Source organism: Rutidosis leptorrhynchoides, chromosome 3 (assembly GCF_046630445.1).
Source record: "Rutidosis leptorrhynchoides isolate AG116_Rl617_1_P2 chromosome 3, CSIRO_AGI_Rlap_v1, whole genome shotgun sequence".
NCBI lineage: Eukaryota > Viridiplantae > Streptophyta > Magnoliopsida > Asterales > Asteraceae > Rutidosis > Rutidosis leptorrhynchoides.
Window position 1 is genome coordinate 468,980,219 of NC_092335.1, and position 72,089 is coordinate 469,052,307.

General features: G+C 32.7%; 1 protein-coding gene across 1 annotated transcript; it reads right to left on the reverse strand.

Moving 5' to 3' along the window:
* Positions 1 to 17,749: 17,749 nt before the first annotated feature.
* On the reverse strand, positions 17,750 to 23,012 carry LOC139901648 (uncharacterized protein At4g14100-like). Its single transcript, XM_071884338.1, has 2 exons — positions 22,526 to 23,012; positions 17,750 to 17,892 (listed from the first exon to the last, which is right to left on the reverse strand). Exons 1-2 carry the CDS (start codon positions 23,010 to 23,012, stop codon positions 17,750 to 17,752), a joined length of 630 nt encoding a protein of 209 aa, XP_071740439.1.
* Between the last annotated feature and the right edge of the window lie 49,077 nt (positions 23,013 to 72,089).

A 72,089-nucleotide genomic window follows, 5' to 3' on the forward strand; every position in this document is an offset into this window, starting at 1 on the left:
TTAAGAGCTTCCGCTGTTGCATGCTAATTAAGGACAAGAATTGGAGTCAGCATGCTTGTAATATATTGTTTAAAAACTGCATTCGGAGATTTAAATCGATGTGTAATATTATTGTAAACCATTATGTAATGGTCGTGTGAAAAATGTTATCTTTTAGATTATCATTACTGGATAATCTACGTTATGATTTTAAAACCTTTAACGATAAAATAAAGGTTATGATTTGTTTTAAAAACGAATGCAGTCTTTGAAAAACGTCTCATATAGAGGTCAATACCTCGCAAGGAAATCAATTAATATGAAACGTTTATAATCGATATGAACGGGACATTTCATATATCATGATCACGTTTATTATTTTATGTATCATTAATTTATCATTATCCTAATCATCATGTCATTCATCATCATCATGCTTAATGATCATCATCACTTTAATATCATCATCTTAATCCATTATCATCATCATTATCAATATCATAATTATCATTTTCTAATCGGCATCCTATTTTACTCATCGTCATCAAACTATATCATCGTAGCATCATCATCATTATCATAATTCCCTTCATCACCAATATTTATTATTTCATGTATCCATTTTCATTATCATATGTTATTCATAATTTCTACCACAATCATAATCATATAACAATAACATTTATAATTTATATTACTAAATATAATAATATTAATAATAAGTATAATATACCTTAAATAAAAAAATCAAGTGGCAGGTGAGTGATTGTTTCGGCTCATGATTTTCTCGACCCAACTGCAAGTATAAGCCCAAATGAAACAGTACGGCCCAACAGAAATAAGAACACCACCCACTCAACTATTTGGTTCACGGCCCAAGCAAGAAATACTAAACATGGTAGCCTAAGAGAACACAACCCAACTACGAGTCCAATGTTACCTCAGCAGCCCTTATGGTGGATTTGGGTTCGGTATTACAATAGAAACAGATAGGAATCAGCAATATAGCAATTAGTGGGTATTAGCTGTCAAACAGAAACGATTAAATAACTGTGGAAAACGAGTTGCAAGTGGAGTTTATTTACTTGTTGGGTTATTCTTTGTCGGCCAGAAAGAAAATAAAGGAAAAAGGAAACGTGTAATCATCATTAACACGAGTTTTGTCTCCTTTGTTTATAGAAACAGAAACATTTAGTGGTTTAACACATGAAGTAGAATATGCAACGAGTCCCAGAAGCAAGTAACAGCATAGAGATAGGTGGTGTTGGGTTCGGTTTGAATAGAAAACAGAAAAAAAGATGCAGCTGCAGTAAATGGGTCTGACCAAATCTTTTCGATAGTGTTAGGTCCTTGGCTACCATAACAGAAACGATTTATAACAGCAAGTTCCGGTAGACTGTGTAGTTGTTAAAGATGGTTTTGTACAAGAAAATGGCTGCAGTAGTAATAAAAGAGATGGTTGCAGGTTTGATCAAACACGACTGGTTCATCGTCATCATCATCGGCATAATCACTGTTCATCGTTATCATCTTCACATCGATTATCATCATCATCAATTATATCACAACCCTATCATCGTTATAATCATGGTTACCTTCGTTTCATCACATAAAATCACGTATGGCAGCGATGGAACAGAAACGAAACAGGAACAAGTATTCATTAACAAAATACAATTCACCATCCTCCTAATTGGGTTTCGAAGGTTAATAACAGAAACGAATAGAATATAAGATAGCAGCAGTAGTAAGATGAGTTGTGGGAAGTGGATTTCAAAGTTCACGAAAAAGAGAAAAAAAATTGTAGAGAGAGAGAGAGGTGATCGTGGTGAACATGCTTACTCGTTGGTGGTGATTTCATTTTAAAGAATGTGGAAACAGCTGCTAAGTCTCTTTTAATGATGTTAGGTGGTTGTTAATGATGTTCTTCGATAGAAACAAGATGGTAATAGTAGCATGTGATGATTAACAGTTGACGAATTTTGGTGATGGTTTGAGTTGGCTTTCGATTTGGTTGTAACTTGATCACAAGTAAACAGAAAGGAAAATTAGCAGCAGAAGGTTTGCAGGTTGTATTATGGTTGTATATTGGATGGTGATGATGACTCTTGGTGGTTGGCAATTTAGAGGTGGTTGACGATGTATAGTGGGTTGGGGTGGTGATGGGTTTCGTTTAATAGCAGAGAAGAGAAGGAGAAGGTGATAAGTTTGATGGAGAAGAAAATATAAGTGGGTTTGGTTGTGTTGAGTCTTTTGGCTGCAAATCAGGAACAAGGTGGTAGTGTGTTGAGGTTCCTCATGTATTGTATGTGATATATATATATATATATATATATATATATATATATATATATATATATATATATATATATATATATATATATATATATATATATATATATATATATATATATATATAAGAGGTATATGATTGATCATATTATATATCTATATATTATGATGATAATGAATGTAATTGAAACAATCACAGTATATCTATAATTGATCATCCACAATTCACGGGATATAATTCAACAAAGTGTTAATATAATAGTAATAATAATAATAATAATAATAATAATTAATAATAATAAATAATATAATAATAATTAAAGAAATATAAACGTGCCAAATGTTAGCCATCGTCTACTATTTCATTCACGGACTGAAATTCGTGTTCCATTGACAATCAGTGGCGGATAAAAAGTTTCCACAAAAATCCCAAAATTTTAAGTTAACTATATTTATTTATTTTAGTCATTATGGTATAAAATTCAATCATTAATTTAATAAATAAAAATTACATCAACTGTCCCTCTCGATTCTGAGTAAAATATGAATAATGTTGAAATTTATTAATTAGTTTCTAAATATATTTTTAATAAGCCTAAAGTTTATATAGCTCATTTTCATATCACCTTTTATTTTAAAATCACATAAGTTCGTTTATAACTTGTTTATTATCAATCGAATGATAATTGAGTGTTACTATCATTTTCCAAATAAATTCGAAACTATATATATATATATATATATATATATATATATATATATATATATATATATATATATATATATATATATATATATTCAATACACTTTTTTATATATATAGATACTTTTTAAATAATAATCATTATAATATCCTATTTTTATTTTACTTTACGTAGATAAATTTTAGTAACAATAACATACAATATTTAAAACTATGTTTCCAATTATTATTATTATTATATATATATATATATATATATATATATATATATATATATATATATATATATATATATATATATTAAAATAGTTCAAAAATTTTGAAATTCAATTTAATAGACTTTGCTTATCATGTCGAAACCATATAAAGATTAAGTTTAAATTTGATCGAAAATTTTCGGGTCGTCACAATGTCTTTATATTTGTTCTTCTTATTGCTTTTCTATTTATCATAATATCGGTCATAAACCACGATTCATCTTCTATTTTATCTATAATAGAAATATCTTCTTCTAATTCATTCGATATGTCTTCTTGAGTTTTATTCATCCTATTAGTTTAAATGCATGTTTAGAAAATATACCCGAGAGTTTTTCTTGATTGTTCTTGATGCAGAATTCTGAAAATGTAGTCGTTCTTCTTGAATTGTGACGCTAAGCTCTGATACCAGGATTTTCTATGCTTCGTATTTACGGAATTATTAACGATATTTAATTTTGTTTATAGATCGTGAGGATCCGAATATTAATAACTCGAATGTTATTTGGAAATGAATTCATGATATGAAAAAGAAATGGATATTTACCAAACTTTTGGCTAATGGATTCATGATATGAACATGATAACGATGGTTACCAAATTTATATGATTTAAACGTATGAATATGATTTATGAATATAACATGAATTAGATATGATGATTTATGATAACTTGATGTGATATCTTCTAAGATGTCTACTATATGAGCGCTTACGCTGATAACAGGGGGATATCGTCGCAATTCAGGATCCTTTCGGACTCAACGACTAGATCTCTGCTCTTCTGAATCTAAAAAGACTCAACGGAGAAAATCAGTGAGGTTTATTATCAAATACAACCTGATTAAAACAATACAACTGAGGTCTCCTTATATAGAGGAGCCTTGACACTATTTACAGATGCTCTGAGATCCACGCATTATTGTTAGTCTTCAAGACATGATTGCTATGCCCCGAGCACCAAACTACTTTAAACACAAACCGTACATGATCGACTACTTTATTGATTCCTATGGCCCACATGGCTTACACACTTATTATACGTATTTATGACTATGGCCTACATGGCCCCCCACACATAATACATTACATTATTGATATTTATTGCTATGGCTCACGTGGGTTCCACTTCTTTAATTTCTTTGACTGTAATCCTCTCCACGCCAATAAAGCAAACGTCGGAAGATTTAGAATTTTAAATGCCTTTTTCTGAATCGGTGAAGTGTTCCTTTTCTTGAGGTAGTTTGTTTGATACTTGATCTTCTTCTGATATCCATCCGGTTGGAGTTGGAGTTGACAATTGACTTTTTTTTTTTGTTCCATAATTTGCCCAGAACTTGAATCCATTGTTTGATTCTGCATGAACAACCCATATGTTGCTTCTTTTGTCTATGTAGGAGTCTTGAGTGTACCGCTTTATAAATTTTAAAACTTGTGCATCTGTTTCTTTCCGAGGTTAATCAAATGACTTTGAAAGTGTTGAAGTTTCTTTAAAAGTGGTATTTAATTTCAAATTTTTCTATTTCAGTTTTTTCGTAAGGAGTGTGAATTTTTTTTGTAGTTCCTCCTCCTCCCTCAGAAAAATTGATAGGAGTTGCTGAAGTTCTTGAATTTGTGCTTGTTTTCATTGCATTTGATGAAGAACATATTCTAGGACGGCTTCCATTTTCTATTGAGCGTGTCTGCAATGATGTTGTTGTTACTTTTAATATATCGAATATATGGATGATATTGGTGTAGTTATAGTTGCCAACGTGTCCTGCAATGATGTTGTTCAACATCATTTTAGACACGCTCACTGGAGAATGGAAGCCATCGTAGAATATGTTCTTCAACAAATGCAATGAAAACAAGCACAAATTCAAGAACTTTAGCAACAACTATCATTTTTTCAGAGGAAGGATGAGGAACTAAAAAAAATTCACACTCTTTACACTTACAGAAAAACTGAAATAAAAAGATTCGAAATTAAATACCACTCTTAAAGAATTTCAACAATTCCAAAGTCATTCGATGAACCTCGAGAAGAAACAGATGCACAAGTTTTAAAATTTGTAAAGTGGTACACTCAAGACTCCTACGTAGACAAAAGAGGCAACATATGGCTATTCATGCAGAAACAAACAATGGATTCAAGTTCTGGGAAAATTATAGAACACAACAAAAAGTCAATAGTTCAACTCTAACTCCATCCGGATGGATATCAAAAGAAGATCAAGTATCAAACAAACTGCCCCAAGAATAGGAACACTTTACTGATTAAAAAAAAGGCATATAAAGTTCTAAATCTTCAGATGTTCATTTTTTTGGCGTGGATACGATTACATTCAAAGAAAATAAATAAGTGGGTCCCACGTAGGCCATAGCAATAAATATCAATAATGTTATGTATTATGTGTGTGGGCGACGTAGGCCATAGTCATAAATACGTATAATAAGTATGTAGGTCATGTGGGCCATAGTAATCAATAAAGTAGTCGATCATGTACGGTGTGTGTTTAAAGTAGTTTAGTGATCGGGCCATATCAGTCATGTCTTGAAGACTAACAATAGTGCGTAGATCCCAGTGCATCTATATAAGAAGACCTTAGTTGTAATGTTTTAATCAGGCGGTATTTAATAATAAACCTCATTGGTTTTCTCTGTTGAGTCTTTTTAGATTCTGAAGAGCAGAGCTCTAGTCGTTGAGTCCAAAAGGATTCAGAATAGCAATGATATCCCCTCGTTATCAGCGTAAGCGCTCATATAATAGACATCTTAGAAGATAGCACAGCAAGCTATCATAATTCATCATCATATCTAATTCATGTTATATTCATAAATCATATTCATACGTTTAAATCATATAAATTTGGTAAGCATCGTTATCAGATTCATATCATGAATCCATTAGTCAAAAGTTTGGTAAATGTCCATTTCTTATTCATATCATGAATTCATTTTCATATAACATTCGATTTATTAATATCTGGATCCTCACTATCTATAAAAAAAGTTAAATATCGTTAATAATTCCGCAATACGAAGCTGAGAAAATCCTAATATCAGAGCTTAGCGTCACGATTCAAGAAGAACGATTCGGGAAGCGGTACCTGGTTGTAGCTTGAGTGCAAAGTGGGGGAATGTTTGGGGATTGACTGTTCGCTCTTCGTTCCGGTTACCGTTAATAACCCTATTGGAGATGAGGATATATAAAGGGTGGCGCGTAATCAATCTATGCGGGTTTGACTCGGTTCTGTTCGAGTGATTACAGATTCAAATAATGAGAGAATACTTAGAGAGAGAAAACATAAGCTCTCAATAAGCTAATGTGGTATCTGAATGATTGTGATGTGACTTGTGAGGAATGAAAATATAATTTTTATAGGCAAACACTAGAGTTTGTGTTATCACAGACTAACTATGCTCACATGTGTAACGATCCGGAAATTTCCGACCAAATTTAAACCTTAAACTCTATAGGTTTCCGACACGATAAGCAAAATATGTAATGTTGAGTCTAGGAAGTTCGAAATCTATATTCGGATAATTAGTTACCCTCTTGATCCAGACGATTCACGAACAATTGTGTGCGTATATATATATATATATATATATATATATAAATATAAGTGTGTATGTAATATTTTAAATTAATAAAATACACTTTTATCATCGGAATTAAAATATAAAAATAATATATGAAATAATTAAGTTGTGATTGTAATGGATACATATATGATTTCTATATAAATATTGTAATGGTTGAATATTAAATGTTTAATGTATGTTGTTATATATTACATAATTAAAGATATGTAATATTAATATCTAAAATAATAAGTTTTGTTATAAATTAAATTATAATTATTACTTTATATCATTAATAATAATATCATAATTATTAATATTATTTTTATTATTATTATTATTGTTATTTTTATTAGTATTAATATTAATATATTTATTAATAATATTTATTAAAAAAAATAAAAAAAATAAATTAATTAATTAAGTACAGATACTATAGAAAAATCAGATATTTTATTAAAAGCCTTTTAACCATCGAATATTTCCTGTTTCCAAATCTGATTTACGATTTCACATTCAAACAAAATTGGTTGATTTTCACAATCCTTTTTATTTTGTTTTTATTCATTTTTTCTTCTTTTATTTGTATTTTTCCTTTATTTATTTCCAGCGTGATAAACTCCTGTCTCCCATGTTCGATTATATATAGTCTTCTATTAATTCAGTTGGAGTAAAGGGGTTAATTCATTTTCACTACTATTATCACATATCAATTATAATCAAATCAGTTTAATCAAAAATCGAAGATAAAAGCTGGAACCAGGCGAATTACTCTGTTTTTAACTCATTTTATCAATGGTTAGGATTTGTAATGGTTTTAAAAATCTAAAAACGCAGGAATGATCAAAAACATGTCGTGATGCTTTCTGTAAATTTTCCAAATCCAATTTCATCTATCGAGTTTGAATTTTAAGGGCAAAGTTATGGTTTTTCAAAAGACAACCGATTGTCTTTGATTAAATTCAAGTTTGTTTTAAGATTTTCGGTTTAATTGATGATTTATATAGTTTCTACGAGTATTTTGAAACACATTTTGTGTTATAAATCTTTTCTGAAACTGTCCTAATTTCGACAATGGAGTTTGAGTTAGTTTAAGTCCTTCGTGACTATACAGCAAGTTCATAAATTTTTTTTTATTTTGATTCGTTTTATTTAAATTGCACCAAATAACTACTACAGATAATTTACAATAAAGTCTCAAAGATCAATCAAAACCTGAATTCGTGATTCATAAATTGGGTTCCTGGTCTGTCAAAATTAATTGAAGAAGAAGGGTAATAAACAGACGTAGGATAAATACATTTAAATGGAAGTTATTTCAGAATCTGGGCAACAGCCCAACTGGTTAAGTCGTATGGCGTGTGTGCGAGGGGTCGGGGGTTCGAGTCCCGCTTGGTGCATTTTTTTTAAAGAACTTTAGAAGGTAGTTTTCTATATCAAAGTTGTTAATATTATTATTACTATCATTATCATTATTATAGTTATTATTAATATTGTTATTACTAATATTATTATCATTATCAAGTATTATTATTAATATTATTAATTTTTACAAATATTAATGTAAGTATTGTTATTATTATTATTATTATTATCATTAATTATTATTATTATGATTAGTATTATAGTTATTATTATTATTATCATTTTATAAATTATAGAATTATTATTATTAACATAATTATATTACTAAAGTTATTATTATTATTTTTATCATCATTAATATTAACTTAGTATAATTAAAATTATTGTCTTGATAACAAATGAAAAATATAAATAAATATATTTAACACATATAACATAACAAAATATTTTATATATAAAAGGAATATATGAAACATAATATAATAGTAATATAAAAACATATAATTAAAATTATTGTCTTGATAACAAATGAAAAATATAAATAAATATATTTAACACATATAACATAACAAAATATTTTATATATAAAAGGAATATATGAAACATAATATAATAGTAATATAAAAACGATATAATTAATAAGTTATATATATATATACTTATTCAATTATGATTATGTATATTGATAAACACACAAATGATATAGGTTCGTGAATCGAAGGCCAACCTTGCATATGTTAAATGATGTTATATGTATTGTTACTACAAAATACATTAGGTGAGTATATAGTCCCTTTTAAACTCTAAATATTTTTGGGCTGAGAATACATGCGCTGTTTTTATAAATGATTTACGTTATGGACACAAGTGATAAAACTAAATTCTTGGTTGAGTTGTACCATGGCATATCTCTTTATACTTAGTAACTGCAAATTACGTGAGGAGCGTAAACGCGAATCCTGTTGATAGATCTATCGGGCTGACATCCCCAACCGGGCTGGACGACCAGCATTTAACGGTTGCACAGTACTTCGTTCTCATTACTACACTTGGTACAGTGTAGGGTTTATTAAGAATATGCTGCTGTGACTTTTAGTTAAGTATGGTTACCAAGTGCTCAACTGCTTTTCTATACACGAGGAGTGTATTATGTATAAACTTAAAATCTTGTGGTCCATTGTTATAACGCTGCTAGCATCAAACCTATATATCTCACCAACTTTATGTTGACATTTTAAAGCATGTTATTCTCAGGTATGAATTAAGTCTTCCGCTGTGCATTAGTTCATGTTAAGGATACTACTTGGGACCATTTAAGCCATGATTCAAGAACGTTTCATTCAAGTTATTGAAGTTCAATAGAGACTATTAATAAGTAAATGACAGATTAGGTCATTTGGGTTTAATGAAATGTTAGACGATTATGTCAAATCTTGATGTAAAGATAGATTGCCTTTTAAGAATAAACGCGATGTTTGTAAAATGTATCATATAGAGGTCAAGTACCTCGCGATGTTATCAACTGTTGTAATTCATTTATAATCAATATGGACATCGTCCGGATGATTAGTTTCGGATCCTTTCAGTTGGTATCAGAGCGTTGGTCTTAGTGAACCAGGACTTGCATTAGTGTGTCTGACTAGTAGTTGTTAGGATACATTAGTGAGTCTGGACTTCAACCGTGTCTGCCTGTCAAAAAGTTTTGCTTATCATTCTAGTCTGAAATCATCTGCTTATCATCCCTAGGAAATTGCCTGATTGTCATTCTTAAAGTCTAGACACGTCTTACTGCATTTACTGCATTGATAGTGTATAGACAAAATTCATATCTTAACATATCTGATAATTCCTATCTTAGCGCATCTGTAGAATTGCTTGACATATGCCGTAAATTCCTTCGTATTCTACGAAATCTTTAGCACTATATACATATATATTCTATGAAGTTAGAATATTATCCTATATTCGAAAATCATTTCACGACGAAGATCCCTTCCATCCATCAAATTGCCCTATTGACGATAAACCTGAAGCATTTACCGGCGAACCTGTTCGAGAAACCATCTTCTCTCTCATTTCTAAAGTATCTCGTCACGATTATATACTATCCCATATTTCGAATCTTGTTCATTCGCTCGTTCCAACCGCCAACCATTCCGGTGTACTAGCAGAAGTTAACGAACTTCGCGCTCGCGTGACGGCTTTGGAGAACATGGTGCGAAGGTTGTAAACACCAGCAGCAGCACCAGCAGCATAATCAGGATCACCATCATCAACGTCGACAGTACCCTTATCACCCTCAATTACAACCGCTTCGTAAACCTCAACATCACAAACTATACCTCGGATATCAACCTCACCCGCCTCAATATTACCATCTGTACTCCGAGTATGAACTTCGTTCTACATATTGTTCTACATCGAATACCTTCGCTTTACGTATCATTCTACCTCATATATCTTCATTCGGCATGGTGATTATGTAATTTCTAAAGTTTTAGAGATTATGTAATCTAGTATTAACGATAAATCAAGTGAGTTTAATATCTTATTGACTCATTAAATCTATAATTACATCTGAAGAAAATATATATCCAAGTATATTTTCATAAAGATTGTAATTAGAAATTCTTTCGTACAAACTGTTAATGATGAAAATATTTTAACGGGTGGGTAGTACCCAAGGAATATTTAGAATTCACATTAATAAGTTACACTGTACATTCTTCGAATCTGATTCAACGGACATTTACTATCCTACTTACAATCACCGATATACGTATCCGTTCGTCACAGAATAACCATTTCCATTCAAATTTCATATTTGGATTTTTACCTATCCGAATCCAACAAGTGGCATAAAGAAGAAACATTGGACAAATTAAAAATTGTTAGAAACACACGAATTAACTAATTGTAAATCTGTTAAGGATTCCACGCTAACTGTTCCGGCTAACTGTTCCCAGCTAACTGATTAACATTTAATTTATCGCAATTTACCTTCTCGCAATTTTAATTTCTGCACTGTACATACTGTCGGGACACATGTACAACAATACGTTGGATTAATTCTGAGACAACACGTTGTATAATGGGTCATGATATATATTTATTTATTTTACGCACTTTAAATAACGGGACACGTATACAAGGTTTCGACTTATCATATCGACCCATCTATATATATATTTCGGAATGACCATAGACACTCTATAGTTAACTATACAGGGTTGAGGTGGATTCCAAAATATATATATGGTTTGAGTTGTGATCGACACTGAGACCGGTACACGGGTCACGATACGTATTAATTAATTATATATATATATATATATATTATATTAAATATGAATATATTGAACTGTTGAACCCTTGGACCATTGAACTATTGAACGATTGAACTATTGGACTGCTAACGTTGGATAAGTAAAATGAATTAAAATATTGATTATAATATATGAAACTAAATTAATCTTCAAGTTTGCCACTTGATTCTAACTTAAACCTCATTCGTATCTTGACGATTACAATTCGCATTCAAATTTTTTTTATGATTCTTGAAAACACCTCGATCGGAAAGATGAATCAACCGCACTTCATCTACGGAAGAAAAGATTTATGCACCTGAAAAACTCTCTAATCCAAATTCATAGTTTAACACATATCGTGTTGAATCCTATGCCATTTATTAGCAAAAACAACCCTACAATTTCTTTTCAGGAAGCTAATTTTGTCACAGCTCCACTTCGACTTCTCAGTGAGACTACTCCTATTATAATCTCGATATTTATACCTTGTCCTTTCGCCGTCGTTACCGGAGAACCTTTTATATTTCACAACATCATCAGCAGACGTACCAGCAACTCGTTATCTCTTGGGCGAAATCCGCAATCAGTATTTTTAAAATCTCGTAGAAATTCTCCCAGTTATACCGAAAACGTCTATCCCTAAGAATTATATATTTCGAATGTGAAGTTCTGAAAAACATCCTGAACTATGAAGTAGTTCTTAAAATGCTGATGAAGCAGCAAAAACTGTAAACAACCTTAACAGTCAAAAGTTTGATGACAAAGAATAGTATGTTGGTAAATCTCAGAAAAAGAGAAGGTTTGGAACTGGAAAACGAATTGAGCAAAGTATGAAGGAAGGTGTGGATAAATCACAAGAACTGAATCTGCTTTCAAAGAATCCAAACGAATCAGTATCTGCTAAAACCGTTAGTAAGAACCCTACTCTTTATTCTAAATCTTTCCAGATGTTATTCTTCATCATCATCTTATCTTAGATATTATAAGATATTTTCCTATCTTTCGTTATACATATCCTCCATATTTCTGGAGATATTCTCACAACTATTCTTATCCGAAATCATGAATTTCTCCGTAATATCTGCGTTACAATATAAAAGAAACTGTGTTAGTTTCTAAATTCTGAAACCTCCGAGTTTAAAATATGAATGTTTTTGAAGTAGTGTTGGGAACTGATGCATGAATTAGTATAATATAATGAAACTTGATCAACTTCATTATATTACAGTAAGTCATGTTGAGTTTCTAATGGAATGTGATGATTCACAGTACCATCATCATATGCCATGTTACACGGCTCTTACATTCTATCCAATCTCCAAACATATCAAGAACATATCAACTTGATAGTTCTATCTTTCTGGATATTCTGGTAATTTGACGAATCAAAAAGTGTACTATTACCAATTCTTTCTTAGAACATTAACTAGGTTCATTTCAAATTTCATACCTACGAGTTCCGGATCATTGCTCGCCTGACTTGAGGACGGGAAGAAGAAATGGAGGGACAAAGCCCCGAAATAGAAATTGGAGTATAAACCGCAGCAAATAGGAGAGAGCATTAACTGTGGATGATAATGATTATGGAAGACAGAAGTAGGGACAATACAATATAAGGGAAAATATAAAACCCAACAACCATCCAGAAATTTACAAACCGTGTATATCAATACGTATTGCAACGTAAAGACACGGGAAAATTAAAAACATTATAATTCCAAGGAAATGATAAAAATGAATAGATTCTGCTGCCGGCAGATGAAAGAGAAGGATAGAAGATGTGAGGTATGAAAGTAAGGAAGGAAAGGAGGTGGATTTATAGTGAAATATACGACAGAGGAATCGAAACAGATGGCAGTATTAAATCAAAGAAGATCCTGATCGCTGAAGAACCGAATCTTATTACGTAAGATTTTCTTTAAATCCTTAAATTCCGGAAATCAATAGTAACTACGTCATCGGTTGAAATAAATATATTTATTTACTCATTTCACTCTTTTGTGATAGCTTCACTCGTGCGCTTCACATGATCGAATCATTTTATCTATATCTCTCAATGATGATAAAACTTCATTATTGCCTCATATTCGTTATGAAAACATTCCTATTGTTATTTATGACAACCTCTACCAAATTTCGGGGACGAAATTTCTTTAACGGGTGGGTACTGTAACGACCCGGAAATTTCCGACCAAATTTAAACCTTAAACTCTATATGTTTCCGACACGATAAGCAAAATATGTAATGTTGAGTCTAGGAAGTTCGAAATCTATATTCGGATAATTAGTTACCCTCTTGATCCAGACGATTCACGAACAATTGTGTGCGTATATATATATATATAAATATAAGTGTGTATGTAATATTTTAAATTAATAAAATACACTTTTATCATCGAAATTAAAATATAAAAATAATATATGAAATAATTAAGTTGTGATTGTAATGGATACATATATGATTTCTATATAAATATTGTAATGGTTGAATATTAAATGTTTAATGTATGTTGTTATATATTACATAATTAAAGATATGTAATATTAATATCTAAAATAATAAGTTTTGTTATAAATTAAATTATAATTATTACTTTATATCATTAATAATAATATCATAATTCTTAATATTATTTTTATTATTATTATTATTGTTATTTTTATTAGTATTAATATTAATATATTTATTAATAATATTTATTAAAAAAAATAAAAAAATAAATTAATTAATTAAGTACAGATACTATAGAAAAATCAGATATTTTATTAAAAGCCTTTTAACCATCGAATATTTCCTGTTTCCAAATCTGATTTACAATTTCACATTCAAACAAAATTGGTTGATTTTCACAATCCTTTTTATATTTTTTTTATTCATTTTTTCTTCTTTTATTTGTATTTTTCCTTTATTTATTTCCAGCGTGATAAACTCCTGTCTCCCATGTTCGATTATATATAGTCTTCTATTAATTCAGTTGGAGTAAAGGGGTTAATTCATTTTCACTACTATTATCACATATCAATTATAATCAAATCAGTTTAATCAAAAATCGAAGATAAAAGCTGGAACCAGGCGAATTACTCTGTTTTTAACTCATTTTATCAATGGTTAGGATTTGTAATGGTTTTAAAAATCTAAAAACGCAGGAATGATCAAAAACATGTCGTGATGCTTTCTGTAAATTTTCCAAATCCAATTTCATCTATCGAGTTTGAATTTTAAGGGCAAAGTTATGGTTTTTCAAAAGACAACCGATTGTCTTTGATTAAATTCAAGTTTGTTTTAGGATTTTCGGTTTAATTGATGATTTATATAGTTTCTACGAGTATTTTGAAACACATTTTGTGTTATAAATCTTTTCTGAAACTGTCCTAATTTCGACAATGGAGTTTGAGTTAGTTTGAGTCCTTCGTGACTATACAGCAAGTTCATAATTTTTTTTTTATTTTGATTCGTTTTATTTAAATTGCACCAAATAACTACTACAGATAATTTACAATAAAGTCTCAAAGATCAATCAAAACCTGAATTCGTGATTCATAAATTGGGTTCCTGGTCTGTCGAAATTAATTGAAGAAGAAGGGTAATAAACAGACGTAGGATAAATACATTTAAATGGAAGTTATTTCAGAATCTGGGCAACAGCCCAACTGGTTAAGTCGTATGGCGTGTGTGCGAGGGGTCGGGGGTTCGAGTCCCGCTTGGTGCATTTTTTTTAAAGAACTTTAGAAGGTAGTTTTCTATATCAAAGTTGTTAATATTATTATTACTATCATTATCATTATTATAGTTATTATTAATATTGTTATTACTAATATTATTATCATTATCAAGTATTATTATTAATATTATTAATTTTTACAAATATTAATGTAAGTATTGTTATTATTATTATTATTATCATTAATTATTATTATTATGATTAGTATTATAGTTATTATTATTATTATCATTTTATAAATTATAGAATTATTATTATTAACATAATTATATTACTAAAGTTATTATTATTATTTTTATCATCATTAATATTAACTTAGTATAATTAAAATTATTGTCTTGATAACAAATGAAAAATATAAATAAATATATTTAACACATATAACATAACAAAATATTTTATATATAAAAGGAATATATGAAACATAATATAATAGTAATATAAAAACATATAATTAAAATTATTGTCTTGATAACAAATGAAAAATATAAATAAATATATTTAACACATATAACATAACAAAATATTTTATATATAAAAGGAATATATGAAACATAATATAATAGTAATATAAAAACGATATAATTAATAAGTTATATATATATATACTTATTCAATTACGATTATGTATATTGATAAACACACAAATGATATAGGTTCGTGAATCGAAGGCCAACCTTGCATATGTTAAATGATGTTATATGTATTTTTACTACAAAATACATTAGGTGAGTATATAGTCCCTTTTAAACTCTAAATATTTTTGGGCTGAGAATACATGCGCTGTTTTTATAAATGATTTACGTTATGGACACAAGTGATAAAACTAAATTCTTGGTTGAGTTGTACCATGGCATATCTCTTTATACTTGGTAACTGCAAATTACGTGAGGAGCGTAAACGCGAATCCTGTTGATAGATCTATCGGGCTGACATCCCCAACCGGGCTGGACGACCAGCATTTAACGGTTGCACAGTACTTCGTTCTCGTTACTACACTTGGTACAGTGTAGGGTTTATTAAGAATATGCTGCTGTGACTTTTAGTTAAGTATGGTTACCAAGTGCTCAACTGCTTTTCTATACACGAGGAGTGTATTATGTATAAACTTAAAATCTTGTGGTCCATTGTTATAACGCTGCTAGCATCAAACCTATATATCTCACCAACTTTATGTTGACATTTTAAAGCATGTTATTCTCAGGTATGAATTAAGTCTTCCGCTGTGCATTAGTTCATGTTAAGGATACTACTTGGGACCATTTAAGCCATGATTCAAGAACGTTGCATTCAAGTTATTGAAGTTCAATAGAGACTATTAATAAGTAAATGACAGATTAGGTCATTTGGGTTTAATGAAATGTTAGACGATTATGTCAAATCTTGATGTAAAGATAGATTGCCTTTTAAGAATAAACGCGATGTTTGTAAAATGTATCATATAGAGGTCAAGTACCTCGCGATGTTATCAACTGTTGTAATTCGTTTATAATCAATATGGACATCGTCCGGATGATTAGTTTCGGATCCTTTCAACATGTAATTAAATACTCATGGGTTATTTTCTTTTGTTTATTTGCGTGAACCGTGTAGCTTTTACCTCCTGTAGGAAGTTTCATCTTGATATATTTATATTTACCGGACAGGGTGTCCGGCAGGCTTATCATTGTTTTTCAAAGTGGAGGAGGTAATACCTCCTGAATTGTTTTCTGTATAAATCTAATCATTTAGAACATACTATTTGAAATTTGTTTCTTATTCATTATATTTTTCAAATACATAAAGATCCATACATTATCTCTACTTCTTACAAGGTTAACAACAAGGAGTTGACGTAATGGTAGTGACATGACTTACCATATGGGATGTCAGAGGTTTTGACTCCCACTCGCTGCAAAAATTCCATTGTTGTTACCCGCCCATTCCATGGGCCTCGGAGGTTGCGGGCGTCTTTCGTTCGAACCTCCAAATGAAGTCGGTTGTCCATGGTTGTGTTTTTCTCTCACGGAACTCATTCGAGGAGGTTTTCCCACACGCGATGCCCGTATAGATTTTTCGTATGGGTTTCCTCTTAAGGGACGGTAGGAATGTAGTAATTCGACCAAGGAAATGATCGGGTGAGGGAGTTCTGACATCGCGTTCGGGCTCCCGTCAATAACTCCTAACCGCCGTTATAAAAAAAAACAGGTAAACTAAAAAGGGTCAAAAGGAAAGAGTTTGTGGGCCAACATAACTTGACTCGGCCATCTCGACCATTCTAAAAGTGTCCTATTGTAGCCCAAACCCACCTGAAACGATTAGCTTACTCACCAGACCTCATTGCAGTTTCAAATTTTTTTTTTTTTTTTTTACCTATTTCTGTTTTATCTATAGATTATAGCACAGCTTCTGTGCTAATTTGATAATTAATATATCACGAACAATGAACACTTGTAAAATGCAATTGTAAGTGTAAATGAAAATAATACGATGAGCTACTGGCACTGGTAAGTATGGTTGTTAGGTAATTATTATAAATTTATAAACATTGCAATATTCATACAAAATGTACTTATCATGCAATATTTAAAGAGTCATAAGCGGAAACAACATTCTCATCCAATGCCTTAGGCTTTTTAAAACAGAATGCGGGTGCTTGTACTATCGAATCTTCTAACACATCTCCAACCACGAATTCCATCACGTGTGACGTAATTCCTAGTTTCAAAATTCAAGGATGTTGCATGTTAAAGTTAGAAATATTAAGGTTCACTGATTAAGTTCTCCCCCATCCCATAATAAATGTCACATTTGAGTTTTCAAAGTCTTTTGTTAACAATTTTAAATTTAATTTATATTATTTGTATTATATAATACCTGATAAAAACTATAATTATCAAAAGATATTTGAAATCCATTTCACCTTAAACACATTGGACCACCCCCAACGGTAGTGGTGACGTGGAGACATACTTAGCATTTTTAGTAGGAAAAGTAAAATTCTATATGTGATTTGACAATGTTAAATTTTAAATATAAATAGTGGGGAATGTTAAATATAAGTAAACAGATTTTTAGTGAAAATAAATTTATAACGTGAAAATGAGGTAAAAATTTGATGACCTAACATCAAAGATAGTCAATGTGATTTGTCACAAAAATCATGGTTGTATATTTTTCCCATCACTAATGGTCCATGTGGTTTACTTTTCAATTAAGGATAGTCACTTTCACTAACGAACATTAAAACCCGTTAAATCTGTTCACATGCACAACACATGAGAGTAAAGACATCTTTTACGGTCTCCATCATCTTCATCCTAGTTTATCTTCTTCTTTCCTAACACCTTCTTCCTTTCAATTATTTTTCTCGAAAACCAAATCAAGTCAAAGCAATTACATACAATGTCAATAACAAACCCAATTTACATAGAAAACCCAAAGTAAATCAAGATAATAAAATGGCTTTTTGGGGATATGGTAGCTTGAAAGCACCGGGCCCGGATGATTTTTCGTTTTTATTTATCAAGAAGTTTTGGATCTAATTCGAGTTGATCTTTGTTCGAATGTTAAAACTTTTTCTGATTCGGCCATGTTTCCGTCGGGAGCTAATTCGGCGTTTGTCACTCTTATTCTCAATATCAATAACCCGACTACTATCAATGATTTTCGAACGATCTCGTTAGTTGGTTTTCTGTACAAGATTGTCACCAAGACCACACGAATCGATTAACGACCGTCATTGATAAAATTATCATTCCCGTTTAATCCGCGTTTATTTTTTGCTGTCAAATTTTTGACGGGCCGTTAATGTTGAGTGAATTCATATCTTGGATCATAAAGAAACATCGTCAACTTTTTTTTTTTTCAAAGTTGATTTTGAGAAAGCTTATGATTTGGTCGATTAGGATTATTGTTTTTTATGCTTAAAATGCTTGGTTTCGGGGACAAATGGATCCAGCGGATCAAGTGTTTCTTTTGTTCGGCTCGATTTTCAGTTCTTATTAATGGGAACCCTACTCGGGAATTTCCTATAAGACGTGGATTAAGGCAATGTGACCCACTTAGTCCTTTCCTTTTTATCATTGTAATGGAAGGCTTAAATCTGGCTATACAACATTCGATCGAGGCAAATGTGATCGAGGGTGTTCATGTAGGTGACGGGGACCTTCGGTTATCTCATTTTTTATATGCTGATGATGTTATTTTTTTTCTAAGTGGTCGATAGAAGATATGGATTCTATTATTCGGATAAATATTTTTCATTTGGTGTCCGAATTAAGGATAAACGTGGCAAAATCCAATATTTTGGCATAGGCGTACCGAGTGACCAAATTGATATTCTTGCCGCTGATGCGGGTTATAGTGTGGGAACATTCCCAAATGTTTATCATAGGATCCTTATTAGTATAAACATGAAGCTTATCAGTGGGTGGCAAACTTTGGTTGACAAATTTATTATGCTACTTACTACGTAGAAAGCTAATTTACTATCTATTGGGGGAAGCTTGACTTTGTTTAAATCTGTCATGGGAAGCCTCAGTATTTACTTGATGTCGATCTACAGGTGCCCTGAATTTATTATTAAATCTTTGGAGTCGATTCGTCCAATCTTTTTTTAAGGTGGGAATCAAGTTAAAAGACTTGTGGCGTGGAATAAATGAGACGAGATTCTTGCATCATTTGATAAGGGATGTTTGTATGTGGGGAGCTTAAAAGCTTTTAGTATTGCCTTGATTCATAAATGGCAATGGTGGTATAGTATTGATACGGATGCTTTATCGTTAAAAGTGGTGCGTGCTATTCATTGTTCTTCGTTCAATAGTACTAACGAAAATGGTTTTTGAATTGGGCTGATATTGTTTCTACTTGTACGAAAACAATCACGAATGGTCTTCTACCTACTGATGTTATACGGTTTCAAGTGGGTAACGAGTCTTTAGTGTGTTTTTGGGTTGATCATTGGACCGGGAGTGCGCCTCTTGCTACCCGATTAAATAGTTATACCACTAGGATACAAACAAAGATGCAACAATAGCCGAGAGATTGATCAATGGTACATGGATTGGGTCATGGTCAAGACAAGAGATTGGTAGTAGGAATGATCAAGCTTCGGGAAATTCAACATTTGCAATTATCAAATTCATGTGATTATTGGAAGTGGTCAGATGGCTTATTTTCTGTAAAACCGACTAGAGAATATATCGATCGTATGCTGCTACCTCCGACTTCTCCTGTGACGCTTTGGTATCCTTTTGTTCCGAGAAAAATAAATGTGTTCATGTGGAGATTCAAGCGCAATTGTCTTCCGAACCGATTTAGTTTGTCATCGAGAGGTTTGGAGATTCAATCCATCATGTGTCCGATTTGCAACCAAGGCGTGGAGGTGATGGATCACTTATTCTTTTCGTGTGAGTTGGCTCTAGGTTTATGGTCTTTGATTAGAGTGTGGATTGATTATGATTTGCCTTCTTTCAGTTCATGGACTGAAATAATAATGGTTTGGATCGGCGGAATAGTTTGGACCACGAATGAGTATTATTGCTTTTTCGGGATCATTTTTACTCTGTAATGTAACGGTAACTTGGCGGTTTCGTAATAGCATAATTTTAAATGATTCTTCGTTGAAAATGTATGCTTTTTGATTTGGTTCAACTGTATTCTTTTAATTGGCTTAAACATATGAGTCATTTAGTTATAGACCTTGTTTGTTTTTTTACTTTTATTAAGTCCTGATGTCTGAATGAATTTATAATGTATGTGAGGAATAAGTGATGAATAAATAGCTATTGTTTGTTTTATGTGCTGAATACCGACTGAATAGTTAAAATTACAAATTTAACCTTTTACATACGGCGGTTATAGGCAGTTTTGAAAGAGTAGGGACGATTACGCAAATTCACATTTTCATGACTTAAAATATTAAGACATTCTATTTTTCATTAAGTCAAAAACAAACACCATACGACTTATTCAATTTTATATCATTTAGGCTCCGTTTGTTTTTTATTTTTATTAAGTCCTATTGTCTGAATGAACTTATGATGTCTGTGAGGAATAAGTGATGAATAAATAATTATTGTTTATTTTTATGTGCTGAATACTGACTAAATAATTAAAATTACAAATTTAACCTTATACATACGGCAGTTACAGGCAGTTATGTTAGCAGTTTTGAAAGAGTGGGGACAAATATGAAAATTCACATTTTCATGACTTAAATCATTAAGACATTCTATTATCATTAAGTAAAAAACAAACACTATATGACTTAACCAATTTTATATCATTAAGTCCATTAAGTTCTAAACAAACGGAGCCTAAGTTCAATTAAGCCGATTAAGTCCAAAACAAACGGGTCCTTAAATTAGAACTTATGCTCCTAGCCTTTGTAATTCATCATTTAGCACAAGGGAGTTTATTAATAAAATTATGCCGTTACTAAAAAAAGAAAAATCAAGATAATAAACCTTGCTAATTCACAAAAATAATTACAATCACCCCATATTTAAAACAATTCATGGCAAACACCAAGCAAAGATGTCGCATCTCAGCTGTTGACTCCTAATTGTTATATCAGATACTTATGAAATCTAAATTAATTCGGCCCTTTTTTCAAGGACTTAAATTCAAAATCAACACACCACGATTGACTATGTTTGTAATTATTTTTGTGAATTAATTGGTGTTTACTATCTTGATTTACTTTAGGTTTTTTATGTTAATTTGGTTTGTTATTGACTTTGATTGTAACTGGTTTGATTTTGATTTGGTTCTCAATATGAAAGGAAGAAGATGCTAGGAAAGAAGAAGATAAAATGGGTTGATGACGTGGAATGAAAAAGACGTGTTACCCTCATGTGCCTTGCATGTGAACAGATTTATCGGAGTTTTTTAATGTCCATTAGTGTGAGTGATAATTTCTTGTTTAAAGTGCAAGCTATAAGTGATAGAAAAAAGAACAAGGACTAGTTTCTGTGTCAAATCACATAAACTATCTTTGATGTTATGTCAAAATTTCAATTTCTTCCCGCATTAAATTGACAGACGCGCTAATAGCGTCATTTTGACACTTTTAATTCTTTCAAAATCTGTCACCTAGGCAATTTGGGCGTCAGTTACGCTCCATCGTGAGTCGTCTTGTTGCTCTTAATCATGTAACAAAATGCAAACAATAATAGAATTGGAACGATTTTCAACCTGTTTGACCCTTGTAACCCATTTAATTTCTCTTTTCATCTAATTAATTTGACCCGTTAGCAAGTATATTTGTGTATGATTCATGGTGTCAAAATTTAAGGTGAAATGAACTACAAATTAATATAAATATAAAACTAATATTTATGATTACCATTATGATAATCCCAACGAACAGGTTGCTTAGTAACCACGTCTTCATAGTATCGAATGAAGCCTTCATTCTCCCACAAATTACACGTGAACCCATTTGTCACCACCTTGCCCAAATAATGTGCATTTTTAAGATGGTCGGGCGGTGGTATCCCAACACCAGAGTCGATCACCGCACATTGTAAATCGCTTAATTTGTAAAAAAACGTTGTACCATTGTTCCATTCAGCCTGATAAACCAAATCGCCAAGTTGATGAGAGTTTAAGCTCACTTTGTAACCTTTGGGCCAATTGTAAAAAAGACCAGTATGTTGGAGGTGGGTTGATGTTAGGTTCATCATGAGAGCAGCACGGAATATTTCCGGCCATGGTTTTGGTGTAGGCGCTGGTTCGAGTGGGTTTAGCCATGGCTTGATGTCATTGTTACCAGCTATGTGATATGGTAGTTGAAAAAGGAAGAAGACGAGCACTGAAATTGCTACCTTCATATCTCTATCTATGTTTTAGGTTAATTTTTATTTCCTATATAAAGAAGTTGGGTCATGAGATAAAATCACTTTGGGAACACTCACACTAAAATGAACGTACATCAAGTAGGTGAAAAATGTTAATCATATTCATCAACACTTATAGTATGTTAGGGTTTAGGCTTTTCTTCGTGTAAGTAAAATAATCGATTGATCGGATTATGTATCACTTTTAAGCCCGGCTCAAAAGGGAGCAAGATGATCATTTTTTCAAGGCCAATTATGGGGCCCACTTTTTTTATACACACACCCTCTTTTTAAATGTACGTTAGGTCCAGTTGTAGACTAGCAAGCAAAGCCCACTAGTAAGATGAAAGTCTTCTAAAAAGGCCCGTCAAATGTACAAGTTATTCAAAACTTTCTTATATCTTTTATAAGGGTTCCTCTCTCTTGAAGAATTTCTTTCACAACGATGTGGGCACTGGAAAAGTATTAGGGATCAATTAAGTGTCCCTTTTTGTGTGTTAAAATTGATTGAAGCATGTATACATATCTAAATAAGAAACCGATCATTTCTCAGAAATCGCTCTTTCTCAGCCTCTTATTGGACCATTCTCCTGATCTCCATTCTCTAGTCGATCAGCCTCTTCAGGTTCACATCTTTCTATAACCCTAATTTTATTTTTATGATTTTATCATTCAAGTGACGCATTTTTAAATATTGATGTGAATTTGTTAGCTTTCTCCCTCTATTGTGTTATCAAGTCCTAGTTAGAAATTTGATAACATAAAGGAGCCACCGGGTGTCTATGATGTTATTTAAGATCCAATATGCAAATGATAATTGAAAATGATATTATTATTAGTATTTGCTAAGAGAAAAGTTATTATCATTTATGGACAATAAAATTTTGAAAAAGAAAATTCATTTGGTGAAATTGAATATGTTACCTATTAAATGGTTGAGGGTTGATAGAATTATGTGAGTGTTTTTCGCTTGTTGAAAATGAATATGTTTTTTTTGTCTAATCAGTTATAAGAAAATTGTGTATTATGATACAAATTGTCAATTAACACTCCGTAATTGCATAATGTGTGTGATCTTTGCTCTCTATGATAACAACGTGTTTTGGGGTCAACCCCACTTGACCATGTAAAAGTTTTCAATGGATATTGCAACTAAATATTTGTGTATGTTCTTTTCGTATATAAATGTTTTCCATTATAATAATTTAACGGTACTGAGATTAACGTAACCTAGAAAACAATAATTTTTTTTTATGAAAAAATTAATAACAAATAAAATCTTAGACATATATACAATAGCAACTTTCATATTAAAAAGGTAAAAGTTTGATAGATCCATAATAACAACAATAATTTATACTTAAAAATATATAGAGTATTGAATATGTGAGATCTTTAAAAATATACATGTAAATGTTAATGTGCCGTTTTTTCTTAACCAAAAATGAAATTAACTTTTCTCTTATCAAATATTAATGATAATATCATCTTGGATCTTAAGTAACATCAGAGACACCCGGTGGCCCCTTTATGTTAATAAAAAGAAATTAGAGTTTGATAACACAATAGAGGGAGAAAGCTAACAGATTTACAATATCAATAGTTAAAGTTCATCAATTAAATTACAAAAATCATAAAAAATGGAAATTTATAGAAGATATAAAATAAAATTAGGGTTTATAGTGTTGAAAATATTTTCTTGTGTTGGCTAATAGTTTGACCGTGGTACATATGTTCCGAAGTTATGCCCATGCCATTAAATAATATAAAGTACATTTATCCTATTCGGTCACACATAAATGCCAATCGTAAATTGTTTGATCTAATTTCTAGTCGAAAAATAATTTATTGAACATTTGATAATGGTTTAATAAATTATATAAGTTTGAGATTTATTTAATTAATTAGTTAAAAATTATTTAACTAGTAATTAATTGAATAAAGTATAAGTAAACTAGATATATTGTATCTAGACACATTGGTTTGACCAATCTTACACTCCATCTCACATGGAAAAGAGAAAAAACATACTTACTTTTTATTTAACTCATACATGCAAATAGTAGAGTTTGCATTCAACTAATCTCATCTCAAACTATTCCACATCTTTTCTCTCATCTTCAAGTTACCAAAAATACTTGAGATCCAATTTTGGGTTCGGTTTTGGTAATCTTAAAAAGAAGAAGAAAAGATCCGTTAAGTAGATGGTGTAGATCGAGCAATGTTGGAACTTTAGGTGCCTATCATTTAGAGGAACTCTCTTTTGGGTTCTCAAGTTCGATCTACAAAAGGAGCTACAAAGGTTGTAATCTTATCCTTCTCTTGTTAGATTCATATTTTGTTTGCTAAAATTTTTGTACATGAGTTCTTGGAAGAGTATGGTTTTGTAATGTTTTGTATATGCTTCCGCTCGCTTTGTGTTTGCATCATACTCCAACATATAGAAAGATGTGAACCTGAAGAGGCTGATCGACTAGAGAATGGAGATCATAAGAATGGTCCAATAAGAGGCTGAGAAAGGAGCGATTTCTGAGAAATGATCTGTAACATCCTCAACCGGGCCTAGTTGTAGATTACTATTTTACCCTTAAGTTAGTATTGTGTTACTATATGTTTTTATTTTTTATTTAATATTTATTATTATTTAATGATGTGGTTTGGACCAGTTTGTGACAAGGGTCACAGAACAGGTTTGTTTATTTAATTTGGACTCCATTTGGGTTGCCAAATGACGTACGAAAGATATCAGATAACTGATAAATACCCGTGTATCGCACAGTGTGGAAATTAAACCCAATTAGGTGACTAGTGCTGTCTCTCTCTTGCATTCTTTCCAGAACCATCTCACACACACACACCGTACCTTCCCTTCCACCTACAATCAAACCCTAATCCTTAATCTTTATCTAGAGCTCAAATTGTTCATATCTTTGTGTTCCTTGTGATTCACTGATTCTTTTAAGGTAAAAATCACAAGCTTCCATGCTCTAATCTTTGAGAAATTTAAGGTTTTGTGTTAGTTTTCATAAAAGTGTAAATTTGTGTCAAAACAAATGATTTAAGTGTTGTTATGGTCAAATTGTTGTGAGTTTTGAGTCTATAACAAGTAGTGAACAAGTTGTGGTCGATTTTGGTGTTTAAAAAGAGCTATAGATCGAGATTTAAGGATTTCATCGTGAAGTTCGTAGCCTTTGTTCAGTTTCTGATGAAGATGAACACAGTCGGTCGACTTCAGTCGACAGTCGACCGACTGAGGGTTGAATCGGCCGATTGACGAAGATAACCGACCGACTGTTGAGTGAACCGAACGACTAAGATTTACCTTCGGTCGATTGATGTAATACCAAATGAATCGACCGACTGGGAAGGTCAGTCGACCGGTTGTGTAGACAGTCGACCGACTGAGTGTCCAGGGCAGAATATTTTACCTAAGTGTTGATTTTTTAGCCGTTATGCTGCCCATTTGTATTTTGATGATCTGATGTAAATTTTGAAAGCGCACAAGTGTTAAGCAAAAATTTTTAGCGGACACTTTTTCTGACAAAATTTTTTGTATTGTGTTATTTGGGGTTAACGGACAGAAACTAACTTGTGTATATGTTTTCTCAGGAGAAAAGGAGACAGAGAAGGTTCAGTGATTAGATAGCTGAATACCTTCTCGTTTGCTGGTAATCGGTGAGTGGGACTGACTGGAGAATATAGTATATAGTAGCATGTTATATTATGATTTCCATGCTTGTTAAATATACTTATTGTTGTGATTAGTTAGTTCCTTGTGATGACTGCATGTTGGTTGATGTTTGCCTGTTGGAACCCAGTGCGTCCCTATCTTGTGGTAGCCTAATTCGATAGGAGAGATCAACCTGCGGGTTGGGTTCCTCATGTGGTAGCCTATTTGCATCCGTGTAGTATATGTTTGAATGACGCGTTCGTCGCGTGTGGATGATTTATGCAGCACGGTATGTAGGATGAACTTCTGGTAAACCCCAGCCCGATCAACTGGAGGTTAATGGTTTGGCCGAACTGCCGGAGTCTCTGTAGACTGCACTACTGGGTGATGTTTGTGTGTTAGACTATGTAACATGATTAGTATAACACTTATGTATGCTATGGCCTGTAGTTAGTCGTACTCACTTAGCTTCGTGCTAACTCCCCTCCATCTCCTCCCTGCAGGTTGTAGCTTGTAGATATTGCTTTTGGGAGAAGACGGGCATGATGATGTTATGTTTGACAGGAGTCAACTCTGATGTTGTCTTGCTTTATGAAAACAATAATCTTTTGTAAACTTATTGTAAATATGTCTTCTCCGTATAAACAAGTATCTTGTAATGACACGTAACACAGGTTGTATTAACAATAGTTAATGTGGATATCGTATTTAATTAATATTATGCTTTCGCCACGTATTTAAAAAAAAATCAGCGGTGTCACATGATCGGTTTCTTATTTAGATATGTATACAACTTCAATCAATTTTAACACACAAAAAGGTACACTTAATTGATCCCTAATACTTTTTCGGTGCCCACATCGTTGTGAGAGAAATTCTTCAAGAGAGAGGAACCCTTATAAAAGATACTAGTGAAATGACCCGTGGATTCACGGGTTTGTTTAAGCGAAACGATTTAATGACATGTTTTAGGTATTAAGTGAATATAAACGCTAAAGTCATTTATTTTAATGACGAAACCATGGATTCGACTAAGAAACTTGTCGTTTTTACAAATATATAGAGACATGTATTTTCGCATACATATGTAACGTTGTTAATCTCGTAAATAGAATTCATATTTGAATATTGATAATATGATAATTATAATTATAATTATTATAATAAAAATATATAATAATAATAATAATAATAATAATAATAATAATAATAATAATAATAATAATAATAGTAATAATAATAATAATAATAATAATAATAATAATAATAATAATAATAATAATAATAATAATAATAATAATAATAATAATAAAGTTTGCTCAAAGTTGAGTATTTATATTTTTAATATTAATTATTAGTGTTAGTCCCATAAATCATGGATGTGTATGAATATTGATAAACATGTTATGAATGTTGAGAGAGTTAGTCAACTAGTCAACCTTTCATATTAAACATGTGGCTTCAAATGGTGCAAGCACTTGACAAATGGAGCATTGGGGTCTTATATATAGCCACATATATAAGACCCACATTACATGGCTAGGAAACATAATCTGGCTCATTTTAGGGTGTCAACAATCTCCCCCCATGAGATAGATTATGTTTCAAAAATTGCTCCCCGTCAAGTTTACATACAAAAAATACATACAAAATTACATGCAAGGAATCACTAGAGCTAACTAACTAATTCCTATACGAATCGAGTATGTGCCGTCGAATCTTGAATCCCATATCTAATCTTCATCTTGATTCTTCAACGGTCTTATCAGAGTGGTGTACAGCGGAATGAATTATTAAATCACCAACTTTGTCACTGTCGATCACTATCGAGTAACCTCCCCCTTGACTTAGTTGTGATACATCTTGAAGCTTTCATCAACGTCTACCTTTGTCGATCGCTAGACAACAATCTCCTCCCTAGATATCCGTTGTGAATAGCTTGTAGAATTTGCTTGACTTGAGACGAAATGTCGAAACTCTAGAAGCTCCCCCTAAAAGTACATGGGATCTTTCTTTCAAAGTCTCGATCAATTGCTATTAGCTTTTATCAACTTCAACCTTTGTTGATTGCTAGACAACAATCTCCTCCCTAGATATCCGTTGAATGATATTGGTTTATATAGCATGATTCGAATAACTCCCTATATGATGTTGGATCTTCTTTGAATCTCTAGCTCCCCTCAATTAAACAATTCTTTCTTTTAACTCGAGTCTTGCAACATATATATACAAGAGTCATAGTCGAAGCATCACTTCATGTTTAAAGAACACTTCGAATTCTTGGAAGCACCTCCTTGGCGTCCATTACGAGCAAAACCCTCTGAAAATTACAAAAACCCTCTTGGAAGATGTTTTATCATTACAGATATTTTGGCGTTGATTGCGAGCAAAACCCTCTGAAAATTACATACGAAACCCTCTTGGAAGATGTTTCATCATTACAGATGTTTTGACGTCAATTGCGAGCAAAACGCTCTGAAAATTACATACGAAACCCTCTTGGAAGATGTTTCAACTTTCTTGATCATTACAGATGTTTTATTGCCAGAAAGAGTGCTTTGACTTTGTCTTTGAGGGCCGAGACCTATACTGAGTGTATGGAAGTCATTATATGAAGTGTAACACCCGCGCTTTGGGCCTAGATGAAATGACCATTGTACCCTTGGGTATGGTGTAATTAGTGATTTTAATAATTATATGTTTATAATTATTTGGTTGTTTAGTTGAGACCAGTTTGTGACAAGGGTCACAGAGCAGGTTCGTTTGTTGAATTTGGACTCCGTTAGGGCCTCCTAACGAGGTACGAAAGATATCAGATAACTGATAAATACCCGTGTGTTGTGGGGTATGGGTTTACAACCCATTTATGTGTATGTATCAGTCTAGTGAGTTCATTTTCTCTAGAACTCTCCAAATTTCTCCCGTACCTAACATTTATCACTCTCAAACCCTAATCTAATTCAAGTGTGGAATTGGATCAAGAAGCTTTAAGGATTGAATTGTTACTTCTTAGTGATCATCTATCCAGGTTTGTAAGATTGAATCATTGTTTGATTTCTTAAGAATTGAGTTTTTGTGTTCTTGAATAAAAAGTGAATTTTGATGCTTGAATCTTCATGAAATGTGTTTGTTACGCTTAATTGATGTTAGATATATGTTATATAGTTGTTATATGATGTTTTTTAAGTGGTTTCATGATCAAATTGAGCAAAAATCATGTTTTGGGGTCAAAAAATGCGAAAACAGCGAGCTGTAGGTGTTCATCAGCACCCACACTTTTGACAGGTCACTCGTATGAGTGACCACACTTTTGAGGGTCAACCACACGTGTGAGGACTCACTCGCACGAGTGAGGCTTCAGTCATACGTGTGAGCACAGGGTCAGATTTGTGGAAACTTATTTTGGTCATAACTTTCAAACCGTAGCTCCGTTTTTGATGAATCAAGTATCGTTGGAATTGTAATGAAATATCCTTTCCTATGGTAAACTTTTAAGAAACTGTATCAAATTTTATTTTGATCAGAAAAAGGAGTTTGAGGGTATATGCCTTGTTGTGCACACTTTTGAGTGTCGTTATGGGTTGAAATTATAATGTAGACATATCATATAGTGATTACATGTTTGTAGGTGTTGATTTAGTGTATGTATTGATGTTTGATGTTGTGCTTTTGGGTTGAAACCCATATAAATAGTTGCTGCTACTATTCTTCATCACTCGCACGAGTGAACCTTCACTCGTACGGTTGAGGTAGTCAACCGTATGGTGAACCGTGCGAGTGAGTGGTGATGGGAACTTATGTTTTGATTGTGATGATACGTACGGTTGAGATGTGACTCGTATGAGTCACTGGTCACTCGTGTAGTGAACCGTACGGATCAGGTGAGTCATTGTTGGATGTTTGGTCATAGACCAAACGTACGAGTGAGTTGTCAACCGCACGGTTGAGTGTTCTCAAACGTGCTTGTGATGGTGTTACTCGTACAATTAACAGACCAGTTGTAAAATGATTATGTGTTGGTTTTAGTATTGTTGTGTTGTTGTGTGACGATCGCTCCAAATCCATATGGACAATACGTCATTCATTGATTTCATTGCGAGGTATTTGACCTCTATATGATACGTTTTGTAAACATTGCATTCTTTTGAAAAGGCACACCATAAATGAATATTTAAATCAAAGGTTTTCGACATCTGATGATTTCTACATATAGACAATCACTGTAAATAATAGTTTACAATAGTACTTCCATTGACAATGCAGTCAAAATAAAATACATGGTGATGATTTGGTGAATGCAATGTTTCCTTGAAAAATATGCCATGTACGACTCCATGCACATAGCTTGTCTAACATATAAGCAAATAGCGGAAGTCTTCTAGGAAACCTGAGAATAAACATGCTAACAAGTGTCAACACAAAGGTTGGTGAGTTCATAGTTTTAGTGTTTCGCATAATCTGTATATAAAAGTGGATCACAAGATTTCAGTTGTTTCATCCAGAAACGTTTATCAAAATATTCTACGAAATTGAGCACCCTGGTAACTAAACTTAACGTATATATAATTTGTACCCTTTGTATAATCATCTTAATAATACACGCAAACCAACGTGTACGCTTCTCAAATAGCATACGTCCGTTAAAAGGCTAGTGCTCTAGCTCGGACGGGGATATCAAGCCCTATGGATCCATATACTACTACTCGCGCCCACCAGTTCTTATAACTGGCAGTTACTAGTTACCAAAGCTAAGGGATTTTCGGTTCAAACTCAGTGTAGAATTTAGTATGTACTTGTATCCATTGCGTTTAAAATAAAGTGCATGTATTCTCAGCCCAAAAATATATATTGCAAAAGCAATTAAAAAGGAAGCAAATGAAACTCACGCATATAAATATTGTATATCGGTTAATAAAGCATTTGCATGTATTCTCAGCCCAAAAATATAATGAGTAAAAAGGATCATATGAAACTCACGCATATAAATCTAGTATTTTCAGTATTTATAAACAGTCGCATGTATTCTCAGCCCAAAAATATATTGAGTAAAAGGGATCATATGAAACTCACAGTTTAATATTGATATACAATATTGCAGGAAAGCACGTAGACGCATCGGAGATGATAAACACGAGGTTTGATTCACAAAAAAATACCCCCGAACATTACCCATAATTTCCTTGGCAATAACCCATATTTTCCTTAACTCTAGCTCGCTCGGAAACTCGTTTTGAAAATTACTTGGGCAGCACTCCGTCGTAATATTTTATGTACATTATTTTTTTTGTATCGCAAAAATAATAACACTAATAAAAAAAATAATACGATTAATAATAATCTTATTAATATTAATAATAAAAATAATAATAATAATAATAATAATAATAATAATAATAATAATAATAATAATAATAATAATAATAATAATAATAATAATAATAATAATAAATAAATAAATAATATTACGGAGTATATATATTTGTGTATGTGTGTGATTTTAATCGAGCGAAAACACTGGAATTTATAGATGTGGCCTGACAAACACTGCCATGCGATCGCATGGGTTTGAAGGCCTGTGGCCATGCGATCGCATGGCCTCCCCTTCCAGCTCACATATTGTTTGTCATCAAGCTTGTCGACATATTTTAAAAATAATATATATTATATATAATTTATATTAATTATATATATAATATATTATATTCACGTACATAGTTGACTTGTAATTTTCGTTCCGATAAGTCGTACGTCGTCACTCGACTTATGTTCCGGTTTCGATTTTTCAAACGTCCTATCGTATACTGAGAAAACTTGTACTTTACGTTTCGTGAATCGTACCTTTGTCAAAATATAGTCTTAAATCATCCATAAACTATACCACTGTAGCAAGTTACTGTAGTAATTCACTGTATCAAAGTCAATTTCACTGTAGCAAATAGTGATTTTCGAAAACACTGTAGCATTTTGGGTACTGTAGCAATTTGAAAATGTTACTATCGTTTACTAAATAACCTGAAATTATATATATGTATATATCTTTTTAATATACATAAATCAGTTTTTAAATACACATTGGAAGTTATTTATAAATAAATTTTAATAATAAATATTTCAACTTATCATATATATTCAAATAGATATTTAAACCAATAAGTTTAATGTACGGTATCAAATAATTAATACATTGTTACCTTTTCAAGTTATAGTATATATGTATCTATTTACATATAATTGTTCGCGAATCGTCGAAAATAACCGAAGGGTATTTAAATATATAAAAGTAGTTCAAAAATTTTGAGATTCAGTTTTACAGACTTTGCTTATCGTGTCGGAAATGTTAATCATACAAAGATTAAGTTTAAATTTGGTCAGAAATTTTCGAGTCATCACATGTTGTGTTGTTATCGGGTTGTTATCAAGACATGATTACTGACTGTGTTATGTCTATTCTCAGGTGATAAGGACGAAGAGAAGGCTCAGTAAGATTAGAATTCTGAGTGCCTTCTGTTGCTGGTAATCAGTGAGTGGGATTATCTCCGGGTGTAGTATAAAGTAGCAATTGTGCTACTATGTTATACTATTTTAGTTACTATACTTAGTAGATATATTGTAATAATGATCACTGTAGAGTTGCCATGCTAGTCGTAGGGACAGTTGTTCGTAGTGGTAGTTGCTTAACGGTTGTGTGCACAAGTTATAGTTGCATGTTGGAACCTATTGTTGTTAGGTTCAGCTCAGAGAGGTCAACCTTGTTGTGGTTGGGTCCAGTTGGCTACTTTTTTTTGAGTATAGTGCTGAATGACGCATCACCTGCGTGTGGATTTACTATACTGGGGATTCAGTAGTAAGGACTTTCGGTAGACGCTAGACAGATCAGCTAGTGGTCATGTGCTCGTACAAGCCGCCGAGTCTCTAGTTGGAGCATAGTTGCTAGTTGATAGTTGCCAATTGATAGTTGCTAGTTGCTAGTTGTTAGTTGTCGGTTGCATGTTATTGATTGTTGTAGTTGCTGTAGTTGTACAAGTTGGTACTGTATGCTAGATATGTTGGATGATTCCATTCACTTAGCCTCGTGCTAACCCCCCTCACCTCCTCCCTTGCAGGTTTTGGATCTTAGTGCTGGTAGGGACGGGAGTCGGGTTGACGATATGTTTGACAAGACGAACTCTGATGTCTTAACTTTTATAAATATGTAACTAGTTGTTTAACGTAACACCGGTGGTTTGTAATAAGTAACTAGCTAATGATTTGTGATAATCATGTTTGTAATTAACTAAGGGTATTTATTTGAATTAAGACTTCCACTGTGATTTAAAAAAAAATATCAGGGTGTTACAACTTGGTATCAGAGCATAGGTTTGGCCGCATGTACATTGTGTTGAATGTCATGTTCCCAAACCTTGTGTTGTGTCAAACATATCTGAGGAGACGGGTTAAGTGAATGTAGGGATTACATGTGTTAGTTGATAGGTACTAACCTATTTTCCACTAAGAGTTTGTGTGAGTTGTTGTGGTAGTGCAGATATGGCAGATAATACAGGAAACGCAACTGGTCTGTCAGCCCCAGGAACATTCAGAGCCCCAGATGAAGACGTTTATGTGTCAGAAGAGGATCCGCAGGAACAGATTCTAGATTTGGAAAGTCAGTTAAAGGAAGCACATGATCGAATAAGTGAATTAGAACAAAGTCAGGTAATAGTGAATTCAAGTGGAAGTGTACCGAATCAGATGTTTAGTGGGTATTCGGTGCAGCCAAATATGTATCAGCAAACTGGAAGTGCTTTCCAACAACCACAATGGTTACCACCTCAGTATCAGTTTCCTCAACAGTATCAGATGCCACCTCAATTTAATCAACAGTTCCCAAATCAGATGTGGGGTCCGTATCAGACGCCGATGTTTCAACAACCAAAGAAATGTACGTTCAAACAGTTCCTGAATTGCAATCCACCAGAGTATTCAGGAAGTTCTAACCCAACAGTGACTCTTAACTGGTTAAGAGAGATAGAAAGAGTTTTTGAGGCTTGTCAGTGCGAACCGGAATTACAGGTTATTTATGCTAGTCGTATGCTGAAGAATAGGGCAATGGTTTGGTGGGATATGGTTATTTCTAGTATACCAAAAGAGCAAGTGAACATGATTACTTGGGAACAATTTTATAGTAAAGTTTGTGAGCAGTATTGTTCGTCTTATGACCTCAATCGAATTAAGATGGAATTTCTAGCAATGAAAATGACACCTCAGATGACGATAGATGAGGTGATTGAGCAGTATATGGATAAATCAAGGTTTGTGCAATAGTGGGTTCCAGATGAGCAGTCCAGAATTCAGCACTTTGTTAACATAATTTTACCAGAGTACAGAACAATGGTTAGGATGGCGACGACGTTATCGCAAGCATTTGTTATGGCCAAGGTGGTAGAGGATTACGTCAGAGCAGCAAGGAATAGAATAGTAGGTTATGAAATGTCACAACAAGATCAGGTGATGAGTCATTCAGACTCTAGGTCTGTGATGACCCGGGAATTTCCGATCAAATTTAAACTTTAATCTTTATATGTTTTCGACACGATAAGCAAAATCTGTAATGTTGAGTCTCGAAAGTTTTGAAATCTATATTCATGTAATCAATTACCCTTTGACTATGCTCGACGATTTACGAACATTTATGTGTATATAGATATGTATATATAATATGTACTTGGTAATTGAAAACGTTAACAAAGTATTAGAGATATAATACTTTACATAAAAGTATTTGTTTCAATATAGTTATCGATGGAATTAGAAGATAATATCAAATGATTGATTTATCAGATACATTGAATTAAGATTATGAGTCTCTGTTATGAGGCCCACGTTGATTTGAAAAATCGTTTCTTTTTAACGGTATTCGAAAATTGATAAAGTGATTTACAAGTAAAAACAAAGGTGTCAAGTACGAGAACTAGACAAGGGTTAGTGGAGTTTCCTGTTCGTTTTCCTATATAGGCGTTTAACTAGTTAACTTTCATATTATTTAGAGAAGTTTAATTCGAACTTATATGATTTTAAAATAAACGGTGATCCGAAAATGAGTTCTATAAATTTTAGGCTTACTAAAAATGTATTTAGGATTTAGTTATTAAATTTTAACACTTTTTATATTTTACCCAAAATTGAGAGGGACAGTTGATGTAATTTTTATTTAACAAATTAAGGATCAAATTTTATATCATAATGACTAAAATAAATAAATATAGTTAATTTAAAAATATGGGACTTATCTAAGTACTTTTATCTGCCACTAAGTTATCAACAGGAGTACGATAGCAGTCCGCAAAGAACTGTCGGTAGTATACCAACAAATGAATGTCACGAGATTTCTGTACATATTAGTGGAACACATTTTAATGAATTATGATATTTGACATAAAGCTTTGTCCAAGACTTTTACATCTACAATAATTATCAAGTGTGTTTAATACTTCATGCTACTGCACAAACAAATTATTATTATTTTTTTTCTTACTTTTGGTTCTTGTTTACTGCACTAACTACACAACATCTTCTTCTCTTCCATTCTACTTCTTCTTTTCTGTTTCCTATTTCTATTAACCACAAGATTCCCATTTAAACTTATATATTCATATACGCCTATATCATCTTGAACACCCGAGACAATCACCATTCGATCAATATGCATCACCTTAAACCCACTCCATCGCCACTACCAATCACCCCGCCCACTTCAACTCGTTTACACTAACACCTTTCACCACCATGTGTCTTCCTCATGTTTTGGTTACAAAATAAGCACCACTTTTCTACTATTTGATCTTGCTACACGTTTTTTTTTTCAAATATAACATAACCCATAGACAACTTGTAAATTACTACTATAAGTAAAGATTAGACCGAAACCCACTTGGCCGGGTTTTTCTTTTGTCAATAACCACCTTCGATCAAATCACCAACGAACCCGTTTCATTTTTCCATTTTCTACTCATTTTCTACAATTACTCAAACGCACCGCCACCACCACTGTATGTGATCGAGTAAACTGCTGTAATTTAACACCACCTTCACCACTCCACTGGCCACCTTTCACCACCGAGGACCACCAACGCCTACAAACCACAACCTACTGTTATTGTACTCGCCACCAAAATTTTTCTTTTCTTTCTTTCTGTTTACGGGTTAACCGAACACCCACTTAACACATTTCATAACCATTCAATCTTTCCATATCCAACTTATACACAATTGCATAAGAGTGTGATAAAAATATAAATATCAACGACATTTTTTTTTTTACTTAAGAAGTAATTAAGTTAATTAATAAATAATATTAAAACGTTGAACGGGCATGCAAATGGTGTTGCAATGGAGTTGTGCATAAACCATGATCTATTAAATTAGAGGGGTGGCAGCTGAGGCAATTAATCGGGAGTCATCTTGATGAGATGAAAAGAATGGTGATAAAATGCGAAAAATGATGAAAGTGATACGATAATGTTACAGCGGGTATGATATTAATGGTGAAGATGATAACGAGAAGAATGATATTAGGATTACGATGATGATTTCGGTGATAATGATATGAAATGATAATTTTGATAGAGATGAATAGTTCTGGGTTTTGTAAAGAAGAAGAAGGTGACACTAAATAATACGGGTAAATAAATATTACGTTAGTAGAATTACAGAAAAACGTATATGGCCGAGTGGTCTTGGAGTGGTTGTGTGTAACGAGAGGTCGTGGGTTCGAAACTAGGCCACTGCAAAACATTTTTTTTATTTACAATGGAAGCTTGGGCTGGAACTTTATGTAGGCTGCCCTGGGCCAAATTATTTGATGGGCTGTGTACCATTTTGTGTTTGGGCCGGACTGATAATAAACGGCTTAAATAGTTTAGCTGGGAGTATAACAGAAAAATGAAAATGGTGGGATGGTTACTAGTGTATTTGGACAAATGAGAGGTCATGGGTTCGAGTCTCGTTTGGGGCATTCTTTTTGTAAAAAGCTTGGAAAGGGTATCCCCTCTTATTTTATTTCCATCCTTATTATTATTAGTAATTATCATGATTATTATTATTATTATTACTATTGTTATTATTATTATTATGAATTCGATATAAAATATAAAGTTAAAATGCTATGGTTATATAATAATAGATGGATGAAACTTATTAACAATTATAAGTATGAATATAGTAATCCATATGAATTAAATATGATAAAAGTATGAAAAATGATTAAGATTATGAGTAATAATGAAAGTTTTATACAATAATATAATTATGAAGGTATTATTATTATCAATAAGTATCATTATTATTAAGTATTATCATTAAAGTATTAAGAGTATTATTAATAGTATTAGTATTAATATAGGTATTATGATCATTATTATGATTGTTATAATTACTATTATTATTATCTTGAAAACAATACAAATTATTATTATTATTTTCATTAACATTAGTATTAGTATCATTTTTATTATTATTAGTATTATTATTATTATTATTATTATTATTATTATTATTATTATTATTATTATTATTATTATTAACATAGGTATCATTACTAACAATATCATTTTTATTAGTACTATCATTATTAATAAAGTTATTATTATTATTATTATTAATAGCAAATCATTATTATCAAAACTATTATTTTTTTTAAACGGATAAATATTTTGTACATAAAATATAATTATTCCATATACTATAATCGTATTAATATTTCATATAACTAATAATAAATTTATATATATATTTGTTCGATTACAACTATGTATATTGATAAATATACAAATGATATAGGTTCGTGAATCCGAGGTCAACCCTACAATTATTCAATGTAGTCATATGTATTTTTACTACAAAATACATTATGGTGAGTTTCATTAATCCCCTTTTAAATGCTTTCGCAATATATATTTTGGGACTGAGAATACATGCGCTGCTTTTATAACTGTTTTACGAAATAGACACAAGTACTTAAAACTACATTCTATGGATGGATTATTAAACCGAATATGCCTTTTTTTTTTATTAAGTCTGGTAATCTAAGAATTAGGGAACAGACACCCTAATTGACGCGAATCCTAAAGATAGATCTTTCGGGCCCAACAAGCCCCATCCAAGGTACCGGATGCTTTAGTACTTCGAAATTTATATCATGTCCGAAGGAGGATCCCGGAATGATGGGGATATTCTTATATGCATATTGTGAATGTCGGTTACCAGGTGTTCAATCCATATGAATGATATTTTGTCTCTATGCATGGGACGTATATTTATGAGAACTGAAAAATGAAAATCTTGTGGTCTATTATACTATCTGAAATGATTATTTATGATAAACTAATGAACTCACCAACCTTTTGGTTGACACTTTAAAGCATGTTTATTCTCAGGTATGCAAGAAATCTTCCGCTGTGCATTTGCTCATTTTAGAGATATTATTTGGAGTCATTCATGACATATTTCAAAAGACGTTGCATTCGAGTCTTCAAGTTCATCAAGATTATTTTTAAGTCAATTATAGTAAGATATATTATGAAATGGTATGCATATCATCAACCTTAGATGAAATGAAAGTTTGTCTTTTCAAAAACGAATGCAATGTTTGTAAAATGTATCATATAGAGGTCAAGTACCTCGCGATGTAATTAACTATTATGAATCGTTTATAATCGATATGGACTTCGTCCGGATGGATTAGGACGGGTCTTCACAGTTGGTATCAGAGCGGTGGTCTTAGCGAACCAGGTCTGCATTAGTGTGTCTAACTGATAAGTCGTTAGGATGCATTAGTGAGTCTGGACTTCGACCGTGTCTGCATGTTAAAAGTTTTGCTTATCATTTCGTGTCGAAAATTTCCTGCTTATCATTCTTAGGGAATCACTTGCTTATCATTCTTAGTCTAGACACGTTTTACTGCATTGACTGCATGAATAGTGTATAGACAAAAATCCATATTTTAGCGTATCTGTTATTGTTACATTTGCCTGATAGCTTCCGTATATTCCTCCGTAACTTATGAGATTTTAGTATTATATATGCATATGTAAACTATGTATTGCAGGGTACTAATCTACATCCTATAATCTATTTCTTATCGAAAATCCTTCATCTAATCGTACGAGATGAATCTCTCAACTAGTTCGAGTCCTTCAGATTCTGATAACTATCCTGATAGTTATTCCGATAGTTATTTCAATATGGAAACACACTTGAGCTCCGAAAGCAGTATAACCTAAATGGATCAACCAACCGGCCATCATCAATTCATCTGATGGGTTCGTAGTCTACTTAATCATTGGAGACAAGAAGAAGGTGATCCTTTTCATCAACCAAATTCACCTCCTAGTGAAGAACCTGAAGCACTTACCGGCAAATCTATTCGAAACACCATATTCACCCTCATTACCAGCATATCCAACAATGATTATATTTTAACCACAATTATAGATCTTATTCTTCGCTCATTCCTACCGACAATCATCCCAGAGTAATCGAAGAAGTCAACGAAATTCGCGCTCGAGAAATCAATTTGGAAAACGTGGTGCAAAATGCACCAGCTTCAACAACATCGCCGGCACTAACAGTACCATCAATAACAACACCAGTACCATCAACAATCCATGCTTCAATATCATCATCTGTACTTTGAGTATGATCTTCGTTCTACGTATCGTTCTACCTCATTTATCTTCGTTCGACATGACGAATATGTAATCTCTAAAGTTTTAGAGATTATTTATTCTAGTTCCAACCGAAAAGCAAATGAGTTTAATATCATATTAACTCATTAAATCCATGAATACATCTGAAGAAAATATATATGTATATATATTTTCATAAAGATTGTAATAAAAAAAAAAAATTCTCTTGTACAAACTGTTAATGGTGAAAATATTTTAACGGGTAGGTAATACCCGAGGAATATTTAAATTTCACATTAATAAGTTACATTGTACGTTCTTTAAATCTGATTCAACAGTCATTTACTATCCTACTTGCAACCACAGCTATACGAATCCGTTCATCACAGAATAACTATTTTCATTCAAATTCAAATTTCATATTAGGATTTTGACATATCAGAATGCAACAAGTGGCATAATGAAAAAAAAAAAAAAAAAATGGACACAATAAACATTGATTAGAAACACACTAATTAACAATATGAAATTTTGTTAAGAATCCACGCTAACAAAATCCTAGCTAACTGCTCCTAGCTAACTGTTAATTCCGTATTACATTTTATTTATCGCAATTTAATTATCGCAATTTATTTTATCGCAATTTAATTCTCGCAATTTTATTTATTGTTATTTAATTTCTGCTATTTACTTTACGCACTTTATTTATTGTTATTAAATTTCTGTTATTTATTTTACGCACTTTAAATATCGGGACCCGTATTTAAGGTTTTGACATATCATATCGACGCATCTATATATATTATTTGGAATCACCATAGACACTCTATATGCAGTAATGATCGAGTTCTCTATACAGGGTTGAGGTTGATTCTACAATAATATATATAGTTTGAGTTGTGATCGAGTCTGAGACATATACGGGTCACGACACGTATTAATTAATTCGAATATTATATATTAAACTATATATATGAATTATTGGACTGTCAACTGTGGACTATCGACTGTAGATTAATAACATTAAACAATTAAAATAAATTAAAATATTGATTATAACATATGAAACTAAACAATTCTTCAAGTTGCCACTTGATTTCATCTTAAACCTTAATTGTACCTTGACGATTCCAATCTGCATTCAAACTTTCATAATTCTTGAAAACGCCTCAATCGATAGGATGAATCAACCGCACTTCATTTACGGAAGGAAAGATTTGTGCATATAGTTATGCACCTGATAAACTCTCGACAACTGAGTAAAAGTTTAACACATAGCCGCGTCAGATCCTTTGGCATTTATTAGCAAAAAAAAAAATAACTTTGCGATCCCTTTTCAAAGTAGCAAATTTTGTCACAGCTCCAGCTAGTACATCGACCTTTCATTCGAATAAGTCTTATTATAACTTTGATATATAAGTTTACCTTTCATCATCGTTATCGGGGAACCGTTTATATTCCACCATATTAGCAGTAAACTTACCAGCAACCTCATTGCTCCTTGGCTTAAACCTCTCCGATAAATCACTATATTTATCCATTGAAACCCTATCATATACTCATCCGCATCTTGTAACGAGAACTGCCATAACAATTACCAGGAATCAGCAATCAGTACTTTGAAAACTCACAGCATATCTACATCAACAGTTATATGTATGACATTTATCTCTTAGAATTATGATCTCTCGTTCTGAAATTCTGAAAAGCACTCAATCACAAATCAATACTCTGAATGTTGAAAAAGCTGAATGAAGCAACAAAAACCATAGACAATCGTAAACGACCTTAATCATCGAAAGTTTGATGATAAAGAATAGTATGTTGGAAAAGCTCAGAAAAGTTGGAACTGGAAAACGGATTGAGCTAACCGCGAAGGAGACCAAGGACAAATACAAGGACCATACCATATATTCAAAGAATCCAGGTAATTCTGGATCCGATGAAACCTTCAACGAATATCTTGCTCTGTACTCATGTTAAAATCTTGCGGAAAATCTTCCTCATCAACCATCGAACTTAGAAATTCCAAAATATCATCATCAATATCTTCGATATTTCTGAGGATATTTTCATAAATATTCTCGTCCAAAATCATATACCTCTTCGTGCTTCCTGTGTATCATTATGTTGGAAACATTCAATAGAAAATTTAGTACCATAAAGCGAATTATGCGAAACTATGAAGAAGGTCGTGGTCAAATCACAAAGACTAAACCTGCCTTCAAAGAATCTAAATGATTCAATATCTGCTGAAGTCATTAACAAATATCTTGTTCCTTACTCTAAACTTTTACGGACAATATTGTTCATCATCCTCTGATCTTAGATATTCTAAGATATCATCATATCTCTCATTATAAATATCCTCGATATTTCTGAAGATATTTTTCATAACTAATCTTATCTGAAATCATTTATCTCTTCGCGCTATCAGTATTACATCATATAGAAACTGTTAGTTTCTATATTTTGTAAACTTTCGAATTAAAATATGAATGTTTTTGAAGAAGTATTGAGAACTGATGCATGAGTTAGTATAATATAATGACACTTGATCAACGTGATTATATTACAGTAATTCATGCTGAGTTTCTAATGGAACGTGATGATTCACAGAACATACCGTCATCATGTACCATTTACACGACTCTTACATTCTACCCAATCTCTAAACATATTAAGAACATATCTTATTGACAGTTCTATCTTTTCGGGTATTCTGGTAATTTATCAAATCAAGATCGTGCCATTACCATTTCCTTCTTAGAACATTAACTATGTTCTTTCCGAATTTCATATCTACAAAATTCTGGACCATTATTCGCTTGACTTAGAGTCGAGAAGAGAATAAAAAGGCAAAGAGCTCCGAAATATAAGGGAGGATATAAAGCCCGATGATAACACATAAATTACAAACCGTGTATATCAATGGTTATTGCAACATAAAGACACGGGAGAATTAAAAACATTATAACCCCAAGGGCGAAGTAGAAGAAAACAGATTCCCCCGGTGATAGTTGGAAAAGGAGAATGATTGTTGCGATAGTAAGGATAAGGACAAGAATCAGAACTGGATTAAGCATTTTCACAATCTTTTGGATGTATGAAACTAAGAAAGAAAGTATAGGAATGGTGAGAATAATGGAACGGAAGAGTTAAATTTATAATGGAAATATCAGACATAGTAATCAAGGAAGATCACCCGCATTAAATTTAAGAGGATCCTAACTTCCTTAATTATTGAAGAATCAAATCTTATAAAGATTTCGAAGATTTCTTTAAATCCCTTGAACTCCGGAAATCAATCCTATCTACGTTAAAGGATATGACGAATCTACATTTACTCATTTCACTCTTTTGCGATAGCTTCACTTATACACTTCGCATAATCAAATCGTTTGATCTATATTACTCAATGATGATAAAACTCTATTCATCGACTCATATTCGTCATGAAAATATCTTTATTGTTAGCCATGACGACCTTACTCAAATTTCGGGACGAAATTTCTTTAACGGGTAGGTACTGTGATGACCCGGGAATTTCCGATCAAATTTAAACTTTAATCTTTATATGTTTTCGACACGATAAGCAAAATCTGTAATGTTGAGTCTCGAAAGTTTTGAAATCTATATTCATGTAATCAATTACCCTTTGACTATGCTCGACGATTTACGAACATTTATGTGTATATAGATATGTATATATAATATGTACTTGGTAATTGAAAACGTTAACAAAGTATTAGAGATATAATACTTTACATAAAAGTATTTGTTTCAATATAGTTATCGATGGAATTAGAAGATAATATCAAATGATTGATTTATCAGATACATTGAATTAAGATTATGAGTCTCTGTTATGAGGCCCACGTTGATTTGAAAAATCGTTTCTTTTTAACGGTATTCGAAAATTGATAAAGTGATTTACAAGTAAAAACAAAGGTGTCAAGTACGAGAACTAGACAAGGGTTAGTGGAGTTTCCTGTTCGTTTTCCTATATAGGCGTTTAACTAGTTAACTTTCATATTATTTAGAGAAGTTTAATTCGAACTTATATGATTTTAAAATAAACGGTGATCCGAAAATGAGTTCTATAAATTTTAGGCTTACTAAAAATGTATTTAGGATTTAGTTATTAAATTTTAACACTTTTTATATTTTACCCAAAATTGAGAGGGACAGTTGATGTAATTTTTATTTAACAAATTAAGGATCAAATTTTATATCATAATGACTAAAATAAATAAATATAGTTAATTTAAAAATATGGGACTTATCTAAGTACTTTTATCTGCCACTAAGTTATCAACAGGAGTACGATAGCAGTCCGCAAAGAACTGTCGGTAGTATACCAACAAATGAATGTCACGAGATTTCTGTACATATTAGTGGAACACATTTTAATGAATTATGATATTTGACATAAAGCTTTGTCCAAGACTTTTACATCTACAATAATTATCAAGTGTGTTTAATACTTCATGCTACTGCACAAACAAATTATTATTATTTTTTTTCTTACTTTTGGTTCTTGTTTACTGCACTAACTACACAACATCTTCTTCTCTTCCATTCTACTTCTTCTTTTCTGTTTCCTATTTCTATTAACCACAAGATTCCCATTTAAACTTATATATTCATATACGCCTATATCATCTTGAACACCCGAGACAATCACCATTCGATCAATATGCATCACCTTAAACCCACTCCATCGCCACTACCAATCACCCCGCCCACTTCAACTCGTTTACACTAACACCTTTCACCACCATGTGTCTTCCTCATGTTTTGGTTACAAAATAAGCACCACTTTTCTACTATTTGATCTTGCTACACGTTTTTTTTTTCAAATATAACATAACCCATAGACAACTTGTAAATTACTACTATAAGTAAAGATTAGATCGAAACCCACTTGGCCGGGTTTTTCTTTTGTCAATAACCACCTTCGATCAAATCACCAACGAACCCGTTTCATTTTTCCATTTTCTACTCATTTTCTACAATTACTCAAACGCACCGCCACCACCACTGTATGTGATCGAGTAAACTGCTGTAATTTAACACCACCTTCACCACTCCACTGGCCACCTTTCACCACCGAGGACCACCAACGCCTACAAACCACAACCTACTGTTATTGTACTCGCCACCAAAATTTTTCTTTTCTTTCTTTCTGTTTACGGGTTAACCGAACACCCACTTAACACATTTCATAACCATTCAATCTTTCCATATCCAACTTATACACAATTGCATAAGAGTGTGATAAAAATATAAATATCAACGACATTTTTTTTTACTTAAGAAGTAATTAAGTTAATTAATAAATAATATTAAAACGTTGAACGGGCATGCAAATGGTGTTGCAATGGAGTTGTGCATAAACCATGATCTATTAAATTAGAGGGGTGGCAGCTGAGGCAATTAATCGGGAGTCATCTTGATGAGATGAAAAGAATGGTGATAAAATGCGAAAAATGATGAAAGTGATACGATAATGTTACAGCGGGTATGATATTAATGGTGAAGATGATAACGAGAAGAATGATATTAGGATTACGATGATGATTTCGGTGATAATGATATGAAATGATAATTTTGATAGAGATGAATAGTTCTGGGTTTTGTAAAGAAGAAGAAGGTGACACTAAATAATACGGGTAAATAAATATTACGTTAGTAGAATTACAGAAAAACGTATATGGCCGAGTGGTCTTGGAGTGGTTGTGTGTAACGAGAGGTCGTGGGTTCGAAACTAGGCCACTGCAAAACATTTTTTTTATTTACAATGGAAGCTTGGGCTGGAACTTTATGTAGGCTGCCCTGGGCCAAATTATTTGATGGGCCGTGTACCATTTTGTGTTTGGGCCGGACTGATAATAAACGGCTTAAATAGTTTAGCTGGGAGTATAACAGAAAAATGAAAATGGTGGGATGGTTACTAGTGTATTTGGACAAATGAGAGGTCATGGGTTCGAGTCTCGTTTGGGGCATTCTTTTTGTAAAAAGCTTGGAAAGGGTATCCCCTCTTATTTTATTTCCATCCTTATTATTATTAGTAATTATCATGATTATTATTATTATTATTACTATTGTTATTATTATTATTATGAATTCGATATAAAATATAAAGTTAAAATGCTATGGTTATATAATAATAGATGGATGAAACTTATTAACAATTATAAGTATGAATATAGTAATCCATATGAATTAAATATGATAAAAGTATGAAAAATGATTAAGATTATGAGTAATAATGAAAGTTTTATACAATAATATAATTATGAAGGTATTATTATTATCAATAAGTATCATTATTATTATTAAGTATTATCATTAAAGTATTAAGAGTATTATTAATAGTATTAGTATTAATATAGGTATTATGATCATTATTATGATTGTTATAATTACTATTATTATTATCTTGAAAACAATACAAATTATTATTATTATTTTCATTAACATTAGTATTAGTATCATTTTTATTATTATTAGTATTATTATTATTATTATTATTATTATTATTATTATTATTATTATTATTATTATTATTATTATTATTATTATTATTATTATTATTATTATTATTATTATTATTATTATTATTAACATAGGTATCATTACTAACAATATCATTTTTATTAGTACTATCATTATTAATAAAGTTATTATTATTATTATTAATAGCAAATCATTATTATCAAAACTATTATTTTTTTTAAACGGATAAATATTTTGTACATAAAATATAATTATTCCATATACTATAATCGTATTAATATTTCATATAACTAATAATAAATTTATATATATATTTGTTCGATTACAACTATGTATATTGATAAATATACAAATGATATAGGTTCGTGAATCCGAGGTCAACCCTACAATTATTCAATGTAGTCATATGTATTTTTACTACAAAATACATTATGGTGAGTTTCATTAATCCCCTTTTAAATGCTTTCGCAATATATATTTTGGGACTGAGAATACATGCGCTGCTTTTATAACTGTTTTACGAAATAGACACAAGTACTTAAAACTACATTCTATGGATGGATTATTAAACCGAATATGCCTTTTTTTTATTAAGTCTGGTAATCTAAGAATTAGGGAACAGACACCCTAATTGACGCGAATCCTAAAGATAGATCTATCGGGCCCAACAAACCCCATCCAAGGTACCGGATGCTTTAGTACTTCGAAATTTATATCATGTCTGAAGGAGGATCCCGGAATGATGGGGATATTCTTATATGCATATTGTGAATGTCGGTTACCAGGTGTTCAATCCATATGAATGATATTTTGTCTCTATGCATGGGACGTATATTTATGAGAACTGAAAAATGAAAATCTTGTGGTCTATTATACTATCTGAAATGATTATTTATGATAAACTAATGAACTCACCAACCTTTTGGTTGACACTTTAAAGCATGTTTATTCTCAGGTATGCAATAAATCTTCCGCTGTGCATTTGCTCATTTTAGAGATATTATTTGGAGTCATTCATGACATATTTCAAAAGACGTTGCATTCGAGTCGTCAAGTTCATCAAGATTATTTTTAAGTCAATTATAGTAAGATATATTATGAAATGGTATGCATATCATCAACCTTAGATGAAATGAAAGTTTGTCTTTTCAAAAACGAATGCAATGTTTGTAAAATGTATCATATAGAGGTCAAGTACCTCGCGATGTAATTAACTGTTATGAATCGTTTATAATCGATATGGACTTCGTCCGGATGGATTAGGACGGGTCTTCACAAGGTCAAAGAAGTCTGTTAAGTTGAAAAAGAAGAGTGGGTCAGAACAGAGTGGGTCAGCATCAAGTCAGAATTCTTGGTGTTATAGTTGCAGATCATCTTATAGTGGTCCTTGTTCAGATTCAACCAAAAGATGTTTGAGATGTGGTATTGTGGGATACGAGATTCGGATGTGTTTGTTCCAAGAGGATGCATGTTGGAGATGTCATCAAGTGGGACATAGGTCAGCTCAGTGCCCGTATGTAAGAGGATCAGGTTCTGGGTGTCATACCCCGTCCTAATCCATCTGGACGAAGTCACCAACATCTGGTCCCATTGCGATGATCGACTCCAAATAATGTCTTTAAAATGAGCAAATGCACAACGGAAGATTTCTTTCATACCTGAGAATAAACATGCTTTAAAGTGTCAACCAAAAGGTTGGTGAGTTCATAAGTTTATCATAAAACAATAAAATTCATCATTTTGATAGACCACAGGATTTAAATTCTGCATGGTACAAATGAGCCCGAATCCTATACCCACCTATAATGTACATGCGATATCTTTTAAATACATTACACCTTTCTTGTGTACGCAACCATTTTTCATAAATCATAGTAACCGTACACATATCTCGTGCATAAAAACTAATACACATAACCTGTGTATAAAAATCATTCTCTTGATACATAACATTCATATCAATCAGTGGCAATTATCATGTCCACATAATTCAATGGTGGCAATTATCATGTCCACATAATTCAACGGTGGCAATTATCATGTCCACATAATTCAATGGTGGCAATTATCATGTTCACATAATTCAATAATAATCCGCAGAACTTCTGTCTGCATAATAATTCATTCGAGGAATGTTTTGCTTGTGTCTACCTCGTCAAACATTTATAAAAGCATTTCATGTATTCGCAATTCAAAATGTATTTCAAAAGCATTTAATAAAGCAGTTGTAAAAGTAGCGCATGTATTCTCAGTCCCAAAAATGTAAAGAGTAAAAGGGAATCAAATGAACTCACATAATGTATGTTGTAGTAAAAATACATATAATGACATTGAACAAGTGTAGGGTTGGCCTCGGATTCACGAACCTATATCATTTGTATATTTATTAATACACATTATTGTAATCGAATAATTATATATATATCTATTATTATTAATGATAAAATATTTATATCAATAACTTATATATTTCATTATATTATCATTTTATATTTTTTTTTAAGTAAAAGTATAATTTTTGTTATGTTATATGAAATAAACATATTTATATCATTCGATTGTTAAAACAGTATTTTAGTATTACACGATAATATTTGAAATGATAATATTAATGATAGTACTAATATTAATAATAATGACGATAATAATAATTATGAATATGATAATGATACTAATTTTTAATGTTAAATGTAACAAGTTATATTATGGTAGTAATAATAAAATTAATATTACTTAATGTTACTACTTAGTAATAACTAAAAATATTAATGATAGTAGTCATTTTATTAATATTAACATAATATTAATAATAACAACATTCAATAATAGCATTAGTAATAATAATAATAATAATAATAATAATAATAATAATAATAATAATAATAATAATAATAATAATAATAATAATAATAATAATAATAATAATAATAATAATAATAATAATAATAATTTTAATAATAATAATAATAATAATAATAATAATAATAATAATAATTTTAATAATAAAAACTACCTTTAAAAGCTTTTCCTAAAAAAACGGCTCAGACCGGGTTCGAACCCAAGACCTCCCGGTTAAACCAACACAACACCAAACCAATGAACCGCTCCATAAATTCTTCTCATAACTCGAACAGTTATTTATTTAACATGTATAATATTCTGCATTATAAGCTGGCCCATGGTTGCTTCGGCCCAACTGCAGTTTTACAAGCCCAAACGATCGATCCAACACAACAAGCCTGCTTAATCCCTAATTAAAGGGTCTGGTCCGATTGTTAATGGAGTCGTATAAATTGCAGTTAATCTAATCGAGCAGTAATCCAAACAGAAGGAAATAACATCTTATGGTGACGTGTGGTGGTGGTCATCGAACATCAACAGTACACAGAGAACAACGACGTGTTATCGAGTCAAAACAATGATTCAAATGTTGGTGATGATGGGTCTGATCGTACACGATTAGAAAATAGAAACCTAGCAGTAGCTTCGAATGGTTTCTTTGTTTAGTATAATCAGAACACAATCTTTGCAGGTTCATGGATGGGACTTGGTGTTCTCGAGTAATAAAAGAAATCTGTGAACCGATGTAAAATAGAATATGGAGTAGCAGTAGTCGAAATATAGCAAGTAACAGTCGACCAAAGTGGGTTCGGTTCTTCGTCATGTTTCGTGATTTTTATTATCATCACTACATATTATAACCTCGTCATCTTCTTCGCTATTAATCATCATTATTTACGGTTGTCTTCATCTATCATCATATAGCATCATCACGTAATCATCATCTAATCATCTTCTACTCATCATCTAATCGCTGTTTATCACAATCATAACAATTTATCATTATCACCGATAGTCACCTTAATCATCATCATCCTTTTTATCATTATTTTATGTTCTAATCGTCATTGATCATGATAGTGACCATGGTGGTGGTGGTTTGATCTGGAAGAGAAACATGAAGTATCAAGTAGTAGCTGCAGCTAATTCCAATAGTTATATTGATGGTTTTGGGATCTGTTGAGTAGCGGATAGCAACAGAAATAAATAGTAGCTATTGTAGGGATTTCGGTGGTGGTTTACAATCAATTAGAGGAGTGAGAGAGATAGAGGGAGAGAGGTGAGAGAGAGTGGAGATGGAGGTTGTAGTAGGTGGATCATGGTCGTGGTGTTTAGTGATGGTGTGTGGTGACCGAAGGCAGCAGACTTGCTGCAGCTATGGTGGTTTTGTTTGGTGGTTTACGGTAGAAGAATTAGAAGAGAGAGAGAGAGAGAGAGAGAAAGATAGGTGACGGTTGTTGATGGCATCGATAGTGGTTTTGTAGATTCACGAAAGAAAATAGAAACAGAAACGGTTCTTGAGAGAATGAAGATGAATAAGTGATGGTGGTTTATGATGGTCATGAGTGGTGCTGTGATGGTTGTAGTGATGGTGGAACTTAGATGGTGATGGTGTCACGGTTTCAAGGATTTGGAGAGAGAAGGAGATAGCGGCTTGGGGATGAAGGTGGTGGTCCGATGGTGGTGCAAGGTGGCCGATGATGTGAGGAAGGTGAAGAAGGTGAAGAGTTCATGTTTTTACAATGTAATTGCATTTATATAAATATAACTCTAAAGCTTAGTAATAATAATATATTAATAATTATAATATAAAAAAAATAACCACATGTAACTCAAATGTGCACAACACCAGTAAGCAGCAGTCCCCTTGGATTATTCTACCGACGGTTTATCCCGGATGGCCATATCGTGTCCATTGCTAAACAGTTAATGTATAAATGTGTCCCTAAAAATCTCAAATTTTTAGATTAAACATATTTAATTATTTCACTCATTAACTGTTTGAAACCTGATAAAAAAGGTTCAATAATTATTTATTTTTTTTTGTTCCAATTTTTATGTACGGAGTGCTAATATATAATCTTAAAAAGGTAAAAATATTTTTGACAAATCTAAAATCTTCGTAATCAATTTACAGTCTAACTTTTATTTCAATCCTTCCTGAACATGTACAATATCTATATTAAAACTAACAAAACATCAACCGAGTGTTACTGACGTTTACTAATTAAGCTCGAAATATTCCATTTTCCATTTACTCTCTCTCTCTCATTATAATTAGTTTTAAATAACAAGTTTTATCACATAAATATATATTATATATTTTTAAACAAATAGATTTAATATTATTTTATATATTTACAAGTACTATTTTTATCTATAATAATATTTCTCATTACATAATATATTATTTTACATAATCATTTCCAACAATTAAATCATATAATATTTCAAATAATATTTTAAATTATTATTTATATATACATTTAATTATATATGTGTTTATTTACAAATAGTTGTTCGTGAATCGTTGGGAATGGTTAAAGGTCAATTGAATATATGAAACAGTTCAAAATTTTTGAGATTCAACATAACAGACTTTGCTTATCGTGTCGGAAATATATAAAGATTAAGTTTAAATTTGGTCGGAAATTCCCGGGTCATCACAGTACCTACTCGTTAAAGAAATTTCATCCCGAAATTTGAGTGAGGTGGTCATGGCTTACAATAAAAATGTTTTCATGACCAATATGAGTTGATAATTAGAGGTTTATCATTATTGAATAATAATGATAAAATAATTTGATTATTCTAAGAATACGAGTGAAGCTATCGCAAAAGAGTGAATTGAAGAAAATAAGATTTTCCTTAGCTTTTGACGTAAACAGGGTTGAATTCCGGAATTCAAGGGATTTAAAGAAAATCTTCAAAATTTAAAAGATTTGATTCTTCGGCGTGTAAGGAAATTAAGATCTCTAAAATTAAATAGGATGATCTGCCTCGATTACTATGTCTGATATTTCCATTATAAATTAAACTCATCCGTTCCATTATTCTCACCATTCCTATACTTTCTTTCTTAGTTCATACATCCAAAAGATTGTGAAAATGCTTAGTCCAGTTCTAATCCCTAATATTTTCCTAATTATCATTTCTGTCATCCTTCTTTTCAATCTTCCACCAGAAAAATCTGTTTACTTCTACTATTACCTTGGGATGATACTATTCGTAATTATACCTTGTCTTTATATTACTATTCGTATTAATATTCACGGTTTGTAACCTCCGTGTTGTTATTGGGCTTTATATTTTCTCTTATATTTTGGAGCTCTTTGCCTTTTTATTCTCCTCTCGACTCCTAGTAAAGCGAGCAACCGTCCAGAATTCATAGATATGAATTTTGAAATGAACATAGTTAATGTTCTAAGAAAGAAATGGTAATAGCACGATCTTGATTCGTCAAATTACCAGGATATCCGGGAAAGATAGGACTATCAAGAAAATATGTTATTGATATGTTTATATATCAGATAAAATGTAAGAGTCGTGTAACATGGCACATGATGACGTTATAATCTGTGAATCATCATGTCCCATTTAGAAACTCAGCATGACTTACTGTAATATAATCACGTTGATCAAGTGTCATTATATTATACTAACTCATGCTTCAGTTTCCAATACTACTTCAAAATCATTCATATTTTAAACTCGAAGGTTTTAGAATTTAGAAACTAAAATAGTTTCTTTTATGATGTAACACAGATAGCACAAAGAGATAACTAATTTCGGATAAGAAGAGTTATGAAAATATCCTCAGAAATATCGAAGATATTTATGATGATATTTTCAGAATTTCTAAGATCGAAGGTTGATGAAGAAAGATTTTTCCACAAGATTTAATATGAGTATAGAGCAAGGTTTTCTCTAAATATTTCATTGGATACAGAATTATCTGGATTCTTTGAATATAGAGTTTGGTTCTTGTATTTGTCCTTGGCCTCCTTCGTAGTTAGCTCAATTCGTTTTTCAGTTCCAACTTTTCTGAGCTTTTCCAACATACTATTCTTTATTATCAAACTTCTGGCTGTTAAGATCGTTTACAGTTTTTACTGCTTCATTCAGCTTTTTCAACATTCCGAGTATTGATTCGTAGACTGGGTGCTTTTCAAAATTTCAGAATGGAAGATCATAGTTCTAAGAGATAAATGTTATATGGATACATATAACTGTTGTTGTGGAAACGTTGCGAGACTCACAATACAGATTTGCTGATTTCCGGTAATTGGTATGACAATACTCATTACAAGATGCAGACGAATATATGATAAGGTTTTAATGAAAAATATAATGGTTCTTCGAAGAGACTTAAGCCAATGAGTATTGAAGTTGCTGGTAAGTTTACTGCTAATGTGGTGGAATATAAACAGTTCCCCGGTAACGATGATGACAGGTGAACTTATATATCGAGGTTATAATAAGGCTAATTCGAATGGAAGTTGGAGTTGATTTGCTGAAGCTGTGACAAAATTGGCTAATTTGGAAAGAAATTGCAAAGTTATTTTCGGTAATAACTACGCCAAAAGAGCTAGCACAGATACGTTTTATACGCTTACTCAGGTTCCGAGTGTTTTCAGGTGCATAATTATATGCATCAATCTTTTCTTCCATAGATGAAATGCGGTTGGTTCATCCTCTCGATTGAGGTATTTTCAAGAATTATGAAAGGTTTGAACGCGGATTGTAATCGTCAAGATACAAATGAGGTTTAAGATGAAATCAAGTGGCAAACTTGAAGAATTGTTTAATTTCATATGTTATAATCAATATTTTAATTCATTTTAATTGTCCAATGTTTTTAGTCCACAGTCGATAGTCTACAGTTAACAGTTCAATGATTCATATATAGTTTAACATATAATATTCGAGTTAATTATTGCGTATCGTGACCCGTGTACATGTCTCAGACTCGATCACAACTCAAAGTATATATATTATTATAGAATCAACCTCAACCCTGTATAGAGAACTCGATCATTACTGCATATAGAGTGTCTATGGTTATTCCAAATAATATATATAGATGCGTCGCTATGATATGTCAAAACCTTGTATACGTGTCCCGATATTTAAAATGCGTAAATAACAGTATTTAAATGACGATAAATAAAGTGCGTAAAATAAATAACAGAAATTAAATGACGATAAATAAAATTGCGAGAATTAAAATTGCGAGAATTAAAATTGCGATAATTAAATTGCGAAAAATAAATTGCGATAAATAAATGTAATACGGAATTAACAGTTAGCTAGGAACAGTTAGCTAGGATTTTGTTAGTGTGAATTCTTAACAAAATTTCTCATAGTTAATTTGTCTGTTTCTAACAAATTTTATTTTGTCAAATGTTTTTCTTCATTATGCCACTTGTTGGATTCTGATAGATCAAAATCTAAATATGAAATTGAATGAAAATGGTTATTCTACGGTGAACGGATTCGTATATCTGTGGATATAAGTAGGATAGTGAATGACTGTTGAATCAGATTCAAAGATTGTAAAGTGTAACTTATTAATGTAAAATCTAAATATTCCTCGGGTATTACCTACCTGTTAAAATATTTTCACCAATAACAGTTTGTACGAAAGAATTTTTAATTACAATCTTTATGAAAATATATACATATATATTTTCTTCAGATGTAATCATAGATTTAATGAGTCAATATGATATTAAACTCATTTGATTTACCGTTAGAACAAGAATATATAATCTCTAAAACATTAGAGATTACATAATCGTCATATAGAACGAAGATAAATGATATCAAACATCATGTAGAACGATGATTATGCTCGAGATATAGGATGAGATGTTGAGGCATGGATTGTTGATGGTACTGGTGCTGTTACTGGTGGTACTGTTGGTGCCGGTGATGTTGTTGAAGCTGGTACATTTTGCACCATATTCTCCCAATTGATTACTCGAGTGCGAAGTTCATTGACTTCTTCTATTATTCCGGGATGATTGTCGATCGGAACGAGCGGATGAATAAGGTTCAGAATTGTGGATAGAATGTAATCGTGATGAGCTACCCTGGAAATGAGGCTGAAAATGGTATTTCAGATAGGTTAGCCGGTAAGTGTTTCAGGTTCTTTGCCAAGAGGTAAATTCGTTTGGTGGAAGAGATCGCCTTCTTCGCGTCTCCATTGATTAAGTCGACTACGAAACCATCAGATGAATTGGGGATGGCTGATTGGTTGATTCATTCCGGTGACACTGCTTTCGGAGCTTGAGTGAAACTCTATGTTGGAATAGCTGTCGGAATAACTATCAGAATAGTTATCGGAATCTAAGGGACTCGATCTGGTTGAGGGACTCATCTCGTACGATTAGATGAAGGATTTTCGATAAGGAATAGAATAGGATGTAGATTAGTACCCTGCAATACATAATTTACATATGCATATATAATACTAAAATCCCATAAATTACGGAGGAATCTACGGAAGCTGTCAGGCAAAGGTAACAATAACATATACGCTAAGATATGAATTTATCTATACACTGTGTATGCAATAGAGGCAGTAAGACGTGTCTAGACTTTAAGGATGATAGGCAAATAATTTTTGACACTAGTGATAAGCAAAACTTTTGACATGCAGACACGGTCGAAGTCCAGACTCACTAATGCATCCTATCGACTTATCAGTTAGACACACTAATGCAGACCTGGTTCACTAAGACCACCGCTCTGATACCACATTTCATACCCCGTCCTAATCCATCTGGACGAAGTCACCAACATCTGGTCCCATTGCGATGATCGACTCCAAATAATGTCTTTAAAATGAGCAAATGCACAACGGAAGATTTCTTTCATACCTGAGAATAAACATGCTTTAAAGTGTCAACCAAAAGGTTGGTGAGTTCATAAGTTTATCATAAAATAATAAAATTCATCATTTTGATAGACCACAGGATTTAAATTCTGCATGGTACAAATGGTCCCGAATCCTATACCCACCTGTAATGTACATGTGATATCTTTTAAATACAGTACACCTTTCTTGTGTACGCAACCATTTTTCATAAATCATAGTAACCGTACACATATCTCGTACACAAAAACTAATACACATAACCTGTGTATAAAAATCATTCTCTCGATACATAACATTCATATCAATCGGTGGCAATTATCATGTCCACATAATTCAATGGTGGCAATTATCATGTCCACATAATTCAACGGTGGCAATTATCATGTCCACATAATTCAATGGTGGCAATTATCATGTCCACATAATTCAATAATAATCCGCAGAACTTCTGTCTGCATAATAATTCATTCGAGGAATGTTTTGCTTATGTCTACCTCGTCAAACATTTATAAAAGCATTTCATGTATTCGCAATTCAAAATGTATTTCAAAAGCATTTAATAAAGGAGTTGTAAAAGTAGCGCATGTATTCTCAGTCCCAAAAATGTAAAGAGTAAAAGGGAGTCAAATGAACTCACATAATGTATTTTATAGTAAAAATACATATAACGACATTGAACAAGTGTAGGGTTGGCCTCGAATTCACGAACCTATATCATTTGTATATTTATTAATACACAATATTGTAATCGAATAATTATATATATATATATATATATATATATATATATATATATATATATATATATCTATTATTATTAATGATAAAATTTTTATATAAATAACTTATTTATTTCATTATATTATCATTTTATATTTTTTTTAAGTAAAAGTATAATTTTTGTTATGTTATATGAAATAAACATATTTATATCATTCGATTGTTAAAACAGTATTTTAGTATTACACGATAATATTTGAAATGATAATATTAATGATAGTACTAATATTAATAATAATGATGATAATAATAATTATGAATATGATAATGATACTAATTTTTAATGTTAAATGTAACAAGTTGTATTATGGTAGTAATAATAAAATTAATATTACTTAATGTTACTACTTAGTAATAACTAAAAATATTAATGATAGTAGTCATTTTATTAATATTAACATAATATTAATAATAACAACATTCAATAATAACATTAGTAATAATAATAATAATAATAATAATAATAATAATAATAATAATAATAATAATAATAATAATAATAATAATAATCATTTTAATAATAAAAACGGCTCAGACCGGGTTCGAACCCAAGACCTCCCGGTTAAACCAACACAACACCAAACCAATGAACCGCTCCATAAATTCTTCTCATAACTCGAACAGTTATTTATTTAACATGTATAATATTCTGCATTATAAGCTGGCCCATGGTTGCTTCGGCCCAACTGCAGTTTTACAAGCCCAAACGATCGATCTAACACAACAAGCCTGCTTAATCCCTAATTAAAGGGTCTGGTCCGATTGTTAATGGAGTCGTATAAATTGCAGTTAATCTAATCGAGCAGTAATCCAAATAGAAGGAAACAACATCTTATGGTGATGTGTGGTGGTGGTCATCGAACATCAACAGTACACAGAGAACAACGACGTGTTATCCAGTCAAAACAATGATTCAAATGTTGGTGATGATGGGTCTGATCATACACGATTAGAAAACAGAAACCTAGCAGTAGCTTTGAATGGTTTCTTTGTTGAGTATAATCAGAACACAATCCTTGCAGGTTCATGGTTGGGGCTTGGTGTTCTCGAGTAATAAAAGAAATCTGTGAACCGAAGTAAAATAGAATATGGAGTAGCAGTAGTCGAAATATAGCAACTAACAGTCGACCAAAGTGGGTTCTGTTCTTCGTCATGTTTTGTGATTTTTATTATCATCACTACATATTGTAACCTCATCATCTTCTTCGCTATTAATCATCATTATTTACGGTTGTCTTCATCCATCATCGTATAGCATCATCACGTAATCATCATCTAATCATCTTCTACTCATCATCTAATCGCTGTTTATCACAATCATAACAATTTATCATTATCACCGATAGTCACCTTAATCATCATCATCCTTTTTATCATTATTTTATGTTCTAATCGTCATTGATCATGATAGTGACCATGGTGGTGGCGGTTTGATCTGGAAGAGAAACATGAAGTATCAAGTAGCAGCTGCAGCTAATTCCAATAGTTATATTGATGGTTTTGGGATCTGTTGAGTAGCGGATAGCAACAGAAATAAATAGTAGCTATTGTAGGGGTTTCGGTGGTGGTTTACGATCAATTAGAGGAGTGAGAGAGATAGAGGGAGAGAGGTGAGAGAGAGTGGAGATGGAGGTTGTAGTAGGTGGATCATGGTCGTGGTGTTTAGTGATGGTGTGTGGTGACTGAAGGCAGCAGACTTGCTGCAGCTATGGCGGTTTTGTTTGGTGGTTTACGGTAGAAGAATTAGAAGAGAGAGAGAGAGAGAGAGAGAGAGAGAGAGAGAGACAGGTGACGGTTGTTGATGGCATCGATAGTGGTTTTGCAGATTCACGAAAGAAAATAGAAACATAAACAGTTCTTGAGAGAATGAAGATGAATAAGTGATGGTGGTTTATGATGGTCATGAGTGGTGCTGTGATGGTTGTAGCGATGGTGGAACTTAGATGGTGATGGTGTCACGGTTTCAAGGATTTGGAGAGAGAAGGAGGTAGTGGCTTGGGGATGAAGGTGGTGGTCCGATGGTGGTGCAAGGTGGCCGATGATGTGAGGAAGGTGAAGAAGGTGAAGAGTTCATGTTTTTACAATGTAATTGCATTTATATAAATATAACTCTAAAGCTTAGTAATAATAATATATTAATAATTATAATATAAAAAAAATAACCATATGTAACTCAAATGTGCACAACACCAGTAAGCAGCCGTCCCCTTGGATTATTCTACCGACGGTTTATCCCGGATGGCCATATCATGTCCATTGCTAAACAGTTAATGTATAAATGTGTCCCTAAAAATCTCAAATTTTTAGATTAAACATATTTAATTATTTCACTCATTAACTGTTTGAAACTTGATAAAAAAGGTTCAATAATTATTTATTTTTTTTCTTCCAATTTTTATGTACGGAGTGCTAATATATAATCTTAAAAACGTAAAAATATTTTTGACAAATCTAAAATCTTCGTAATCAATTTACAGTCCAACTTTTATTTCAATCCTTCCTAAACATGTACAATATCTATATTAAAACTAACAAAACATCAACCGAGTGTTACTGACGTTTACTAATTAAGCTCGAAATATTTCATTTTCCGTTTAATCTCTCTCTCTAATTATAATTAGTTTTAAATAACAAGTTTTATCACATAAATATATATTATATATTTTTAAACAAATAGATTTAATATTATTTTATATATTTACAAGTAATATTTATATACATATATATATTTTTATCTATAATAATATTTCTCATTACATAATATATTATTTTACATAATCATTTCCAACAATTAAATCATATAATATTTCAAATAATATTTTAAATTATTATTTATATATACATTTAATTATATATGTGTTTATTTACAAATAGTTGTTCGTGAATCGTTGGGAATGGTCAAAGGTCAATTGAATATATGAAACAGTTCAAAAATTTTGAGATTCAACATAACAGACTTTGCTTATCGTGTCGGAAATATATAAAGATTAAGTTTACATTTGGTCGGAAATTCCCGGGTCATCACACTGGGGCGGGGCCAGGAGCGCAGTCAGGATCAGTAGGTGGATCTTCTGGTTCTCCAGTTGGGCAGAAAAGAAAGAATCCACCTACGGCAATAGCAAGATCTTATCAGATGGTTGCCGATGCAGATGTTGAATATGATGTGAATACAGGTATGCTTCAAAATCCTCGTATTGTTTAGTTATATACATGTATATGATTGGGTGTATATATATGTGTGGTATATTAGTAGATCTTGATAGTAGTGTAAGATTTATTTGTTGCATTATGTTGCTTATGTTTTGGTTGCGACCCTTGTGTGCCATGTGGGGTAAGGGTGACCCTTAGGTTGACTTTTTGGGATTGAGAACCGTGACTTGGATAGAGATGCGTTGAGTATGTTTATGTAGTGGACTTTTGGACGACATGAAGTTGTTGGATAGTGGCATGAGTATGATTGTTATGACAGTATTTCCTAAGCTTTTTGGATGTATGATCTGGTTGATAGATTACATTTGGATGATTGATAGACAAGGTTTGAGTAACTATGATTGGACAGATGTTGTGATTGATTAGTCATAAAGTAGTTAAATTAATTACCGATACTTATTGAGGAGATTGATTGGACATAAGTTAGTGAATGAGACAAGTAGAATTTTTTCGTTACGAGCAACTCAGAATGAAGGTATGATTTAGGATAATATGCTTGTTTCTGGCCAACAGAAGTATATTGTGATAAATCATACGGAATTTCTGGGAATCTGAAGAAAAATTAGGCGGCCTGTGCTATATTGGATAGTGATGTGACTGGATATGAGACGAATAACCTGTGAAGTTCTGTTGACTTACGAGATAATTTTGTGGACATATGTATAGAATTTTGCATGATGACTAATTCTATTGCCTAAGCTTTGGATAATTGAGAAAAGTGGACTGTATAAAGAGTAGAATTGGATGACAAATCGTGAAATTTATGATACGGAATGGCGAAGAAACATGAATTTGACTCTGATTATTTGACTTGGCCGTGTAATTTGTGGGCTTAAGTGGATTAACGGAAGTTGATCGATGAAGATTGTGACAACTAATTTTGTATCGGGAGTGTATTGACGTCAAGAATCTCATTTCCCTATGCAATTGTGGTGGATAGTGTCGGTATCGGGGATAAGATCGATAAAGTTGGCCGAGTGTTTTGGCGGTTCGAGTAATAATTTTGGGTTTTGTTGACCATAGTTGACCCAATTCCGAGGACGGAATCTATTTTAAGGTGGGTAGATTTGTAACACCCGCGTTTTGGGCCTAGATGAAATGACCATTGTACCCTTGGGTATGGTGTAATTAGTAATTTTAATAATTATATGTTTATAATTATTTGGTTGTTTAGTTGAGACCAGTTTGTGACAAGGGTCACAGAGCAGGTTCGTTTGTTGAATTTGGACTCCGTTAGGGCCTCCAAACGAGGTACGAAAGATATCAGATAACTGATAAATACCCGTGTGTTGTGGGGTATGGGTTTACAACCCATTTATGTGTATGTATCAGTCTAGCGAGTTCATTTTCTCTAGAACTCTCCAAATTGCTCCCGTACCTAACATTTATCACTCTCAAACCCTAATCTAATTCAAGTGTGGAATTGGATCAAGAAGCTTTAAGGATTGAATTGTTATTTCTTAGTGATCATCTATCCAGGTTTGTAAGATTGAATCATTGTTTGATTTCTTAAGAATTGGGTTTTTGTGTTCTTGAATAAAAAGTGAGTTTTGATGCTTGAATCTTCATGAAATGTGTTTGTTATGCTTAATTGATGTTAGATATATGTTATATAGTTGTTATGTGATGTTTTTGAAGTGGTTTCATGATCAGATTGAGCAAAAATCATGTTTTGGGGTCAAAAAACGCGAAAACAGCAAGCTGTAGGTGTTCATCAGCACCCACACTTTTGACAGGTTACTCGTACAAGTGACCACACTTTTGAGAGTCAACCACACGTGTGAGGACTCACTCGCACGAGTGAGGCCTCAGTCACATGTGTGAGCACAGGGTCAGATTTGTGGAAACTTGTTTTGGTCATAACTTTCAAACCGTAACTCCGTTTTTGATGAATAAAGTATCGTTGGAATTGTAATGAAAAATCCTTTCCAATGGTAAACTTTTAAGAAATTGGATCAAACTTTATGTTGTTGTGTTGTTGTGTTGTTGTTGGGTTGTTATCAAGACATGATTACTGACTGTGTTATGTCTATTCTCAGGTGATAAGGACGAAGAGAAGGCTCAGTAAGATTAGAATTCTAAGTGCCTTCCGTTGCTGGTAATCGGTGAGTGGGATTATCTCCGGGTGTAGTATAGAGTAGCAAGTTGTGCTACTATGTTATACTGTTTTAGTTGCTATGCTTAGTAGATATATTGTAATAATGATCACTGTAGATTTGCCATGCTAGTCATAGGGATAGTTTTTCGTAGTGGTAGTTGCTTAACGGTTGTGTGCACAAGTTATAGTTGCCTGTTGGAACCTATTGTTGTTAGGTTCAGCTCAGAGAGGTCAACCTTGTTGTGGTTGGGTCCAGTTGGCTACTGTTTGTTGAGTATAGTGCTGAATGACGCATCACCTGCGTGTGGATTTACTATACTGGGGATTCAGTAGTAAGGAATTTTGGTAGACGCTATACTGATCAGCTAGTGGTCATGTGCTCGTACAAGCCGCCGAGTCTCTAGTTGGAGCATAGTTGCTAGTTGATAGTTGATAGTTGCTAGTTGCTAGTTGTTAGTTGTCGGTTGCATGTTATTGATTGTTGTAGTTGCTGTAGTTGTACAAGTTGGTACTGTATGCTAGATATGTTGGATGATTCCATTCACTTAGCCTCGTGCTAACCCCCCTCACCTCCTCCCTTGCAGGTTTTGGATCTTAGTGCTGGTAGGGACGGGAGTCGGGTTGACGATATGTTTGACAAGACGAACTCTGATGTCTTAACTTTTATAAATATGTAACTAGTTGTTTAACGTAACACCGGTGGTTTGTAATAAGTAACTAGCTAATGATTTGTGATAATCATGTTTGTAATTAATCAAGGGTATTTATGTGAATTAAGACTTCTGCTGTGATTTAAAAAAAATAGCAGGGTGTTACATGAAGATCAAGTCCAATACTGAGTGTATTGAAGTCATTATCTGAAGTTCGAGTCCTATACTGAGTGTATAAAAATCATTGTTGAACATCAATCATATTGGATTTCTCCCCCAAAAAGATGAGTTTGTTGCAAAAATGCATTATTTTTAATTGGTTGATGTTGTTCGGAGAGTATTCGGTAATTAAATCACCAAAAGCCCTGTTTGTCATCTTTAGTTGACCACAACAATTTCTAGTGGGACCATGGATGAAAGATATAATCATTAACAAGCTTTAAGGACCATGGATAAAAAAATCCACAAAACTTGAGAGACTAAAAAAGTAAAACTTGGAACTTCGGGGACCAAAAGTGTAAAATTTTCAAAGCTTAGGGGCTGAAAATAAAATTTTCTGAAAGTTAAGGGACTGAAAATTAAAATTCTGAAAAAATTTCAAAATTTTGCATTGGTAGTCCCTGAGATTTAACAGGCATTAAAATATTTAACTGGAGGGACTAGCATCGTTAAATATTATTTGGATATGCTGACGGGTGGGATCAGGTGGGTGGTTCACGGGTCAGGATCATGAATACGGTTCATGGTTCATGGTGAGGAGGGTGGTTCATTAGTTAAGAGGTAGGTTCAATGCATGGTGGTTCATGGGGAATGGTTCAAGTTGAGGGGTTGAGCTAGGGTTCAAGGGAGTGAAGGGGTCAGAAGGGTTAAGGGGTTCACTGGCCAGAAAGGGGTTCACGAACTGGTCAAAATTCAATGGGTTCAGAACGTATTTGGTTAACATGTGTCCATATTCATTTCTATTGAATTGTTGAGAGAGGGGACAAGGAGACAAGGCCGTGGGTCCCACCTGCAAATTTCACCAAATTTACACCCATGGCCACCCGATGTACTACTGTTCTTCTTCCTGATTTCCTTTTTTTTTTTCGAGCACTATATTTTATGTTTTTTTTTCGAGCACAATTTTTTTTTTTCTTTTTTTCCCGAGCAACAGAGATTTCGAGCAGAAAGAGCAGAAAGGTTTTCGAGCATCTGTCTTTTCGAGCACTCAAAATTGAAGAACATATTGCCGGAGTTGGTGGCGGAGGACGGTGGTGCGTGGCGGTGGACATGCTAGAACCTTCAAATCTCAAGCAAAATGCATGAAATTTTGCAGATAGTTGCATTAGACCAGGATGAACACAACTGCATTGTTATTTTTTATAAACACTCAACCCAAATCACGAATTAATTCGAAATCAGTGATATATTTTCGAAAACATAAAATGCTCAGATCTCATTCGATCTTGAGAGTTAGACCCTGAGATTTTGAAGGAAGATTCACCAAGTGATTACCAACCATTCCATTTAAACACAATTCCCAGATTTGCTCAAAATCTCATAACCCATAAAATGACAGAAAGTGGAATTTTTCATATTTTTTTTTATCTGTAGATTTGTATAGTGTTTCACCTTCAAAAGGAAAACCCCCAAATTAGAAGTGATTATGTCGTTGTTTTCAAACAAGAACATTAGCATCAAGTAAAAAAGGATAAATATAAATGATGATGGAATCAGATCTGAAATGGTGTTTTGTGTTTAGGGATAAAAAGACAAGATCTGTTAAAAAAATTGGATAAGTTGGTGTTTCTGGATAAAAAAAATTCAAACACAAACATGTTTTTGAACTAGGATTGAGGTTTGAAAAGATCAAACACCCGCTCTGATACCAATTGTTAGTCTCATAAATCATGGATGTGTATGAATATTGATAAACATGTTATGAATGTTGAGAGAGTTATCAAACTAGTCAACCTTTCATATTAAAAATGTGGCTTCAAATGGTGTAAGCAATTGACAAATGGAGCATTGGGGTCTTATATATAGCCACATATATAAGGCCCACATTACATGGCTAGGAAACATAATCTGACTCATTTTAGAGTGTCAACAATTAGTAATAATAAATGTTTTTTGAAATTTTTTTAAAAAATTAAAACACAATTATTATATAAAGTTGTACAATATGCTTTAAATTTTGTAAATGTGTTCATTGGGTGTTCTGTAGAAGATTGTACAATTTGTTTTAAAGTTTGTAAATATGATCATGTGAGTGTTTTATCACAAGGTTGTACATAATGTTTCAAATATTGTACATATGGTCATGAGATATTTAACATAAGATTGTACATAATGTTTTAAATATTGTACATACAGTCATGAGGTGTTTTATTTTCTTTTCATAATAATCGTAAAATTTGTTATTATTTTGTATGTTTTTATGGCATTATCTTGTTTATTAATATTTAATTAATTAAGTAGGATTTAATATAATTAATATATAAAATATTAATGACATCATCATATATAAAATTAAAATGTAATTAACTAAATGATGACATTATCATTTTAGAGGTTTATTAGACTATATAGATAAAAAAGTTTTGCATAACTTGTACACTTGGGGGGGCCTTTTTAGAAGACTTTCATCTTACTAGTGGGCTTTGCTAGCTTGTCTACAACTGGACCTAATGTACATTTAAAAAGAGGGTCGTGTATATATAAAATGTGGGCCCCAAAATTAATGGGCCCCGAGAAAATGATCATCTTGCTCTCCTTTTGGCCAGGTTTGCAACTGAGTTTAGTAATCAAATTCTATGTATTCTATTTTCTTGTGTTAAGTTGTTTTCATCAGTAGGGTATAAACGACTCTTTATTTTGTTCTTGGTAACGAGCCTAAACTAATTTTGGTATGTTATTGTTGGGTGTGAAAGCTGTCATCTTACTGTTAATTAGGTCGTGATCTTGGTATATAGTTCTCTCCTCAATCATGGCAAAGATTGATGGCAAGCAGTCGAGTGAGTCACGAGATATATAATTTGGAAGCATAAAAAAAACCTACTTTCGGTAACGATTCGAGCAATGCGTCCATTCTTTTTGAAATTCATTCATAGTCATGTGTAGATTTCGAGCAGATTGAAGAATCCATCGTTGGAGTGGTTGCGTTGGTTATCTTGTCCGGGTTCTTTTGATGTTGCAAACTCGGAGTCTCGGACAGAACAGGGGTTGGTTAATTGTTTTGTTTTAGTAGAGTTGCCTTATGTATTTGTATAGCTGTGTTATTACTTTTTGTTAAAATAATAATATTTTTCTAGAGATATCTAGAACAAATTAATTAATGTGATACTGTATTAGATATTTGAGTATGCTAGATATTTAAGAAGAAGACACTAGTCTAGTATGTATTAAAATATCTAGATGATGGACCGACATATAAGTGCCTATAAATAGGCATGAGCCATTGCAAATTGATGTATGCACATAACACAAAAAAAAAAAAAAAAAAAAAAAAAACACTCAAGACACAAGAATTCAATAAAATCCTTTCTTTCTAAAACAAGAAATCTTCCTTATATTCACCATCATTCACAAATAATAAGTTTCTATAAAATATCCCCTCATAATTACTACTCATCACTAATTTACTACATCTAAACGTCAACTAATCAACACTACTAATTAATCTAAAAACATAACAATTCTAACAAGTGGTATCAGAGTCGTATTGGGCGTTGTTCGCGTACACCATGACTACCGTTGGTGCATACAATATTCCCGTCCCCGTCTTTGATGGAGACAACTATGATTTTTGGAGTATCCGAATGAAGACATATTTTCAAGCACAAAGCTTGTGGGATATTGTTGAAGTCGAGTTTACAACTCCAAAGGAAGTCGAAACTCTGTCCGTGGAAGAACATGAAAAGCACAACAAAAATGTTGTAAGAAATGCTGCTGCTCTTGGCTACATTCAACAAGCTTTGACACCGTCTATCTTTCCACGAATCATGGGAGCTACGACAGTCAAAAAGGCGTGGAAGATCCTTCAAAAAGAATTTCAAGTAAATGTTAAGGTGAGATCTGTCAAACTACTAACTCTAAGACGAGATTTTGAAAATTTAAATATGATAGAGACTGAGACCGTTAAAGACTACTATTCTAGAATAAAAGAAATAGTAAATCAAATGAGAGCATATGGAGATTCTATAACTGATAAAAGGATCGTAGAAAAAATACTTATCAGTATGACTGAAAAATACGATCATGTCATTACCGCTATTGAAGAGTCAAAAGACATCGAGACTCTATCAGTAACGGAATTAGTTGGCTCTCTTGAAGCATACGAGACTAGACTGAGTCGGCGCAGTGAAAACTCACTCGAAAGTGCCTTTCAGTCTAAACTCAAATTAAGGTCTTAAAAATCTAATAATGGGGGGGAAAGAAATCTTGAAGAAAATTCGAGACGAGGAGCAAAACCCATAACCGGATTCGATCAAAAAAGAAAAAGCTACCCTCCATGTGGTATTTGCAAAAGGACAAACCACTTGGAGAAAGATTGTTTCCACAAAGGGAAACCACAATGCAATAACTGCAAAAGATTTGGGCATCTAGAAAAAGATTGCCGTTTAAAACAAAATCATCGAGCTAACTTCACAGAAGAAAGTGAAGATATACCGGAGAACAAAAATCAGCTATTCTATGCCTACCATGTCGCAAATAAATAGAGGGACGATACTTGGTTGTTCGACAGTGGGTGCAGCAACCACATGACAGGAGATGAAAAGTTATTTGATAGTATCAACACGTCCGTAAAGTCCCGCGTCAAACTAGGGAATGGAGCGCTTATTGACACTAAAGGCAAAGGTACGATAACTGTTCAAACTAATAACGTCACTCGATCTGTTAATGACATTCTTCTCGTACCAAGCCTTGCAAGTAACTTGCTAAGTGTTGGTCAAATGATGGAGCACGGATACTCTTTACTCTTCGAAGATAAAACATGTGTTATACGTGACAAGAAAAACAACTATAAATTAATAGCCGAAGTTCCAATTGAGAATCGCAATTTTCAGCTTCGTTGGCAGTATATCCAAGACACAGCCATGAAAGTTCAAGTTGAAGAATCATGGCTATGGCATCGAAGATTTAGCCACTTTAACTTTCACGCACTAAAAATCCTCCAACAAAAAAATATGATGAGAGACTTGCCAAACATAGAAGAAATCACTGACACTTGTAAAAGCTGTATGATGGGCAAGCAACATCGAAAACCTTTCCTTCATGACAAAGCCTGGAGAGCGAAAGGTATACTAGAGCTGGTACACACTGATGTATGTGGACCAATGAGGACCCCGTCTCTTAACCAAAACATGTACTTTATTCTCTTCATCGATGATTATTCTAGAATGACGTGGGTGTATTTCATGCATGAAAAATCAGAAGTATTTACGATATTCAAGAAGTTCAAGAATTTTGTAGAAAAAATTAGTGACCATTATATAAAAACGCTAAGGAGTGATAGAGGAAAAGGATACACCTCTACACAGTACAATAAATTTTGCGAAGATGAAGGAGTTAAATGCCAACTCACTGTTGGTTATGCTCCTGAGCAAAATAGCGTCTCTGAACGCAAAAATAGAACTGTAATGGAAATGGCCAAAATAATGATACAAGAAAAGGCCTTCCAAATAGTTTATGTGCTGAAGCTATATACACGGCTGTATATATTTTGAATTGGTGTCCAACGATGTAAGACCCTAAACCCAAGTGTACAAGTGTACCTAAACATCGATTAATCAAACTGTAGCAAATTAGAACTCACTGTCTGAAATTGAGTGGGTGCGCGCAGCGCACCTTCAGGTGTGCGCTCGGCGCACTGTCCGAGCGACAGTTTTCTGCTTTTTCTATTTTGAGTTAAATGAAGGGCATTTTGGTCTTTTCACTTGAGGCCAGATGTGTAGCCATATTATCAGTTTGGGATCTAGTTTTGGATCATATTTCAAATCCACAAACACTCTCATTTCATTCTTAGAGAGAGAGAGATTTCTAGAGAGAGATTTGGTGATTTGGAGAAGAAGGAGCTTGAATCGATTAAAAGCTCGAGTGTTAAGGTTGTTCATGTCGCTCTTGGCTACGTTGTGGTAATATTGGTAAGTTCTAACTCCGAGTTTTTATAGTTTGATTTAGTGTTCATAATTGGGGTTTTGATTTGGGCTCTCTTGAGTAAACCCACTAGTTGATCATTGGGTGATTGAACTAGTAAATGGTGTTGATAACCATTGTTGGTGGGTTTTGGGTTGGATGATGAAATTGATTAGTTGATAATCATGTTTGTATGTGAAATCACTTGTTAACTTAGGTTATAAGTGATTATTAGTGTAAACTTGCAAATGGGTGTTTTGACTTGAGATTAGGTCAAAATGGGTTTCGTGTAAATTGATGCAAGTAATGTGTTTTGATGATGAAACCTTAAGTAAATGGGTTGTTGGAACATAATCACTAGTCGATTGTGATTATGGGTGTTTCGGGTGAGATTTTGACTTAGTCAAATTGGAAGTAAGTGCAATTGGGCTAATATTGCACTTATTGGTATTTCGGTTATAAGCTAGAGTGTTTGGCTTATTTGTTGTGAATTACTTAGGTGATTTGCATTTGGACGATTTGGAGCTCAAGTAGGATTGCTTTTCAAGTAATCGAGGTGAGTGGAATATTTATACGCTTATGTATATAATTTGGTTGCTTGCGTGTGGTGTGGTAAGTGACATCCGTTAGGATTCACTTTTCGGGGACCACAATTTGGTTGGAAAATATAGTGAGTGATATCCGTGTGGATAGCTCTTCGTTGGCTATATTCGGTTTGTGAATGTGGTGAGTGATAAACGTTTGACCTATCGCTCTTTGTCGGCCACGTGTGTATGCGTGTGTTTGGAATGTGGTGAGTGATATCCGAAAGGAATGACTCTTTGTCGACCACAATTAGAGGTGAGCATGTGACGAGTGATTAACGTTTGACCTATCGCTCTTCGTCGGTCACATGTGAGTATTTGGTTACGTGGCGAATGATTAATGTTTGACCTATCGCTCTTCGTCGGCCACATGTGTGTTTGGGTAAGTGGTGAGCGTTATCCGTTTGGGGATCCGCTCTTCGTTGGCCACTTATCGTGGGATGGTAAGCGGTTTCGCTTTTCATCAGCCATCCTTGTGATTGAGGTAAGTGTTAACGTTTCGATTGCACTTTTCGTTGGCCTCATGGTGCGTAGTGGTGAGTGGTTAACGTATTTGACCTACCGCTCTTCGTCAGCCACGTACGCGTTGCGATGGGTGGTGAGTGGTTAACGATTTTGACCTACCGCTCTTCGTCGGCTACCATCGAGTCGAATGTCGACATTGTGTATATTGGGATGTGTAGTTTTATTAGCATTGTACGTTGATTATTCGTTTATTGTGGTTTGCTAATAATATTGTGTTGTTGTGTAGGTGTATGCAAGTAATTGGATTATGTATGTATGCGTATAAGTATTGCATTCACTAAGCATTAGCTTACCCTCTCGCTGTTTACATTTTTTTAGGTTCGGAGGCAGACGTGGCAAGGGTATGCTCGGGATTAGATGATTTCCCCTTTTGATGCTTGCTTGGATTACTTTTGGTTTCGACTTAGGATTGGGTAGTTTTCCCCAAACTTCATGCTCGTGGTTGTGTTTGGAACTTAAACTCATGTAGTCGAAAACTTGTATTTTGTACGAAAGTCGTAAAACGGCCGATGTGGGCCCTGTGTCGTAAACCTTGTTTTATTATTGAAACGTGTTAGTTTTACATATTATAAAATGTTGTGAAAAGCATTTTGTCTAAAAGTGTCGGGAAGTGGGAGATCTTTAATCGAAAAATGACAAAACCGGACAGAACTGATCAGGCCTTGTGCGCGCCGCACACAATGGGTGGTGCGGCACCTCATATGTTTAAAAAAAAATATATTTTACGTATAAGGTTGGATAACGGGTTGGGTTGTTACAAGTGGTATCAGAGCATGGTCTAAGGGATTTAGGTGACTTGAGATAGGCGCCTAGACTTAGACTTTTTGTGTGTGCTTATTTATTGCGGGACTTGTAGGATTACGGGTCGGTTCAGGTTTTAGCTGGTGTCTTAGATTGTAGGTGAACTAGCTATGTATTGATTATGTGTTACTAATCATGTTGTTTTGTGTTGAACATCTAGCGAGATGATTGTTGTATTCATGAGCTCGGCATGGCGTGTGAGTGTAATAATGCTTCGCGACCATTATTACGGTTGCAAGCCAAGTCAAGTAAGTAATGTACAACAAGTATTGAACTAGATGGGATGTGCGAACGGTGGCGTATTTACTTGATTGTGATTATTGTTCGCGACGGTGTATATAATTTATTCGTGTTGCGTTCCTAACCGAGTTCATTTCTTAGAATGAAGACGAGGAACGGACATGATAATGGTGATCAAGGCGAGGACTCCGAGTTCACGGCCAAGGTTGAGGCCATCTTTGAGCGTCAAAAGGCGGAGTTTCTAGAGGACGTTAAAAAGATGTTCTTAGATACGATTGACGAGCAAGTATTCAATCTAGTCAAGGAACAAGTTAAGGTTATTCACCGCGAAGATAATATAGGAAGGAGAGACTTCTACTACAAAAACTTCAAGGATGCTCAACCTCCCACTTTTGATGGTGAACGGGATCCGCTAAAGAGCAATCGTTGGATATAGATTATGGAGGGGGCCTTTCGTACTAGTGAGTGCCCTCTCGATAAGAAGACGAG

Excerpts from the sequence above, each read along its gene's own strand:
- LOC139901648 (XM_071884338.1), bottom strand. The coding sequence starts at position 23,012 with ATGAAGGTAGCAATTTCAGTGCTCGTCTTCTTCCTTTTTCAACTACCA. Across the intron at positions 17,893-22,525 it reads TCGTTGGGATTATCATAATG|GAATTACGTCACACGTGATG; the intron begins GTAATCATAAAT and ends TTTTGAAACTAG.